The 72,089-nt window shown below is 34.6% G+C and overlaps 3 protein-coding genes across 7 annotated transcripts in view; all 3 read right to left on the bottom strand.

Moving 5' to 3' along the window:
* LOC127791813 (probable leucine-rich repeat receptor-like serine/threonine-protein kinase At3g14840) overlaps positions 1 to 14,782 on the bottom strand; it is a 17,855-nt gene extending 3,073 nt beyond the window's left edge. The window contains exons 1-18 of the mRNA XM_052321911.1: positions 14,597 to 14,782; positions 14,272 to 14,437; positions 12,326 to 12,397; positions 12,167 to 12,235; positions 11,987 to 12,058; positions 11,823 to 11,894; positions 11,521 to 11,592; positions 11,370 to 11,441; positions 11,200 to 11,271; positions 11,040 to 11,111; positions 10,879 to 10,950; positions 10,433 to 10,507; positions 10,191 to 10,256; positions 2,893 to 2,952; positions 2,782 to 2,814; positions 2,599 to 2,633; positions 616 to 998; positions 162 to 357 (exon numbers count right to left, since the gene is read on the bottom strand). Coding sequence (XP_052177871.1) covers positions 162 to 357; positions 616 to 998; positions 2,599 to 2,633; positions 2,782 to 2,814; positions 2,893 to 2,952; positions 10,191 to 10,256; positions 10,433 to 10,507; positions 10,879 to 10,950; positions 11,040 to 11,111; positions 11,200 to 11,271; positions 11,370 to 11,441; positions 11,521 to 11,592; positions 11,823 to 11,894; positions 11,987 to 12,058; positions 12,167 to 12,235; positions 12,326 to 12,397; positions 14,272 to 14,437; positions 14,597 to 14,702 — 1,765 coding nt within the window. The 5' untranslated portion in view covers positions 14,703 to 14,782. The remainder of the gene's footprint in view (positions 1 to 161; positions 358 to 615; positions 999 to 2,598; positions 2,634 to 2,781; positions 2,815 to 2,892; positions 2,953 to 10,190; positions 10,257 to 10,432; positions 10,508 to 10,878; positions 10,951 to 11,039; positions 11,112 to 11,199; positions 11,272 to 11,369; positions 11,442 to 11,520; positions 11,593 to 11,822; positions 11,895 to 11,986; positions 12,059 to 12,166; positions 12,236 to 12,325; positions 12,398 to 14,271; positions 14,438 to 14,596) is intronic.
* Positions 14,783 to 27,643: 12,861 nt separating this feature from the next.
* LOC127791805 (probable leucine-rich repeat receptor-like serine/threonine-protein kinase At3g14840) lies at positions 27,644 to 54,017 on the bottom strand. 3 transcript variants are annotated; one of them, XM_052321899.1, is made up of 24 exons: positions 53,846 to 54,017; positions 53,444 to 53,618; positions 36,817 to 36,888; positions 36,658 to 36,726; positions 36,478 to 36,549; positions 36,311 to 36,382; positions 36,009 to 36,080; positions 35,856 to 35,927; positions 35,686 to 35,757; positions 35,536 to 35,607; positions 35,375 to 35,446; positions 34,940 to 35,011; positions 34,661 to 34,726; positions 33,090 to 33,149; positions 32,979 to 33,011; positions 32,796 to 32,830; positions 31,403 to 31,782; positions 30,947 to 31,142; positions 30,263 to 30,409; positions 29,781 to 29,899; positions 29,451 to 29,661; positions 29,107 to 29,344; positions 28,682 to 28,832; positions 27,644 to 28,365 (listed from the first exon to the last, which is right to left on the bottom strand). In XM_052321899.1, exons 1-24 carry the CDS (start codon positions 53,949 to 53,951, stop codon positions 27,970 to 27,972), a joined length of 3,030 nt encoding a protein of 1,009 aa, XP_052177859.1. In that variant the 5' UTR covers positions 53,952 to 54,017; the 3' UTR covers positions 27,644 to 27,969. The 3 variants fall into 3 exon arrangements, with proteins under 3 accessions (XP_052177859.1, XP_052177857.1, XP_052177858.1); XM_052321897.1 differs by having other exon boundaries at positions 53,444 to 53,663; XM_052321898.1 differs by lacking the exon at positions 34,940 to 35,011 and having other exon boundaries at positions 53,444 to 53,663.
* Positions 54,018 to 63,066: 9,049 nt separating this feature from the next.
* The window catches only part of LOC127791809 (probable leucine-rich repeat receptor-like serine/threonine-protein kinase At3g14840), a 23,831-nt gene continuing 14,808 nt past the window's right edge, over positions 63,067 to 72,089 (bottom strand). The window contains exons 2-21 of one of the 3 annotated variants that reach the window (XM_052321906.1): positions 71,012 to 71,112; positions 70,577 to 70,751; positions 69,398 to 69,469; positions 69,221 to 69,289; positions 69,049 to 69,120; positions 68,884 to 68,955; positions 68,574 to 68,645; positions 68,401 to 68,472; positions 68,235 to 68,306; positions 68,068 to 68,139; positions 67,904 to 67,975; positions 67,095 to 67,166; positions 66,796 to 66,861; positions 65,994 to 66,050; positions 65,883 to 65,915; positions 65,718 to 65,758; positions 64,193 to 64,575; positions 63,763 to 63,958; positions 63,253 to 63,399; positions 63,067 to 63,155 (exon numbers count right to left, since the gene is read on the bottom strand). In XM_052321906.1, the coding sequence (XP_052177866.1) occupies positions 63,121 to 63,155; positions 63,253 to 63,399; positions 63,763 to 63,958; positions 64,193 to 64,575; positions 65,718 to 65,758; positions 65,883 to 65,915; positions 65,994 to 66,050; positions 66,796 to 66,861; positions 67,095 to 67,166; positions 67,904 to 67,975; positions 68,068 to 68,139; positions 68,235 to 68,306; positions 68,401 to 68,472; positions 68,574 to 68,645; positions 68,884 to 68,955; positions 69,049 to 69,120; positions 69,221 to 69,289; positions 69,398 to 69,469; positions 70,577 to 70,751; positions 71,012 to 71,112 (1,951 nt within the window). In that variant the 3' untranslated portion in view covers positions 63,067 to 63,120. Of the gene's footprint in view, positions 63,156 to 63,252; positions 63,400 to 63,762; positions 63,959 to 64,192; positions 64,576 to 65,717; positions 65,759 to 65,882; positions 65,916 to 65,993; positions 66,051 to 66,795; positions 66,862 to 67,094; positions 67,167 to 67,903; positions 67,976 to 68,067; positions 68,140 to 68,234; positions 68,307 to 68,400; positions 68,473 to 68,573; positions 68,646 to 68,883; positions 68,956 to 69,048; positions 69,121 to 69,220; positions 69,290 to 69,397; positions 69,470 to 70,576; positions 70,752 to 71,011; positions 71,387 to 72,089 lie in introns of those variants that run through there. The other 2 variants (XM_052321905.1, XM_052321907.1) reach the window with 2 other exon arrangements.

Genomic DNA, 72,089 nt, shown 5'->3' on the forward strand with positions numbered 1-72,089 from the left:
TGCATATGCAGACCACGTGAGATGATTCAATTTTCAAGGCCTCCATTCATCCCTAATGAAACAGGATTAAATCATCTGATTTTTGAAAGAGAAAGAGACCTGAGTTTTTTGACACCTAACCGTGAATAGAATAAACAAAATTCTAAAGACATACAACTGACCATTTTCCACAGAAATAGCTGAAATGAGAGGACCATATACACTTCTTTTAGGGATACCAGTTGTCCCTCTTCCAGCCCAGTAAAAGCGGATTTGTAGTGTGCCATTAGTCACTACTACATTGTATGATTTTATGATTTTTTGACCAACCCCACCTGCTGCATCCGCAATGCTGAAATCTTTTTCTACCAAGTTTCCCTGAAAGAATTTCCTCACAGTCATATGCTTTTACTTGGGTTAATTCTCTTCATTTTTGAAAGATATAAATTGCCACCCAAACATGAAACTCAAAATGGTGAATTATATGGGAGCATATCTCCCAGTAAGTCAAACATAAACAGAACATCACTAGTATCTATTATAAACAAAGAACTGAAAAGATAAAATCAAACATAATAGGAAAATTTTCATACATTAGCTCTAGTTGGTGGTAGTATATATATTGCAAAAACCAACCTGAATGTAAATATCAAATAGACGTCTTCCAAGGCTGCTATATTTCTTGCCGTCAGTAAACATAATTTCTGCAAAGTGAAGGTTCACTTTGTACTTTTCGTTCAGCAGACAAAACCCATAATAGAACAGCGATGAGGCGGAAAGTCGTGCATTCGCGTATAACTGAAAACCTTTCATTGAGAGTGGTGAACTATTTGTTGCAATAAAGGTATCAACCTCGCTATTGTCATCCAGAAAATAACCTGTGCTACTAAATGCCCAGTTACTTCCGGCACTTCGGACGAAGTTTGAATTCCCAGCTGTTGAATCTTCATCGGCTGAATATTTGGTGCCACCATCAGTTACTTCTCCCCCACCACAGTTTATGTGGATGGAATAAATCTCTGATATAAAGCACAACCATATTATTTATCACCAAATAGAACAAAAAAGGAACAGAAGCGTGAGAAGGAGATGATAAAACAAGCACAAGACTAACAATCTTCCCCCTCGGTCCCAAAATCAAGTCCACATTTAGCTCCAGTAGCAATTCCAATCTGGGATATACTTTAAGTAAGACTATCAACTGTTTGTATTCATTAGTATGACCTCTCCCCTAATGCAACCTTTGTTGTGCCTCATATTTTCAGCTTATACAGTTTTATAGAAAAGATGTAAGTCAACTTGATTGAAAAACAAAGGATTCTCTAAGCCAAGCATGTTTAATACTACACGAAAACATTAAGCACTGACTTTTGAGTGGGACCATACGCAGGTGATTGGAAACTCTATCATCCTTAGCAACCCTTATTTCAAGTTTTAAGCTAAAAGTTATGATAGTACAGTAGAGAAACCGGCAACAATGTTGAAGTGCCAGTACCATTATATGTTCATTTGGCTCCATAACACCCCCGCCCCCAACACAAGCCATTAGGGAGATCATCACAACCAAAAACTGACTTCATAGCTATGAAGCCTAGAAGATAGAGAATAACTTAGCAGCCAAGAGCAAAGGCAGACATGATGACCTGGTCCATCAAGTAAGGGAAAGATGGCTCCGTAGCCCTAACCCAAGTCACTAACTTGAGAAGCACCAAGTTAAAGATATAACAACAGTTGACCCTCGATCTTTGAAAACTAACCTATTCCACTCTAGCCATATCGTCCATAACGCTAAATATAAAAGAGACTTCCATACCTTCCTTTGCCCTTTACCCCAAGCAAAGCAATCCCATTGATCAAATAGACTCCCAACTGATCTCGGACAAACTAACTCATAGTCCCACCATCTAAATATCTACAACCACAAGCACAAGACGGCCTCACAATGGATGAATAGGTGGTTCACAGACTCCCCGACAGAGCCACAAAAGACACAAAGCAGATTGTCCTCCTGCAGAAATCCTCTTCTACCTAGATTATCCTTTGTGTTAATTTTTCCCTATATGACAAAAAAATGTTCTTTTGGGTCATTCTTACCTCATAACACAGCCACCAAGCAAGGGTTATTGACTAAGGCATATTAAAATTTTACATCAAAATTGCATAAATCAGTAAGTTAAATTACCCAAAGAATTTTAATAAAAGGATAACAAAAAATTGAACAATTCAGATTTCAGATGACAAACTTATTCAAATGTTGGATGAAATGCATAGACCCTTCCAAAAAAAGGGCCCTAAACACGTCTAATTGTTAGACACCCACCCCCCCTAAAAAAAAAAAAAGATGTGTAAGGATGGTCATTTTTATGGACTAATAGTGTAACCATTCATTTCAAAAGAAATAGCACACTGTACATGTAATATGTAGACATATTGCATACGAGTATATATGTCCTATATAATTTTAGGATCTGCTATCTCCCTGTATTCATGTCATACCCTATGCATTTACAATGCTAATTTCTGTGATATTGCTTTTCACATAGTTCATGATAATTAAGTTACGTACCTTTAGTTGTCACATTGATATAGCAAATTAAAACAGAACAAAAGCGAACTTACTTTGTTTGCAAGGTCCCAGGCAAGATGAAATTGAACTGACAAAACCATTTGAGATCATGAAATAGTCAGAATCATATCATTATACTAATTTGATAAGGAAACAAACCAAAGAAATTTCTAATGGATCATTAGAAGAACACAGATATCAAGTTTAATGTTCTTTGTCAAAGGTTCAAGACTCACGTGCTACCATTCAAAGAGCTTCCAAATAAGTTCCTATACAAAAATAAAAGAGCATGGTTGCAATGAGATCTTAAAGAAATTATAACAATTTGAAGTTGTATGTAATCTTACACGTTTTTCTGTTGACAATCTTGGGAGGGGTTCGCATCAAAGTTGTTAAATGAAAGATCACTGCAACATAATTCACAATATAATTCTTTAACTCTAGAAACAAAGGAAAACTATTATTTTAGGCACAATGGTTAATCCATAGCTAATAGATTTGTTGTTACCTTTGTGGTCACAATTGATATATCTACCACTCTATGTAAGGAAAGGCTATATCTAGAAAGCCATCTTTATTTGGTAAGTTTGGATTTGTTCTAGGTAATTATCCAAAAGAGACAGCTTAGTGCATAATTTGCTTGTCCCTGCAGGATCTAGGGGATTAGACGTGCAGCTTTAGACCCCCACATGCAAAGAAAATCTACAGTACCCACTCTCCGGGAACAATACTAATAGAGAAACAACTGAGGAAAATTTTTTTTTTTATCAAACCCAATTTAATTAAAGTCAGCTAGATTTTTCTCCCTTCTTACTCAAGTAGAGGTTGTCAATATTGTGGCGTAGTTAAATCAACTCCCAACAACCTCTAGTGGCTGCCTTTAATCATATTAATTATCATATTTATCCTCACGATAATTAAAGGTGAAAAATTACACAACAGGATTGAACGTAATCATAATATAAGCCATCACTTACATATATCATTTCTTGCACACAACCAAGATATTGCATCATTTATAAAATAATAGATCATCACACATTACTTGGCCAAAATAAAACTAAATCCAAGTTGTTCTACACGCAAAACTGTCAAATTAATCTGGGGGAGTAGGTGTGAGGCTATTGAGCTTCTAAACTGATGGAATAAAGAGGGACCCTTGGGTCTGAACGTGCAGTTTATTTTTTGAACTTTATTTCTCTGTTAAATGTCAACCTTGTATTTTGCCTATATATATAGGGCCTATTTCCCTACAGTTTTATATGAATAAAAGTTATTGAATTTTCTCATATCTTTGAGCAGTGTGCAGCGAGAAGAGCAGGGGTTTAGTTTGAAAAGTTTTCTTACATTGTGGTATCAGAGCACAGCTTTCCCATCCATGTCCTATTTTATCTTTTCTCGTAGAAATGGCCAACACGCTATTCCAACAGCAATTGCCGAAGTTATCAAAAGATAACTATGAGAGCTGGTCTATTCAAATAAAAGCTTTGTTTGGGTCTCAGGATTTATGGGAGCTTATAACTGATGGGTATAAGGAACCCACTCTGGAAGAAGAAGCTGGATACACTGCCAGTGAGAAGAAGACTCTTAAGGAGCAAAGAAAGAAGGATAAAAAGGCTTTGTTCATACTTTATCAAGGATTGGACGAGTCTACCTTCGAGTAGGTTGCTGAAGCACCAAACAGCAAGCAAGCATGGGAGATCCTCGCTACCATCTTCTAGGGAGTTGATCGAGTGCAACGGATCCTCCTCCAACATTTACGAGGCGAGTTTGAGGCCCTTCACATGAAAGAAGGCGAAGAGGTGTCCGATTATTTCTCACGGCTGCTAGTGATTATGAATGGCTTGAAGAGAAATGGTGAGGCGATCGATGACATTCGTGTAATTGAAAAGGTAGTTCGATCACTCTCACCTAAATTTGAGCATGTGGTTGTAGCGATTGAAGAGTCTAAGGACTTGAGGACGCTGACGATCGAGGAATTAATGGGTTCTCTTCAAGTACATGAGCAACGAATGCAGAAGAATGCTAACTCCACTGTTATGGAACAAGCGTTAGAGTCAAAATTGACTCTAAATGATCAATGTAACCCCAGTTCTAACCACGGTCGTGGTAGAGGCAGGGGGCGAGGTACACAGCAACGAAATTGGCAAGGTCAAAAGGAGCGTCAAAGTTCTAATGAACGTGGACGTGGACGTGGACGAGGATGTGGAAAATTTACTCCTGGAAGAGGTAACACCAAAAATATCCAGTGCTACAACTGCAGAAAATTCAGGCACTATGCTTCGGAATGTTGGCACAAAGCCGAAGAACAAGCCAATGTTGCAGAAACAACAAATGATGATGGTAATGATACTATCCTTCTTCTCACTCATGATGAGTCAGGAGCACAACATGAAGCTTGGTATCTTGACTCGGGTGCGAGTAATCACATGTGTGGAAAGAAAGATTTGTTCATGGAACTCATAGTAGGAGTGCATGGGAATGTGCGTTTGGGAGATTCTACTAAACTCCCTATTGAAGGCAAAGGGAAGATCAAGATCTATCAGAAGGATGGTAAGAAAACATATATTTCTGATGTTTATTATGTGCCTAACGTGAAAAGTAACATCCTAAGCATTGGGCAATTGCTTGAAAAGGGGTATATAATACATATGGAGAGCAACTCTCTTATTTTGAGAGATGCTTCTAGAAGGCTTGTGGCTCATGTTCAAATGACCAGTAATCGCATGTTCCCCTTACAACTTAACACGCAGTTTGAGAAGTGCCTCAAAGGACTCGTGCAAAATGATACTTAGAAGTGGCATTTTCGTTTTGGCCATCTACATTTCAATGGGTTACAGCTACTATCTGCAGCTCGTATGGTAAATGGTTTACCGATGATTAAGCCGCCAAACCACATATGTGAGGGATGTATACTTGGCAAGCAACCAAAACTTTCTTTTGTTAGTGGCAAATCCTGGAGAGCAAAGGCGTCCCTACAACTGGTGCACACAGACATTTGTGGTCCGTTGGAGCCCATTTCACTTGGAGGTAATAGATATTTTATTACCTTTATCGATGATTTCAGTAGAAAGATTTGGGTTTACTTTCTTAAAGAAAAATCTGCTGCTTTAATTACATTCAAGAATTTTAAAGCACTAGTTGAAACAGAGAGTGGCCACAAAATTGTAACTCTCCAATTTGACCGAGGTGGTGAGTACACCTCAAAAGCATTTCAAGAGTATTGCAAGGAGCAAGGGATAAAGCATCAGCTCACGATTGCTTATACACCACAGCAGAACGGGATTGCAAAAAGAAAGAATCGCACTATTTTGAATATGACAAGAACCATGTTGAAGGAAAAATGACTGCCAAAGCAGTTTTGGGCAGAAGCTGTAGCGTGCTCTACATACCTGCTCAACAGATGCCCAACGAAAAGTGTCAAGAATATGACACCTCAAGAAGCATGGAGTGGCTGTAAGCCTAGTGTGGCACATCTACGGATTTTTGGGTGTCTCGCATATGCCCAAGTTCTCGATGTCAAAAGGAAAAAGCTTGATGATCGTGGTGAGAAATGTATTTTCATAGGATATAGCAAAGAGTCGAAGGCATATAAGCTCTACAACCCTCTAACAAAGAAAGTAGTGGTCAGCATGGATGTTGTGTTCAACTAAGAAAAAGTGTGGAGCTGGAGCGATGAAGAGACACCCAAAGTACAACTTGGTATGGAGAAACCAAAAGAACTCTCCCCAAGTGTAGAACCGCCAAGTGCAACAGCATCTCCTCAACCTGCTACACCTTCTATAGTCCATAGAGGATCCCCACCTTCAACAGGAGGTAGTAGCAATACATCCTCCACACCCATTAAAATGAAAAGCCTTAGAGAGATCTACTCACAAACAGAAAATGGAGAAACCAATCTTTTCTGCCTATATGCTGATCATGAGCCTCTCACCTTCCAAGAGGCCATGGAAGAAGATTGTTGGAGAACGACAATGAAAGAGGAGATCCATGCCATACAGAAGAATGATATCTGGGAGTTAACAACACTCCCACAAAACCAAAAGGCGATTGGTATCAAGTGGGTGTACAAAATCAATCGCACAGCAGATGGTGATGTTGATCGTTACAAGGTCAGACTAGTAGCTAAAGACTACAAACAAAATTATGGCATCGACTATGATGAGGTTTTTGCACCAGTTGCGCGACTTGACACAGTAAGATTGTTGATTTCACTTGCTGCTCACCACAGTTGGAAGATATACCAACTTGATGTCAAGTCAGCTTTCCTCAATGGCATTCTGGAGGAGGAAGTGTACGTACAACAACCAGAAGGTTTCTTGGTAGAAGGTAAGGAGAGCAAAATGTATCGTCTGAGGAAAGCTTTGTACGGCTTAAAGCAGGCACCAAGGGCTTGGAATGCACGCATTGATAGTTTTCTTCATCAAAGTGGCTTCACCAGATGTCCTTATGAGCATGCTGTCTACATGAAGAAGAACTATCAAGGTGAATCACTAATCATTTGCCTTTATGTTGATGATTTACTCTACACAGGGAATAGTGTTGTAATGATCACTGAGTTCAAGGAAACCATGTCCAAGGAGTTTGAGATGACAGATACTAGATTGATGTCTTACTTCCTGGGTATTGAAGTAAAGCAACAAGATGATGGGATTTTTATATCTCAAAAGAAGTATATGAAGGAGATCGTAGAGAAATTCAAAATGAAAGACTGTAATCCTATAAATACCCCAGTGTCAACAGGTACAAAGTTGTCAAAAGAAGGTGATGAAGAAATCGTCGATTCAATTCTCTACAAGAGCTTAGTTGGTAGCCTGAGATACTTGACAATCACAAGGCCAGATATTGTCTATAGAGTTAGGCTTGTGAGTCGATACATAGAGACACGTAAGAAGTCACATTGGTTAACTGCAAAAAGGATACTGAGGTATATTAAAGGCACACTCAAGCTTGGTCTTTTTTATCCCTATGGTGAAGATGCACAATTAGTTGGATATTCGGATAGTGATTGGGGAGGTGACCTAGATGAGAGGAAAAGCACTACTGGCTATGTCTTCTATTTTGGGTCTACAGCGTTTTCTTGGACATCCAAGAAACAAGGAATTGTTGCTTTATCTTTATGCGAGGCAGAGTATATAGCAGTTTCATTCACTGTTTGTGAAGCAATATGGCTGAGAAATGTTTTGAAGGAATTGAGTCATCCACAAGAGGAGTCTACAGTGATACACGTGGATAACATGTCAGCTATAAAGCTCGCGAAGAATCCTGTGCAACATGGAAGGAGCAAACATATCGATACACGGTTTCACTTTCTCAGGGACCATGTAAAGCAAAAGACTGTGGAGCTGAAGTACTGCCATACCATGGAGCAAGCAGCTGATATTTTTACGAAGCCATTGTCAATTGAATCTTTCAACAGACTAAGGGACATGCCCGGCATGAGGACGTTTTGATTTGAGGGGGCGTGTTGGAAGTGATCAAAGCAAAACTGTCAAATTAATCTGGGGGAGTACGTGTGAGGCTATTGAGCTTCTAAACTGATGGAATAAAGAGGGACCCTTGGGTCTGAACGTGGAGTTTATTTTTTGAACTTTATTTCTCTATTAAATGTCAGCCTTGTATTTTGCCTATATATATAGGGCCTATTTTCCTACAGTTTTATATGAATAAAAGTTATTGAATTTTCTCATATCTTTGAGTAGTGTGCAGCGAGAAGAGCAGGGATTTAGTTTGAAAACTTTTCTTACATTCTACACGCATGTAGCCATTCCCTTTTACTCTAGCCGTCCCTTGCTCTTCAATGAACTTGCTACATCTATGCATACATTCATTTTGTAGTAAGAAAACATATTCTGGGTTGAGTTATACATTTATGAACATCTTGCATACAACTATGGCATGAACAGCATTTTCACAACTTTAAATGCAACAACGTACCTAGATATTATAATTTCAAAATGCTTTTCTCATGAAATACCAAACTAGCTCATAGCCCTTACCTTGGGTAGCTTGAGACTGCTCACTACTTTGTCTTCTCAATTTGTTCAAAATACAAGCCATCAAAAAAATTCATGCCAATTACTGCAAGAAAACATGCTCATATCCCTTAATTACCTAGTGTAGCTTGAGACTGCTTACTACTTTGTCTTCTTAAGCATTATTGCGTTGCTATACTTCCATGATTTAAACACCATTAGGATCATTTAGATGTCTTAACCCAAGTAACTATACTTCAACCATCTGTGATCTTTTCCCAACTCATCTTTGATGAATCATAAACTTATACTATTTTTATAGAATTCAATATACTTTCAGAATCTTAAGTTTTTCATTTGGGTTAACCATTTCTCAAATTGAACACACTTATGGACTTGACATGAAATTTCAAACATTACTGATGTGTCAATTTTTTCATCCAACCTCAATTGGGCTCCAATTGCATTTTATTATTACTCTCTCTCCCCCTCTCTCTCTATGTGTATACATATTTGTGTGTGTTCATGCCCATGTATATATACACACACACCTCTGTACTAATTCATCTGTACTCCAAAATTTCAATATGGATAATCACTTCAATCCTTGAAGTTAAATTTTTCGTCTTGTATGCTGTTCAGCTTCACATTATCTATCTAAAGAATACACATCCGCAGACATTTGTCTCAAATCTATAGAATTACGTACCAACAGACTCATTTTGAAATGAGGATTCCAAATCCATTGCCTGTTTCTCGAAATTCAATAATTTCATGCATTTATTTTTCAATTTTCAGTCACAACCCATGCACATGATGTCGACATATATATCATAGGATATAGAATTGAATTTTTCCCAATTACACATTTTGCTTAGAAGTTCCCGAAAATTATAGTTCAGCCCTCTTTCTATTTTCCAATTAATTCACAAGAACCTCTGGTTTCTAGAACCAAATCTGATCACTTTGATTGACTGAGCCCTCATGTTTAGTCAGCTGAGCATGTCCAAAGAGCTAAGACAAAATTCCTCATATTCACTAAATACGTAATTCCTAAACTAATTTCTTCCAAAAATTTCATAAGATAACCTGAAATATGAAATTTTCTTCTATTAAATATTCCTAAAAAATACAATGCAATACGGGTTATTACAAAATTGTTAGTGCAATTTGAACTCATGACACCAGGTTGTAATGAAGAGACCCAACCAACCTCTGGTCATTTGGATATTGCTTCAGGTAATAATTATGCAAGAAAAACTTTTTCCACAGATGTCTAATGTATCAACTGACACTTTATTGGCACTAATTGATAACGAAGATACAGCAATAATATTATCATCCACTGTGTTCTTTTCTCAGGGCTACACATAGGTAAGCACAATCTGTGTATAAAATTCAATTTAAGAAGATTTTTTATGGCTGTTGAAATTATTTTGGAACGCAATGCAATAAGAATATTAAGTTTCTTGACAGCAGTTGGTGGTCCAATCCAATTCCACAGACTTGCATGATAATTAAAGATTTATGAGAAAATGAGGATGGAAAGTACTTCATATGCAGAAAGAAAGCAATGGGGCATGGTATATGTGTTTAAGAGTGAGAACAACTAGTGTTAAATGAATAGTAAATAACCTAGACAGTAGCAGACTGTGTGCAAGATAACTTACATATTTTCTCCATCTGTCAGCACCCAACCAGGCACAGGTCCGCTTAGCAAGTTCCCAGTTAAGTAGCTAAGAAAACAAATATCATAAAAAAATTTCTGGTTATCTGTCACTCATGGTACAATAGCATTAATATTGTGGTAACAAACTCATCCAAAAAATCTCACACAAATATTATGCTAACATCAATTCAAATGTTGGTTCAAATGATGCAACCAAAACTTGAAAAACATTGGTGTCCATACATGTAATGTGTACCGGTTGCTAGATGAACAAAGCTGCTTGGAATTCCTCCACTTAACTTGTTAAAGCTGAGGTCTCTGCAACAGAAATCATAAGCAAGTTTAAAGATGACATTTTTCTTATCAACTGCTGTATTTAGCAAAGAGAAACATTTAGAACCAGATAATTAGCATTATAAGTTCTAGTGTTCAGAACATAAGTAACATTTTTGCAGCATTAAGCAAACAGAAGAAGCTGTGATGGGTTCAAACTGTTCCAACTAGGAAGTTTCAATACTCATCCTCAAATGTTCACAGCTCATCAGTTGCACTGTAGCATGTGGTAGTGAGCTTGCGAGATATTTAACGACATCACATGATTCATCGCATCATTATTAGGAAAAAACCCTCACAAAGAGAAGTTAACAAATTATATGCCAAGAGTAAGGAAAAGGGACATAAATACTAACAAACTCTTCAAATTTTCCATCCCCCCAAGATATTCAGGTAAGGGTCCAATAAGATTACAACTTCTCAAAATCCTGCAGCCAAATAAAAAATAAACTGCATAAAGTAGCAGAAGATAATGATACTCTTTAGCGAAGCTATATGAAATAAACAATCAACTTACAGATACTTCAAGTTTGTCATTTTATTAAGGGGTGGAAAAGGTGCTTGGGTTCCATTTAAGTCACTGATTCTCCTGCATATCTTTTCCCATCTTAGAACGACATTAATCATCTACAATCACTAAATGGGCAAAAGTCATGGGAGTAGAAGATTTTACTGACAAGTCAGTCATTTTGGTCAAAAGAGCAATGCCAGAAGGAATTGGACCATCCAAACCACTAGCCTGAATCACTCTGCATGCCGCAGTTTTAAATGAGAAAGTAGCTTACAAAAAATTATAGAAATAAGCAATGGCTGAGCATAGCAAAGATTAAAGAGGTCAAGCTCTAACATTCTGCCAAGATTTGTCCAGTTCTGGATGAAATTGGGTATCTTTCCGGTAAAGTAGTTGTCAGCTAGCCATCTGCATCATATCAACTAATTCATGGATAGCTCAATAAAAACGGAAAAGTAGATAACTAGTGAAAGAAAAATGAACTGACAAGTCCTTCAATTTGGTCAGCCTCGCAAGTTCTTTGGGCAGCTCCCCAGTGAAATTATTTGAAGTCAAGCATCTTCAACATCAAAATGGCATCAATCAGAAAACTGATTGTCTTTCGATTTAAGAGCATTTACTCTAAACCGTTAAGCAGATAGAGAGAGATACATATTACAATATCTTTTCTGCATTATTTGTTTTTCATGTGAAACATCTCATATGAACACCCCATCACACTAATGAAAACTTTAACCCAATTTACAAAGAATGCCAAGAGACTAGGAAACTGTAACTGATTGTACTTACAGTTTCTCTAAGCGAGAAAGATTCCCAATTTCGGAAGGAATGGCTCCTGACAACTGATTGAACTCCACAGTCCTACAAACCTCAAAATCAAAATCTTAGAACAAAATGATACATTTTTTTTATCAAATTCATACAGAATAAACAAATGGGTATTCAGGTATTACATATTGACAAGGGTGCTGATGTTTCCAAGTTCCTTTGGGATTGAACCGGTTAGCCGGTTTCCAACGAGGGAGCTACAAATGCAACGAGTCCAATGACCCAACTATCATCAGAAACATAGAGCAAAAAAGGCCTCAACACCATTACAACATAAAGGAATGGCAATTGATAAGCATACATACATGTTTACTAGATTCATGGTGCCCCATCCTGGAGGGATGGTACCGGAAAGATAGTTGCGGGTTAAATCACTGTCCAATATTATAACAAATTCATAAAAGAGAATAAGAACACAATGAAATGGGTAATCAAGAAAATAGAAAAAAGAGCTGTTTACTTACATTTCTTGGAGGTAAGGGAGCCTCACCAGTTCTGGTGGGAGAGTCCCTGAAAGATTCTGCGCTTTGAGGACTCTGCGTTTCAGCACAAAGAAGAATTTACGTCGTGTTTAAATGAGTAAAGCAACAATGACCCAGAGAGAAATTGGTGATTTGAAAATTGATTCAGAAAGACAACACATTTTAAAATGAAAAGATTCCCAAATTTTCTTCGTAATTTCTCTAATTTTCTTCTCACCTTGTAACTTGTAACCAGCAAGCTGATACTCTCATTGCACTTATATGTTAATTGAGGAATCGACAGTACATCAATGTGCATAAATCCAAAAAATGATAAAAAAAAAAAATCTAACATAAATATAATTGATATTATGATTATGATATGGAGTATTCCAAACTATGTAATTCTATTTACAAAAGCATATATAATTTGCATGTAAGTTCAATGGTGTAAGTTGCTCAATGATATTTGTTTTGAGAACTAATTAAGTTGTTGCTTTCAAGCTTGGGCACAGTAAAAATATTCCAAAAATGAGTTGGAAAATGGCAAAAAGAAAATAGAGAATCAAGAGAAAAGAAAAGTAGTCTTCCGCGCGGTCGCCTCCCGCAGCCCATGGGCGCCAGCCTTCCGCGCCCCGCGCGGCATAGTCTGCCACGGACTCTTCCGCGGTCCCCTCTCCTGAAGCCTCCGCGCGGCCTAGTCAAAGTAGTTTGCCAATCTACTTTGACTTTCTTTTTTTTATGATTATTCGAATTTTTTTATTATATCAATTATATCTTTAAGTAAATTTAATTTATATATTTTGATATATAAAAAAAAGTAGTGTAAGATAAGTAAATTTAATATATTTTTTTATATGTTAAAATACAGAGATTAAGTTGACTTAAAAAAATAAATATAAAAGTGTAATTGAAATAACAAAAAATTTGAATTATTATAGAAAAAAAAAATCAAAATACAATGATTAAATCAACTTGAAAATACAAATATAAAAATGTAATCAAAATAATAAAAATTTCAAATAACTATATAAAAAAAATAAAAAAAGTGCTAAATTAAAAATATAGATTGGTCTATTTTACATAGATAGACATATAAATATGTCTCTTTTAACATATATCTAAAAAATTTTTTCTTAGATTTTATTTTTCCTTTCTATATAAAAAAAAATTCAATTTAATTAAAAAATTTGTTAAGCAATCGAAGTTTTTGTTTTGGAGACTCAAGCAATATCTAGATTCCAATTTCAATTCTTTTTTGGAAAAATATAAAAATAAATGATGATGGGCCCTTTAATCATTAAACAAAACTTCACCGTAGGTCAAATTTAAGATCGATTCTCAAGTTAGAGGTTCAAAGGGATTGGCATACCGCAACCTAAACAAATATCAAGACAGACTTAGGCTTAAATCTAAGCCTATACTTGCCTCGTCTAGTTCATTTAAAGAATTAAATTTGACTATTTATATATAATCTCATTTTAACTTATCTAATCCCCTTAGTCTAGTTATATAAAAATACATATTTCAAAATCTAGGTATAACATTTATTATATATTTTTTACATCAATAATACATCATTCTTGAATATAACAACTAATTGAAAGGTCAAATAATCCATTAAAGGATTAGATCCAACCCTCCCTTTTTGTATAAAGAACCAATTCAAACAAGCTCGACTCCACGATCACTTGGACAATTTCACAAAAAAAAAAAAAAACTTAAAAAGAGCACGTTTGTGTCACAAATCGAATGGGGATCAAGCCTAATAACCACATCATGAATGATTACTTTGCCCCATTCATTCCACCAGTAATTCACCCCCACTCGTCTCCTCGCCCAATGTAATCGTCAGCAAAAATATTAGCATCCAAAACATGAACATATATATAATTCCCATTTTTTCCGAGAGGAGAGAGAAGATTTTCCTGAGAAAATAAGAAACATACATGCTAATGACATGGCAAGTGTTGCTGGAGGAGCAATTACAGGTGACTTTATTCTCAAACCCTTTAAGTGGATTTTGGGTGGCCCAGCCCTTCTCTCCACTGCATGGATCCACACTGAAATCCCAATTCTTCCCCAAAGTCTTGCCAATTTGCTTCAGAGCTTCCACTGTAAACACCACAATTAAACTCAAACAAGTAAACTCACGGCAACTGCAATCAAAATCCACAAACGCAAGACCCCAATTTATGAAGAAATCATAGTCATTTTCTCCAAAATCAGGGCTTAATCCACACCCAAGAGGTATAAATATGTATGTGTGTATACCTTCTCTGGCTGTGAGGTTGGCTTGAGATGCGAAAGCTGGCAAGCAAATGGACACTGCACAAATGAGTAAAGCAAGAACTCTTGGCAAGATCATATTGTTCATCATCTTCACAGTATCAAGTGGATATTAATGTATGTATATATATACTCGATCTCAAGGAGAGCTAGAGCTGCCTGATGAACTGATCAAGACCATGAAATGCTGAAACAATATATATATGTGTGTGTGTACATATACGGGGGAGCTGTCCCGTTGTATTGACTTTTCAAGGTGTGAGGGCCACTGCCAAAAGTTGTCTGTCTATAGGTGAAGCATCCCCGTAGCCGAAAAAGATCTGTGGTGGTTGGATGACACACTGATTGAGTTTGAGTTAAGAGGTTTTGTCACATTTTATTTGGGTTTTTTTTAGGGACGAAGAAATTTGTGATATTATCGTAAAAGCTTATCAAAATGTTGAATTATGTCTTACACGAGTAAAAACTTATCAAAATGTTGAAGTATGTCTTACACGACTAAAGAGATTGTATTTATTCTATAATATAAACATATATCTTGAAACTATCGTCCTTATAGAATCTCTCGCAACTTGTACTTTCGATTTTGGCAGAGAAAATAAATTCCAAACAGACCTTTGGCCCTTGTCTAGGTTGAGTATCGACTCATGGTCTACTAATATTAATCTCAGTGTATCACTTGCCTATCACTTAACGAATGTCTTGAGAACTTATTTTGATATAAAGAAAAGCCTAAGGGGATTCTAAGGGAAAGAAAAACCTTAGTACTAAAGGATCTCTTTTGTAATGGGTATACATTAATTCAATCACAAGCTCAAAGAACAAAATAAAGGAAAGAGTCACAAAGAGCCTCGGATACCCACCCAAGAGAAGGGTATCTAGGAGACACGTTTAATAGACTCTTGACGAAAGGAAGACAAGGTTTGCTAAAAGAGTCTCTTGCTAGGTATTGCCAAAACAAAAAGTGCAAACAAAACAACTTTGAAAATTCCTTTGAAAATCTCACAAAAGTCTAAATCTTAGTCGGTTTATTGAGAATATTTATCACAAACCTCTATACTCTATTGTGATTCTACATCCAAAAAAGATACATCTCTATTACTGATTCAAAAACTTTACAAATTTTTTAGTATTATCAAGAATTAAACTTAAACAATTGAGGGTTTGTATAGGAAATTCCATAGACCTCTTATCATTGTCTTTTTTATAGAGTTTCGGTGGTTGACAAATAATTTTTTTAATAAATAAATTATATTGTTATATCTAAGTAACAAAATATGTCATGAAATTTTGTGAATAAAGTGATTTTTTAAAAATATTCTTTATTTACTTAAAAAATAAAAATTATATAAACAACATTTCAATTCATGACTTTGATATCTAATATAAAATTAACTAAAGACTAATTTTAATACTATATATCTAAATTTGGTCAAAAATATTAAAATTTAAACCTGGACACTGGCGGTCAAATGCATTATTTCCACTTGGCGGCTGAAGAATTGGTTTGCAAAGTCCTACATGGCGGCAGTGGAGAAAATTAAAGACGTCTACTTATTTCTTGTAATTATTATTGTTATATTTATATGAAGTTTCAAATTGTCGTGTTTAACGAAGGGGTAGGAAGGTCATTTTGATAACTCTCAAGACCACCCAAAATGATAGTATTTTGGGCCCTGGGTCGATGGCCAAAACGGCAACCCCCTTTCCCGTTTTGCTTGGCTTGCTTATCTTGTCGTTTTGACTTCTGCTTACTCAATCGTCGATATTCTGTTGTGCCTTTATACGTCTTGATCTCTATTGCTGGTGCCTTCTTTATATCTTCTATAGTGGCCTCGAGATCTATAGTGTGCACAGTGTCTGATTACCTTGCTCTTGTTTCGTTTGCTCAATTCATTCTTTATAATTTCTTTCTCTCTCTGTATAGTTTACGACTGTTTGTTTTCTCTCTAAGGTTTGTGCCTCTATCCTATAGTTCTGTGATTATAGAGCCGATTTAAGGTGAGAATTGATTTTGTACAATGAAATTTGAGAGTGAGTCTATATATATTGAGGTTGTAATCGTTTTTGTCCGAATAGTGGAGTGACCTCTTTTTGGCGGAACTCAACGTGGACGTAGCCCTCATTAATAGATGAACCATGATAAAAAAAAAAAATTGACGTTTTTGTGTTTGTTTTATTTCGTTTAGTGCATACTTATAGTATTGAATCTGCTTTAATTACTGCTCGGAGGTTTTTTGACCAAGAGTTATCTTGGCTCAACAATTATTATTATTTTTTATTTGCTATGAGAAGTTGTGGCTTCAATTATTTCAGATTATTTATTGAAAAATTAAATCACATGATGTTGCTTTAATTTCTTTTTTCAAATATATATATATTTGTTGTAACATTAAAATTTTTAAAGTTAGCAAAATATTCAATGTAATGGAATATTAATTTCATACTTTAACCTACTAATATCTCGTGATTTAATTTTAATAAATTTAAAATTTTAAAAACCATTTATTTTCTTCAATTGTCGTCCATATGAAAGATTTTCAAAGGGATATTGTAATATCATATATCGAGTGATAGGAAGGATCAGAACAACTTATTCTGATGGGCCTACGCAAACTTCCTAAGAGGTCACCCATCCTTGAGCTTCCTCAACTCAAACACGCTTAACCCCGAAATTATTTACCTACATTCAGCCCAAAAGGTATCTACTTAGTGTTATTTCCTTCCTTACTTATTCTCGATATATACTACCATTCTCTGGGCTCTCGGGATATTACATTTTTCCTCCCTTGAGCACATGACGTCCTTGTCATGCGACCTTACAACCGATCTCAGATCTCCCCCCGTTGCATGGTCGATGTGGGATTCGCCTAAGGTGCCTACATGTACCCCCTTAGGGACTCAGCGTCCTGGCTGAGGTTTACCCTACCACCGCGCTCAGAGACTCGGGGGTTAGCTCTGATATCACTTGTAACATCTCACATCGAGCGATAGGAAAGATCGAAATAACTTACCCTGATAGCTCTACGCGAACTTCTTAGGGGGTCACCCATCCTTGAGCTTCCCCAGCTCAAGCACGCTTATTCCCAGAGTTCTTTGCCTACATTCAATCCAAAATGTATTCAGCTGGTATTATTTCCTTCCTTACTTATCCTCGATATATATTACCTTTCTCTGGGCTCTCAGGATATTACAGATGTGACACTTAATTAATAAGATGAAATAGTATCGCTATTACTTTAATTATTGTATCTTATTTTTAGATGACTTTTGGTTCCTTTTGAGCAAAATATATATGAGGGTTATAAGTAAAAGTCTATTAAAAGACTAAAAAAAATTTAAAACTCCAAAATAATTTTTTGACCTAAAAAGATGTAATATTCCCTTAAACGGAAGGATCCCGAATAAATCGTAAATAAAATAATTTTAAAATCCTAAAATTCCTTTGAGAGTTCTATGAAAAGAATAAATATTATTCATAAAAATCATAATTCTAATATGTCTCGTAAACTTAGGATAAACGTTACCTATAAAAATCTAAATTTTAGTAGATATTGAAATATTAGGATAAACATTATTTGAAAGAATATTAATTTTAGGGGATTTGAGAAATTTTCATACTCCTCTATAAATAAATGAGCTCCTATTTCAAAAGATGTATGTCTCTAATATTATTTTTAATACAGCTTTCAAGTATTTAGTTTTTAATTTAAGTATCGAAGTGTTTATATGAAAATTTCTCTAAATTTTTTGATCATTTTTTTGTTCACAGACTCTAAGCTGTTTGACAATAATATTTTTCATGAATGAATTTATTTTTTGTATTTGAGGGATAACAAATAAATATATAATTATCTGAATGTTGAGAAATTCTATTTATATTTTCTAGAAATTAGAAGACTCAAGGACAGCAGTCCAATATAGACAATGGAAGCTTGATGTAAATATGCATTTAATTTTCCTTGCACTTGGCGGCTGAAGAGTTTGTTTGGGAAGTCTTACATGGCGGCTGTGGAGAAAATTAAAGGCGTTGATTTATTTCATGCAATTATTATTATTATTTTTTATTTGCTATGAGAAGTTGTGGTTTCAATTATTTTAGATTATTTATTGAGAAATGTCACTACTTCAGGAAAAAAAAGTGTCATTAAAATAATACCAACCATAATTATATCTTTTTTGAGAATTAAAGTAAAGTTTTTATCTTTTAATATTAATTAACTATGATGTACGAAAACACCTTAGGAGAATTATTTTGATATTTTTGAAATATTTTTTTTATACTAAAATATCAAGAAACACAAAAAAACAAACATTTCTAAGTTATTTTTAGAATTTTAAAAATATTTTAAGATTATTTAGTAATATTAAAAAACTATCAAAAATATTTTCCTGTTTATATTGATTTCATATCTTAACTCGCTAATACATGTGTATTCATGATTTAGTTTTTAATGAATTTAAAATTTTAAAAATAATTTATTTTCATCAATTATTATATATTGAGATCATAGACAAAGATATCAATGAGTAATGACACCACATTAACATAATGAAATAGTATCATTATTACCTCAATTATTGTCTCTTATTTCTAAATGATTTTTATTAAGTCTATACTAGTTTCAATATGGATTTTAAATTTTCAATGTTTGAATTAACTATCGGAGTATTTGTGCAAAAAAATTCATATATCATTTAATTATTTTCTTTTTTACAGACTCCAAACTAATTGATGATGACATTTTATGTCAATAAATTTATTATTGTGTTTGAGTGACAATGATATAAATATCTAATAAAAATTGGAAAACTAATAAAGACCACAAGGTCAATCTAGAGTTTGGAAATCTAATGTAAATATACATTTAATTTTCACACGTATTTTTAAAATAAAATATATTTTAAATAAGAATTTTATTATTGAAGGTCATTAAAACACTTGTTAAGTTATATTTAATATTTTTATTATCTAATAATAAATGTATTATATTTTAAAATATTTCATTAAACAATAAAAAAATTTAAATATTAAAAAATAAGTACATTAAATCCTTATTCGTGTCAATATAGTCTTCAAATTTTTAGTATCAGACTTAATCTTCGGAATGTTAGCACTAAAATTTTCATATGCCATCTAATCGTTCTATTTCGTATAGAGTCCAAACTGGTTGACAATGATATTTTCTATCAATAAATTTATTATTGTGTTCAATCAATAATAACATAAATATCTAATTATCTAAAAGTTAGAAAATTTTACTTCTATTTCTTAGAAATTGAAAGACTAATAAGGACAACAGAAAATTGGAAGACTAATAAGGACAGCACGGCCAATCTAGACCATGAAATTCTATGTAAACATGTATTTAATTTTCATATTTATCTTTAAAATAAAATATCTTTTAAGTAAAAGTTTTATTATCGAGTGCTATTAAAACGCTTGTTAAGATATATTTAATATATTTATTTTTAACATTTTGATATTTCCATTAACTAATAATAAATGTATTATATTTTAAAATATTTTATTAAAGAATAAAAATATTTAAATATTAAAAATTAAGTATATTAAATGCATTTTTGTTTCAATACGGCCTTTAAATTTTCTATGTCTGGGTTAACTATCGAAATGTTTGTACAGGAACTTTCATGCATCATCTAATTATTTTTTTTCTTACAAAGTCCAACCTAGTTGACAATAACATTTTTGATTAATAAATTCATTATTGTGTTCGATTAATAAGAACATAAATATCTAATTATCTAAAATTTAAAAAATTCTACTTCTATTTTCTAGAAATTGGAAGATTAATACGGACGACAAGGCCAATCCAGACCATGAGGCATGGTGAGAGCTAGCTAATTGTGTTGGCTTCTAATGGTGTGAAGGCCACCCCGGCCAAGTCCCAATTGATTTAATCGATTTGCCATGTTCCGGGTAAATCACATTAAATGTCACAAAATTTTGGTGTCCTTCTCAATTTGGTTACTAAACTTCAATTTCTTGTAAAGTGATAACAAAATTTTAAAATATTTTGCAATATGGTCACTAAAGTGATTTTTGGATAATTTCTCACACAAAATTTCTGACGTGGCAATGGCCACATCATTGCCATGTCAGCGTCACATCATTGCCATGTCAATATTTTTGGTTAGAAATCATCAAAAAATCACTTTAGTGACCACATTGCAAATCATTTTAAAGTTTTGTTATCACTTTGTAAGAAATTAAAGTTTAGTGACCAAATTAAAAAAAACACTAAAATTTTATGACCTTTAATGTGATTTACCCACCATGTTCCATAGGGAGAGAGAGAGAGAGAGGGGGGGGTCGCGGAAGAGTTTGTACTCTTGAGGAAGATTCTAAGGAGAAAAAGTGTTCACTTTAGTTTCATACAATTGTCTTTTTCCCTTTATATTTGCTAATGGAAAGTGTCGGTTTCAATTATTGAGAAAAAGCATTCACTTTAGTTTCATGTAATTGTGGGATTTTTTTTTTTATATTTGCTAATAAAAAGTGACGGTTTCAATTATTTTGGATTTTTTATTGAGTAAATGAGTATTGTGACGGGCTACTAAAATTTTAGTTCAAATTGAAAAATTAGTATGGATTGATTAAACCTCTGTCCACTTGTATTATTGAATCAATTTTTAGTCTAATTTAATTCGAGACAGATTTAACGTTGGAAACCAAATGTAATACAATATCACGTTTGTATTACTAATATTTAGTTAGTGATATTTTATTCTTTTTTTGTAAATTTTTTTATTTAAATTTTTCATGTTAAAGTCGGTGTTCCTATGTGGTTGATTGGTTTGATTGTAATTTGTTGTCGATCTAATTTTATAACAGTTTAGAAACAATTTATTTTCATCAATTATCATATGTTGAGATCATAGACACATGAAAAATGTAATATCCCCAATTAAATAAATGAAATTAAATTAATTAATTTGTGTTTTAATTTGAGGCGGTGCGCGTGTGTTGGTGCTATGCATCAAAAGAAATTGAAGCTTCCTGAAGCTTCTGGCCGAGTGAAGAAGAGCAGAGGAAAGACAGGGGGAGGATCAGAGAGTGAGATAGAGATCGGGTGAGAGAGAGCAAGGAGGGCTGAGAGATTGGGAGGAAGTGAGTGATTGATAGAGGGAAAGAGAGAGAGAGAGAGAGAGAGAGAGAGAGAGATAAAACGAGGGAGAGAAGGAGGTGGCTGCCATGGGAGCTGGCCGAGAGCTCGGCCATGGCAGCCGAGCAAGCAACCAGCAGCGCAAGGCGGAGCTGTAGCGCGCGGTGATGGCGGACCGACTGCATGTGGAGGCGGGCTGCGTCCGGCGGCTTGGTGGCAGCCATGGAAGCTTCGAGTGAAGCTCGACCATGGCCGCCCAGCGAAGCGACAGCAGCCGAGAGGGAACGACGGGAGCAGCGGTAGTGGCAGCAAGCGCGGTGGCACGCGGAGCCCGGCTAGGGGCGGGCGAGGGCAGCGCTGGTTGAGGCGGCCACTGGTGGAGCTCGGTAGCGACAGGCGGCCGCTGGTGCGCTGTTGCAGGAAGAAGAAGGAAGCCGCGGTCGCGCGGAAAAAGAAGAAGAAGGGAAGAGGAAGAAGAAGAAGAAGAGGAAGAAGAAGAAGAAGAAGAGGAAGAAGAAGAAGAAAGGAAGAAGGAAGGGAGAAGAAGAAGGAAATAAGAAGAGAAGAAGAAGGAGAAGAATGGTGCGCAGGAGCAGGGGCGCGGAGAAGAAGAAGAAGAAGAAGAGGAGGAGGAGAAGAGAAAAGAAAAGAAAAAAGAAAGAAAAGGAAAAAATAGAAAATAGGGCGATTTTGGGATTTTGTCGGCATGAAAAGTGATCAGGTACGTGGGTAAAAATTAATAGAAGCATGTTATGTTTAAATTATAAATTTTACGCGATTAAAATTAATTAATTTGGGTCCCGGTTGTGTTATTTGCTAGGAAATTATTTAATTTGCCTCGGGAGCTTGAGAGAAGTCGGAATCAGCTAATTCCAGGCGAGTTCCTAACCCTCTCCTCGTGCTTTTCAATTCCCGTGAAAGACCCCGTGATTTCTCGTATTTAGTCTTCTCCCTTACTTTGTTTTGGCACTTAGCCTTATCTGTTGAATTATTATTCATTTGTTTTAATTAAATTAAATCAGAGACTTCTAGCATTTTATTTGTTGTGAGCCTATGGGGGTTTGTACCGCCCCCACTCCTTTTGGGAATGATGCCGGACCCAGCTTGGGAACTAGGTTCCTAGACGGGCGAGTTTATTTATGATTTTATCGGGCTTATTTACAGCTTTTCTCGGATTTATTTATGGTTCGGTTAGAGCTATCGAGCAGTAAAGCAGGGGTCGATTGTTGGTGACGCTGGGGTAGACTATTATACGGCCCTAATGTGGACCGTCGGGTGGACACCCTTAGTCACTGGCCGTTGACCGGTGCCGGGCACTGCTGACTAGCTCTGCCGGTATGTGATTTACTGCATGATTAGATACATTGTATTACTGTTCATGATTTGATATGCACATGGGTACGGGATGCATATTGGGATATCCATTTATTGAGAATGCTTGGACACGGACATTCTAGTTTGGTTAGGTTGCATCCAGCGCGAGCATATGCATGACGTGTGGTTTACTATATGGGCGGAGCATGACCTGATGCCTGGATGTATGGGCGCCTTGTATCACGTTGATGCTCACTACGCCATTGCATTTCTATGTGCATTGCATGGATACTGGTAGTTATTAGTTCTCGGACTGGAGTACCGTTCCGAGGGAGCCTATGGCTCGGTTGTCGGGAGTACCGACGGATACAGGTGACGGGAGTACCGACCTGGGACAGCGCGCGCAGGTTTGTGGAGATATTTGTTGCCTTTCAGGGCAGCGGCAGGTTGGTATGGGACTTGGGTGCCGTGTGTCTTGTGTGGGCCCCAAGGACCGGTATGTGCTTTTATTATGCTATACTGCTGTGTTGTAGCTTCTCATGCCTTATGTGTACCTGGGGGTTTATTTTGGGGAGAGTTTTCTGGTTATGTTCAGCCTTAAGCCTTTCTTTTCCTTATGCTTGCTGAGTCTCTCGACTCACCTTGCTTTCCATCATTCCAGGTAGTGGCGGCGTGGGCCATGGCAAGGGAGTCAGCTTTAACGGCAGAGTCGGTGTGGTGTACAGGCAGTCTCGTCAATCCCTATCCACTCTGATGTCTAAGTAGAATTTACTCTATTATTTCGTACTGTGCCAGGTGTTTTCTCGAGTCTTGTGTATGTTGGCACAGGAGTTTTTGTTTATTTATTTATCTTGTGACCGCTGTGCTAGCGGGATACCCATAGTGCATGCATGTCTTGAGCTTTGCTTCCGCTGTTCTTATTTTCGTGTATGCATGCCGGGGTCTTTTTGTCTCGTGTTTCATTATTTTTTCCTTCCGTAGGCGCTCCCGTTCGGGTAGTTCGGGTGGCGGGGATATCCGGGCGGGGGTGCTTACAAAAAATTATCGATAAGTCATGACACCGCATTAACAAAATGAAATAGTATTACTATTACATTAATTATTGTCTCTTATTTCTAGATAATATTTACTCAATCTCTGATACTAATTTCAAAATAATTTTCAAATTTTTAGTGTTTGATTTAATTATTGAAGTGTTTGTACATAAATTTTTATGTGCTATCTAATTATTTTCTTTTTTATAAATTTTAAGTCATTTGAGGACTATGATGAGGAGAATGAAATGAAGGTATGCTGGAACCATGAGACAGGGCGAGAGTTAGGTGTGAAGGCCATAATGGGACATTGACTCCCGAGAGAGAGAGATTGCATATGAAATTGAGAGAAAAGGTAGTTAAAGAGTTGTCCTCTTAAGGAAAATTCTAATCAACAACTCCAAGATGGCAACTAAGGAGAAAATAAGTTCACTTTAGTTTCATGCAATTGTGAATTTTTTTTTCCTTTATAAATCCAATAGAAAGTGTTGATTTCAATTATTGAGAAAAAAACATTCACTTTAGTTTATGTAATTGTGGAGCTTTCTTTTTTTTTTTTTTTTATATTTACTAATGGAAAGGGTCGGTTTCGATTATTAAGAAAACTCGTTCACTTTAGTTTCATGCAATTATGGATTTTTTTTATACTTATTAATGAAAAGTGTCGACTTCAATTATTGAGAAAAAAATATTTACATTAGTTTCATGCAATTGTAGAGTTTTTTTTTTTCTTTATATTTACTAATGGAAAATATCATTTCAATTATTGAGAAAAAATGTTCACTTTAGTTTCATGCAATTGTGGGGTTTTTTTTTTCTTTATATTTGTTAATAGAAAGTGTCCGTTTCAATTATTGAGAAAAAAGGTTCACTTTAGTGCAATTGTGGGTTTTTTTTTTTTATATTTACTAATGAAATGTGTCGATTTCAATTGTGGGGTCAACTAACCCAATTGATTTAATTGATTTGCCATATTCCACACAGAGAGGGAGGGAGAGAGAGGGGATAGAAATTGAGAGAAAGGGTCATTGAAGAGTCTGTACTCTTTTAGTAGAAAAGTAAGGAAAGACATATACGGCACCACAAAGAAAAATCAAACCAAAGAATAGCTGCCAACTCAGACTTATTAAAATGATAAAATAGTAATTTTGTAGGAGAAATCATCCGTTATAATTTGATGATTTAAAATAATTTAATTTGGATTTGAGGTGTTGACTGATCGGTCAACGATTGATCATTTATATAAACTTAAGTTTTTATTTTTGTTTAATGGTTTTGAGTAAAATCTTTGAAGAAAGTAAAATGTTATCAATTTTAATTTTTTTTTACCTCTCCTCGACCTATTCATTCATAATTTTAGTTATTGATCAATTTTAACTTTTTTTTATTTTAAAAACAAAAATAAAAAATATCATTTAAATAATCCAAACCATTCAATTATGATTTACATAATTTTAACAATACTATAGTGAGTTATGATTTAAAAAATCCGATCATTGCATATGCCTCTCTTAATTTCACATAATCGTGCTCTTAGTTTTTCAATAATTATTTTATTATTTTTAAAAACTAAGATAAACTTTTTCGCTTCTCAATATTAATTATTTTATCATTTCTCTCCCTCTCCTTTACACACACTCAAATCATGAAAGATTCCAAAAATGTCCTTAGTCGTGAAACATGGCATGTGCCCAAGGACTTTAGGACGACCTGTCACAATTCTAAGTTGTCGCAACAAAATAAGTTTGAAGCCACTATTATGGTTGGCTCTTTCCTACATTAATGAACCTAGCTATCACCATCACAATGGGTTCTAAAATTTTAAAACCCACACAATGGCTTTGCAGTGGTGATGACTATTAATGAGTTTTTGATTGTTGGACCCATCACCAGTGATGGTTCTTTGTTTTTGTTTTGTTTTTTTAGTTAAATTTAATTTAATTAGCTTAATGTATGTTAATATCAGTTTAATTAACAAGGGTTGTAATATAAGAGATGTCCGAGTAAGAAATATAAATCATGAGAGTCTTCGAGAGTCATTTTTAAATCACAAAAAAAATCTTTACATAAATAACTCAAATTACAAGAAATTCGAGTTCAATTTACTGTTTAATTTTCATACTTATCTCTAAAATAAGACTTGTTCCCAACTCAGTCTCCTAAGATTGAAGACTATAAGGATCTCCTAGTGACCTGGTTCCTAGGAGACCATCTCGGTCTCGCGGGATTATGGCCCCGGGAGCTCATTTGGGCCCTATTAATTATTTTGGGCCTTTGATCTTTTGCCTATGTCACATCAAATGGATTTGAAAGGCCCATTAGTCACAACCCAAAATTTAAAAGGAAATTTCTTTATTTATTTTATTTTATAAGAAATAATTTAAATTATTTGAGTAAGGACGATCCAATGAATGGGTCTTTCAAAAATCTTAATAATACCGTGTGAAATGTAATAAATTTATTTGTATATATCATAGAAAACCTTTAAATAATAAAATAAAATGAATTTAATTACATAGGAGGTTTATATATATATAAAGTAAAAAGGAAAAAATTAAAAAGAATACTATTCTAAGATAAGATTCTCAATGTTCTTATTTTAATAGACTATTATGTGAATTGATCATATCTTCTAACTCCAATTCTCATGATATGATAGACAAATCAGAAAAGTCTAAACAAAATGAACATGCGAGATTTGAATAACTCAATAAATTGACATTTAATATCTATATTATTAATAAAATATTTTTATAAAATCTCTTTTAGCTATCTTGCTTAAAAATAAAATTTAATAATAAATAGAAAATAATTAACATAATGGTAGGTAGCTTATAGTGTCAATTTTTCTTTTTGCTTTTCTCTCCTAGCATATTTATTTCTCTTCGGACAAATCTTCCTCTATTTATAGGGAATTGTTGTGCTTCTAAAAAATGCTATTTATTATACAAAAAATGATATACTTATAAATGAGTTTGATAAATAATCTTCATAAATTAATGTGGCATACATAAATTCATAATAGTTTTACTTAAAATTAATAAAAAATTTACTTACTATTATGAACTATTGTCAATTTTAAGTAAAATTATTATAAATTTAAGTAAAACTATTATAAATTTATGTGTGCCATATCAATTTATGAGTCACACACTAATTATTAGGGTGCATGGCCCTCAGAATGGCTCCACAAGCATGGGCTTGAAGCCACATCCGAACCATACTCTAGGGTCACGTCGCAAGTAAAGTCTCAGTAGGAATTGTGCTCGGGCCATCCCTAATCAAACAATATAAGCTCTAAATACCCTGAAAAAAGGTAAGCCTCACTCTTTACTCTTCTCGTTACTTCCTGCATGATTTGCTCGTCTTCATTTTATTAAACACTAAATTGAGCATTGGAGTCTACCTCTCGAGAGACAAAAGCCCCGAGCTTACAAGGGTTTAGCAGGTAGTGTATTCACCCCAGCTTCCCAGCAACATGAGTATATATCTCAATTCTTGCACATCCTGCCTCTTCACCATTTTCTTGACATAAGAAGACTTCCATGGACAATGTATTGACACAAATAAGAGATACTCAAATTCCCATTTAAGAAAAAGGTGGAAGAAAGCATCTTCAAGGACCTAAACATATAAAGACTGACATTTTCTATCCAAACACACTGGAAAATAAAATCACAAGCAAAGAGATAGATTCCCTTTAAAGCAGATTCTTTTCCCCAATTTGGCAAAAGCACATTATGCATTCGATGGATGTAGTAAAGGAATCACCAAACTAATGGGGAAAAGGAAGGGAACAAAAGAAAAACTATAAGGTGACATTGTGTGAAGGAAGATCAAAATGAAAACCTACCAAAATGATGTGCAGCAGCATTTCTTGCTATTAATCTCTGTTCTCCCAATAATCAGAATCCAAATTAACCGGGTAGAGATCGCCAACAGGTTGAGAAGAATCAGTCCATGTCCTATCAGTTGATGTGCCTTTGGACATGCTATCTGTCATCGTTGCTTCTTGGCTGTCTTGTCGGTCATCCATCTTCCCCTTCAGCTTCATTTGGTCATAAACTGAGTTGGTTCCATTTGAAACCAGTTCCTTAACAGTTGCTTTGCCTTCAAGCATTCTTACAACTGAAGACATAGTAGGCCTAACTGACGGGGAGACATTAGTGCACAGAAGAGCTACATTAATCATCACCATTGCGTCGCCTCTGTTGAAGTCTGATCCCAATTTTGGATCCACTAGCTCCATCAATTTCCCCTCCTCCTTCAAATCTAGTGCCTAAGGGAGAAACATATTAGAACTTAGATCATATGCATGCATACGTTGTAACTGCAAGCAAGGGCACTAAGATTTGTTTCTTCAACATAGATTGGAAACATAACAAGTGCTTCGCTACCAATAAGAAATACGTCATGGTAATCCATAAATTCACAGGCCAACTTATTCAAGAAGAGTTTTCACGTTATTTCAGTAAACAAATTTCTTCCCCTGGCTCTGATAATTGTGTTATTTCATCCATTGAGCTCAAAATGAAATCCAAATGTCGCAGATTGTGTGACTTTATAAGAGGCAAGAAAGAAAGTTTTCAACTTACCCAACCAAGAAGATTAAAACAGGTCTCCTTTGGCCGGAAACCACTGTTACTTTTTCCACTGACTATTTCCAATGCAACAATTCCAAAGCTATATACGTCTGCTTTGTCTGTTAAATAGCCATGCATTGCATATTCTGGTGCCATATATCCACTGCACATTCAAATTTACATAATCATTCTACATGACTAGTATGTGGTCATACATGTCATTGTGGGGAAGAATATCATAAAACAGCCTTTCCCTTCCCATGATTAGTATGTGGTCATACGTCATTGTAAACAAGGTGGCCTGTCTATAATGTTACTATAAACAATTAAATATATTGAAAGGGAAAAATAACTTCGTTACCACAAGAAAACTTATGATAATGATTTTAAGAAACAACAATTAATTCATTGTCTATTATTGAAAGCATATGACTTACTATGTTCCTGCAATTCGCGTGCTTATATGAGTATTATCCTCTTCATCAAGTTTTGCCAAACCAAAATCGGATATCTTAGGGTTAAGATTCTTGTCAAGCAGCACGTTGGTAGCCTTGATGTCTCTATGAACAATCTTAAGTCTTGATTCTTCATGGAGAAAAGCCAAACCTCGAGCTATACCAATGCATATCTTGTACCTTGTTTGCCAGTCCAATTTCAACTGGAGCTCTTCTGGGCCTTTAAAGAGAAAATGAACAAGAATGTGGAATTATCAGTTAAATGGCACATGCTTAAACATGTGGAGATGTGTTCTGATATTGAAACAAGATTTCTTGAAGTTTACCGTACAAAGCACGAGCAAGACTATTATTTTCCATGTATTCGTATATTAGGAACAATTGATTGCCTGCAATGCAGCATCCATGCAGCTTTACAAGATGGGGGTGTTGTAAAGCAGAAATCATCCCTATTTCGTTAACAAACTCGCGATTCCCTTGCTTTGATTTGGAAGATAGCTGCTTTACAGCAATTACTGTGCCATCTGATAGAAGTCCCTGAAATTTCAATATACAAAAATGGGGACCTTTGCAATAGGAGAATTTTACAGAAAGATGTGATTATCAAAGTTCAAATGTGATTACAGATCTAGAATTCATATTCCATTTTGAGGTACCTTATAAACAGAACCAAAACCACCCTCACCAATCTTATTCACGGCATCAAAGCTATTTGTGGCAGTTTTAATTTGCCTCAAGGTGAATGAACCAACTTGCAGGTCTATACCCTTCAACTCTACGAAAAATGCCAAGTGAGATAAGAGGTAGTTTTAGATATAATAACCAAACATTATCCTAATATTCTTAAGACATTTAAATATCTGATTAATGTGACGTATATTTGCACCTAAAATTTCAGTAACAAAGTAAATTCAGATACTTTTCACATAATGGTGTTAAAAAATTTAATGTTTAAATAATACTCTTTGCAGAAAAAAAAATTATTGTATGGCTGAGTTTGATAAAGAGAAAATCTGAAAATTGCTGGGACTTAATTTGCAAAATAGTCTAGCAAACAGAGATACATCTCTAAGCTTAGAGAACATAAAAATGGCGATGAAGAGCTTCCATTTATTTACACTTGTAAGCTTTAAAGTACCTTCATCAATTGTATCTTTGTATCTTAGGCAACCTCTCCACGAAAGGATACCTAGAAGCAAGATAATAGCCAAAGCTACACCAACCACAATCCCAACCACAGCACCAGTGGACAAACCATTTCCACCTTCTGATGGCGGGATAAAATCTGCATGAGAAAAAATAAATGGAAATGATAAGAGAATTATATCAAGCTCATCAACATGGGAACCCACATGATTGGCAAGGAATAGATGGCTTCATCAGAACTCTGAATGAGTTTAGCTTGTAGTATGACTTTGGAACCATTTAGATACTCACGCTCTAGTAACAACATAAGCATGAATATGTCCCACTATGTATTGTAAGATAATTTGCATATGGGAATTTTTAACAGGGAATTAAATCGCTTCTCTTTGTTCCAACCATTTGAAAAATAAATAAACAAAGACAAATACAGAAGAAGTGAAGAACTTTTATGTCAGATAACTACCTATGAAATTAAAACAAATTCTGCATATGCAGACCAAATGAGACAATTCAATTTTCAAGGTCTTCATTCATCCCTAATGAAACAGGATTAAATCATCTGATTTAACTCCCCTTAACTATAATAGAAGCATAGCTCAAAAAGGATGAAAGAGACTGAGTTTTTTTCACCTAACTGTGAATAGAATAAACAAAATTCCAAAGACATACAACTGACCAGGTTCCACAGCTATAGCTGAAATGAGGGGACCATATACACCTCTACTAGGGATACCAGTTGTCCCTCTTCCAGCCCAGTAAAAGCGGATTTGTAGTGTGCCATCAGTCACTACTGCATTGTACGGCTTTATGATTTCCTGACCAATCCCACCTGCTTCATCCGCAATGTTGAAATCTTTTTCCACTAAATTTCCCTGGAAGAATTTCCTCACAGTCATGCTTTTACTTGGGTTAGTTCTCTTCATTGTTGAAAGATATAAATTGCCACCCAGACATGAAACTCAAAATGGTGAATTATATATATGGGAGCATATCTCCCAGTAAGTCAAACATAAACAGAATGTCACTAGTATCCATTCTAAACCAAGAACTGAAAAGATAAAATCAAACATAATAGGAAAATTTTCATACATCAGCTCTAATTGGTGGTAGTATATATATTGCAAAAACCAACCTGAATGTAAACATCAAATAGACGTCTTCCAAGGCTGCTATAATTCTTGTCGTCAGTAAACATAATTTCTGCAAAGTGAAGCTTCACTCTGTAGTTTTTGTTCAGCAAACAGAACCCATAATAGACCAAAGATGAGGCAGAAAGTCGTGCATCCATGTATAACTCATAATTTTTCATTGAGAGCCCTGAACCATTTGTTGCAATAAAGTCATCGACCTCGCGATGGTCATCCCGAAAATAACCTGTGCTACTAAATGCCCAGTTACTTCCACTTCGGAAGAAGTTTGAATTCCCAGCTGCATCTATATCGGCTGAATATTTGGTGCCACCACCATCAATTACTTCTCCCCCACCACAGTTTATGTGGAAGGAATAAATCTCTGATATAAAGCATAACCAGATTATTTATCATCAAATAGAACAAAAAAGGGAACAGAAGCCTGAGAAGGAGATGATAAAACAAGCACAAGACTAACAACCTTCCCCCTCAGTCCCAAAATCAAGTCCACATTTAGCTCCAATAGCAATTCCAATCTGGGATATACTTTAAGTAAGACTATCAAGTGTTTGTATTCATTAGTATGACCTCTCCCGTAATGCAACCTTTGTGGTGCATCATATTTTCAGCTTATACAGTTTTATAGAAGATGTAAGTTGACTTGATTGAAAAACAAAAGAATTCTCTAAGCCAAGCATGTTTAATACTACATGAAAGCATTAAGCACTGACTTTTGAGTGGGACCATATATATGCAGGTGATTGGAAACTCTATCATCATTAGCAACCCTTATTTCAAGTTTTAAGCTAAAAGTTATAATAGTATGGTAAAGAAACTGACAACAGTGTTGAAGTGCCAATACCATTATATGTTCTTTTGGGTCATTCTTACCTCATAACACAACCACCAAGCAAGGGATATTGACCGAGGCATATTAAAATCTTATACCAAAATTGCATAAAACAGTAAGTTAAATTACCCAAAGAATTTTAATAAAAAGAGAACAAAAATTGAACAATTCAGATTTCAAATGACAAACTTATTTAGATGTTGGACAAAGTGCACATACCCTTCCAAAGAAGGGCCCTAAACACGTCTAATTATTAGACTCCCAAAAAAAAATACGTGCAAGGGCAGTCATTCTTATGGACTAATAGTGTAACCATTCCTTTCAAAGAAAAAGCATACCGTACACGTAATATGTAGACATATTGCATATAAGTATATGTGGCCTATAAATTTTAGGATGTGTTATCTCCCTGTATTCATGTCATGCCCTGTGCATTTACAATGCTAATTTATGTGATATTTCTTTTCACATAGTTCATGATAATTAAGTTACCCTTAGTTGTCACATTGATATAGCAAATCAAAACAGAGCAAAAGCAAACTTACTTCGTTTGCAAAGTCCCAAGCAAGATGAAATTGAACTGACAAGACAATTTGAGATTATGAAGTAGTTAGAATCATATCATTATACTAATTCAATAAGGAAACAAACCAAAGAAATTTCTAATGGATCATTAGAGGAACAAAGATATCAAGCTTAATGTTCTTCGTCAAAGGTTTAAGACTCACGTGCTACCATTCAAAGAGCTTCCAAATAAGTTCCTGTACAAAAATAAAAGAGCATGGTTGCAACGAGATCTTGAAGAAATTATAACAATTCCAAGTTGCATGTAATCTTACACGTCTTTCTGCTGACAAACTTGGGAGGAGCTCAAACTAAAGTTGTTAAATGAAAGATCGCTGCAATGTAATTCACAATATAATTCATTAACTCTAGAAACAGAGGAAAACTATTATTTTAGGCACAATGGTTAATCCATAACTAATAGATTTGTTGTAAAAATATCAGTAGCAATAAGCCTTTGTCATCACAATTGATATATCTACCACTCCATGAAAGGAAAGGCTATATCTAGAAAGCCATCTTTATTTGGTAAGTTTGGATTTGTTCTAGGTAATTATCTGAAAGAGAGCTCAGTGCATAATTTGCTTGTCCCTGCAGGATCCAGGGGATTAGACATGCAGCTTTAGCCCTCCACAAGCAGAGAAAACCTGCCGTACCCGTTCTCCACAAACAGTACTAATAGAGAAACAACTGAAAAAAATTTCTTTTCTATCAAACCCAATTTAATTAAAATCAGCTAGATTTTTCTCCCTTCTTACTCAGGTAGAGGTTGCCAATATTGTGGCCTAGTTAAATCAACTCCCAACAACCTCTAGTGGCTACCTTTAGTCATATTAATTATCATGTTTATCCTCATAGTAATTAAGGGTGAAAATTTGAACAACAGGATTGAACATAATCATAATATAAGCCATCACTTACATAGATCATTTCTTGCATACAACCAAGATATTGCATCATTTATAAAATAATATATCATCACACATTACTTGGACAAAATAAAACTAAACCCAAGGTGTTCTACACGCATGTAGCCATTCCCTTCTACTCTAGCCTTCCCTTGCTCTTCGATGAACTTGCTACATCTATGCATGCATTCATTTTGTAGTAAGAAAATATCTGGGTTGAGTTATACATTTATGAGCATCTTGCATGCAACTATGGCATGAATAGCATTTTCACAACTTGAAATGCAACAACTTACCTAGAGATTATAATTTCAAAATGCTTTTCTCATGAAATACCAAACTATCTAATAGCCCTTAACTCGGGTAGCTTGAGACTGCTCACTACTTTGTCTTCTCAATTTATTCAAAATACATGCCATCAAAAAATTCATGCCAAACAGCTGCAATTTGAACTCATGACACCAGGTTGTAATAATTATGCAAACTCTGGTCATTTGGATATTGCTTCAGGTAATAATTATGCAAGAAAAACTTTTTCCACATGTCTAATGTATCAACTAACACTTTATTGGCACTAATTAATAATGAAGATACAGCAATAATATTATCATCCACTGTGTTCTTTTCTCAGGGCTACACATAGGTAAGCACAATCAGTGTATAAAATTCAATTTAAGAAGATTTTTTATGGCTGTTGAAATTATTTTGGCACACATTGCAATAAGAATATTAAGTTTCTTGACAGCAGTTGGTGATCCAATCCAATTCCACAGACTTGCATGATAATTAAAGATTTATGAGAAAATGAGGATGGAAGTCCTTCATATGCAGAAAGAAAGCAATGGGGCACGGTATATGTGTTTAAGAGTGAGAACAACTAGTGTTAAATGAATAGTAAATAACCTAGACAGTAACAGACTGTGTACAAGATAACTTACATATTTTCTCCATCTGTCAGCACCCACTCAGGCACAGGTCCAGTTAGCAAGTTCCCAGTTAAGTAGCTAAGAAAACAAATATCATAAAAAAATTCCTGGTTATCTGTCGCTCATAGTACAATAGCATCAATATTATGGTAACAAACTTATCCAAAAATCTCACACAAATATTATGCTAACATCAATTCAAATATTTCAGTATGGCCCACTTGATACATGCAACCCATACTGTTGGTTCAAATGATACAACCAAAACATAGAAAACATTGGCGTCCATACATGTAATCTGCGATTGCTAGATTAACAAAGCTGATTGGAATTTCTCCACTTAACTTGTTAAAGCTAAGGTCTCTGCAAAAGAAATCATAAGCAAGTTTCAAAATGACGTTTTTCTTATCAACTGCTGTATTTAGCAAAAAGAAAAATTTAGAACCAAATAATTAGCATTATAAGTTCTAGTGTTCAGAACAGAAGTAACATTTTTGCAGCATTAACCAAACACAAGAAGCTATGATGGGTTCAAATCGGAAGTTTCAAAACTCATCCTCAAATGTTCACAGCTCATCAGTAGCATTGTAGCATGTGGTAGTGAACTTGTGAGATACTTAATGACATCGCATGATTCATCGCATCATTATGTAGGAAAAAGCCCTCACAAAGAGAAGTTAACAAATTATATGCCAAGAGTAAGGTAAGAGGGACATAAATACTAACAAACTCCTCAAATTTTTCATCCCCCCAAGATATTCAGGTAAGGGTCCAATAAGATTACAACTTCGCAAAATCCTGCAGCAAAATAAAATACAAACTGCATAAAGTTGCAGAAGATAACGATACTCTTTAGCGAAGCTATATGACATAACCAATCAACTTACAGATGCCTCAAGTTTGTCATATTATTAAGGGGTGGAAAAGGTGCTTGGGTTCCATTTAAGTCACTGATTGCCCTGCATATCTTAGAACGACATTAATCATCCACAAACACTAAATGGGCAAAAGTCATGGGAATAGAAGATTTTACTCACAAGTCAGTCATTTTGGTCAAAAGAGCAATGCCAGAAGGAATTGAACCATTCAAACCACTAGCCTGAATCACTCTGCATGCCAAAGTTTTAAATGAGAAAGTAGCTTACAAAAAATTATAGAAATAAGCAATGGCTGAGCATAGAAAAAATTAAAGAGGTCAAACTCTAACAATCTGTCAAGATTTGTCCAGTTCTGGATGAAATTGGGTATCTTTCCGGTAAAGTAGTTGTCAGCAAGCCATCTGCATCATATCAACTAATTCTGGGATAGCTCAATAGAAAGGGAAAAGTAGAGATAACTAGTGAAAGAAAAATGAACTTACAAGTGCTTCAGGTTGGTCAGCTTCGCAAGTTCTTTGGGGAGCTCCCCAGTGAAATTATTTGAAGTTAAGAATCTTCAACAACAAAATGACATCAACCAGTAAACCAATTGTCTTTCGATTTAAGAGCAAGTACTCTAAACCGTTAAGCAGATAGACAGAGATACATATTACAATATCTTTTCTGCATTATTTGTTTTTCATGTGAAACATCTCATATGAACACCCCATCACACTAATGAAAACTTTAACCCAATTTACAAAGAATGCCAAGGGACTAGGACACTGTAACTGATTGTACTTACAGTTTCTCTAAGCGAGAAAGATTCCCAATCTCGGGAGGAATGGCTCCTGACAGCTGATTGAACTCCATAGTTCTACAAATCTCAAAATCAAAATCTTAGAACAAAATGATACATTTTTTTTTCTATCAAATTCATACAGAATAAATAAGTGGGTATTGAGGTATTACAGATTGACAAGGGTGCTGATGTTTCCAAGTTCCTTTGGGATTGAACCAGTTAGCCGGTTCCCAAGGAGGGAGCTACAAGTGCAACGAGTCCAATGACCCAACTATCATCAGAAACATAGAGCAAAAAAGGCCTCAACACCATTACAACATAAAGGAATAGCAATTGATAAGCATACATACATGTTTACTAGATTCATGGTGCCCCATTCTGAAGGGATGGTACCGGAAAGATAGTTGCGGGTTAGATCACTGCCCAATATTATAACAAATTAATAAAAGAGAATAAGAACACACTGAAGTGGGTAATCAATAAAATAAAAAAAATAGATGTTTACTTACATTTCTTGGAGGAAAGAGAGCCTCACCAGTTCTGGTGGGAGAGTCCCTGGAAGACTCTGCGCTTTGAGGACTCTGCGTTTCGGCACAAAGAAGAATTTACGTCGTGTATAAATAAGCAAAGCAACAGTGACCCAGAGAGAAATTGGTGGTTTGAAAATTGATTCAGAAAGACAACACATTTTGGAATGAAAAGATTTCCAAATTTTCTCTCTGTATTCCTTCCACAGTTTCGCTGAATGCCTTCATCGCTCCCAAATTTTCTTTCTAATTTCTCTAATTTTCTTCCCACGTGTAACTTGTAACCAACAAGTTGATACTCTCATTTCACTTATATGTCATTTGAGGAATCGACAGTACATCAATGTGCATAAATCCAAAAAAATCTAACATAAATATAGTTGATATTATGATTATGATATGGAGTATTCTATTTACAAAAGCATATATAATTTGTGTGTAAGTTCAATGGTGTAAGGGGCTGAATGATACTTGTGTAGAGAGCTAATTAAGTAATTGATTTCAAGCATGGGTGCAGTGAAAATATTCCAAAAATGAGTTGGAAAATGGAAAAAAGAAAATAGAGAATGTAGGAAATGGGGGACAAATTATTCTCAAAATTCTGGGGTTTAATGGGGGCAAATGACTCATAATGTATGGGTTGTTTGCCTTTCATTTCTTTTGGTTTAAATAATAAGAAAATATTATGTTTGGGTGTATATAAGATATATAGGTTGTGATAATTGTGACTTAAAATCTATGTTTATATATGATTGGGTGTCCTAATTTTACTGAGATTATGATTTCAAATTTGACTGTAATTATGATGTTGTCAAATTCGATTTTATGTGAGATTTATCTAATCTGGAGAAATATCCCCATACATCATTTTCTGATTAGGATATGATTTTCTGTACTCATCCATAGATGATTTTAAGTTTATAAATAGGTGCTCAGGTCACATGAAATCAGTTATAGAGAGACATAGAGTTTGTGTATCAATATCACTTTTGTATTATCATTTTTTATTAGTGATATTTTGTTCTTTTTGCTCGTTATTTTTCTCAATTTGGGTTTTTCACGTTAAATTCGGTGTTCGTGTGTGGTTGTGATTGGTTTGATCGTGGTTTGTATTCGATCCTATTTCGTAACAAACTGATATCAAAGCTGTTGGATCAAACCATCACCGTTGGGCGTTGAATCTCAGTTGTTGGATATGATTTTCAGCATCAGATCAACATCTTCTTCTTTTTCTAAGTTTTTGGTTACCCAACAAGAACCATTAGCTCCACCAGCACCAGCAGCCACTGTCGCAGCCGCCATCCACCACGCCTGCCATCGTCGTCAGCCCCCACGATCATCGCTATCTGCCTGGGGTTTTTCCTCTCTCGTTGTCCATTGTTTGAAGAACCAACAATCGCCAACATTGCCTCCAGTGCTGACCTCCTCCAGACACCGTCGTCGTCGCCTGCACCCCTAATTCTCGACGACCACAGTTGATCAGATCCCCTTCGGTAGCCTCTCTTGCTTCGTCGATCGTCGTTCATAGCTTCCCCCTTGCTGCAACTTCACGGGTCTTCATCCTCACCGTCAGCCACTCCTCTCTAGCCGCCGACCGCCACGAGCACTGCTCATCATCAACCTTCGACGGTCGCTTGTGCCCATCGCCTCCATCACACGCATGTCCACCGTTTTGGGTGTCCTTCCATTGCAGCCATTAACAGAAGCTCCTTATTTTTCTAGCAACCCATATCTCAATCTGGATTTGGGTCCAACCTATTGAACCAACAACCCACCTTGGACCGTATCCAATCCTAATCCGTCAGATTTGCCAGTCAGGTTTCAACTTTGACTTTTACTCAGATTTGGCCCAGATTCGATATTTTTAATCTATTTTTTCAGTTGGATTTATTATTGAAATTATTTAAGGATATTTAATGGCTTCATTGAAGTACAATATTCCTTTATTGGACTAGAATATCAGATTTTTGCTATGACAGGTTAAGATGCGTGCAATTTTGGCACAGATGGATTTAGACGATGTGCTTTTATGCTTCAAAAATATGCTACAATCATGGAGCATTGAAGAAAAACAATGTAAGGATCATAAAGCCTTATCTCAGGTACATCTGAATTTATCGAATCAAATTTTATAGGATGTTTTTAAAGAAAAAATCGTTGCCGCTCTATGGTTGAAACTGGAACAGTTGTGTATGACGAAGAACTTAACCAATAAGTTGCATCTGAAACAAAGATCATATTCTCATCGAATGGTTGAAGGTACGTCTATTGAGAATCATTTAATAGTTTTTAAAGAAATTATTTTTTATTTGGAGGCTATGGAGGTTAAGTATGATGATGAGCATTTGGCTCTAATTTTGTTATGTTCTCTATTGTTCTCTTATTCAACTTTTAGAGACATCATACTCTATAGTCGGGATACTCTCACCCTAGATGATGTTTATGATGTCTTATTTTTGAAAAAAAAAATTGATAAGCAGTTATTGGGGACTTCTAAGAATCAGGAAGAGGTTTGTTGATTAGAGAGAGAATACATGATAGAAATTTTGGTGGTAGATGAAAAAGTAAATCCAAGTCCAGGAACAAAGAAATTTTTTTTAATTACTGTAAGAAGAAATGACACATAAAGACTGAGTGTTATAAGCTGCAGAACAAACTTAAGAGATAGGAAACTGATCAGAAAAGGAAAGCAACTAGAAACTTCAAGTGAAACCAATGTTGTTGAAAATAACAGTACATATGGGAAACTTATTGTGGTTACTAATGAGGGTACTAGACCTAGTGTAGATTGGATCCTCGACACAACATGCACGTTTCATATGTCTCCTAATAGGGATTGGTTTTCGATATATAAAATTTTGAATTCTGACAATGTATTGATGGGTAATAATTCTTCTTGTAAAATTGTTGGCATTGGAACTATCAAAATTAAGATATTCGATGGTATTGTTCAAACTTTAACTGATGTCAGACATATTCCCGATCTTAAAAGAAATCTGATTTCATTAAGTACTCTTGATTCGAATGGGTACAAATTCATTGGTGAAGGTGAAGTTATCAAAGTTAGTCGAAGAGCTCTTATTGTGATGAAAGGTACGAAACAATATGGTTGATTATATGTTTTGCAGGGTTTTATAGTTACAGGTGATGCTTCTGTTTCTATTTATTCTTTATCTGATACTGATCTCACTCAGTTATGGCATATGCATCTTGGACATATGAGTGAAATAGGTATGGTTGAATTGAGCAAAATAAGACTTATTGAAGGGCAGGGTACAAGAAAATTGGAGTTATGTGAGCATTGCATTTTCGGTAAGCAAAAATGGGTTAAATTTACTAAAGGCATTCACAATACAAAAGTTATATTGGATTATATCCATTTTGATCTCTGGGGTCCGGCCAGAGTACCCTCTGCAGGTGGTGCTAGATATATGTTAACTTTCATTGACGATTTTTTTAGGAAAGTCTAGGTATTCTTTTTGAAGCAGAAGACTGAAGTTTTTGCTACTTTCAAACAATGGAAGACTATGATTGAGAAATAAATTAACAAATAGGTCAAGCGTCTTCGCACAGATAATAGTTTAGAATTTTGTTCACGTGAATTTAATGATTTCTGCAAGAAAGAAGGAATTCTAAGGCATTTAACAGTTCCAGGTACACCACAACAAAATGGTGCAGTCGAGTGGATGAACAGAACCTTGATGGAAAAGGTACGGTATATGCTACCTAATTTCGGTTTATCTAAGTCTTTTTGAGCCAAGGCTACTTATATGGCATGTTTTCTAGTTAATCGGTCATCGTCGTTTGCTATTGACAAGAAAACTCTAAAAGAATTATGGTCAAGTACTCTTGTAAATTATTCTGATTTGAAAATTTTTGGATGTCCTACATTTGTTCATGTTGATAATGGGAAATTGGAACCAAGGTCTAAACGGTGTCTCTTCCTTGGTTATAAGCCTGGTGTTAAGGGTTATAAGTTATCGAATCCAGAAGCGTGTAAAGTTGTGATTAGCAGAGATGTTATTTTTGATGAAATTACTATGCTTCGTGGTTCATCTGCAAAAAAAACTAATCCTATAAGTCACCAGAGTTCTAATATTCAGGTGGAGTTTGAAATTGACAAGAGTCAGACATCTGATTCGTCGTTGTCATCTCAGATTAAGTTAAGCCCCGAGTAAAGTCCATAAGCAAGTGCCGATCCATCATATTACTGTATTACTAAAGATAGACCCAGAAGAATTATCAAACCTCCTCAAAGATATGTTGAAGCTGATTTTGTCACCTACGTTTTGAGTGTAGCTGAAGATATCCACTACAGTGAGCATTGTGTGGATTTGATTGATATTTCTTGTAGTGAGGATTTGGTTGGTATTTGTCAGGGAGACTGATTCTCCATGATTTCATTGGAAGAAAAAATCCTAAATAATTCTGTTTGCGGATTTAGAGTCAAAATGGAGATTTGTGATAATTGGGACTCAACATCTTTGTTTATCTATGATTGGGTGTCCTAATTTGACTAAGACTATGACTTCGAATTTGATTGTGATTATGATGTTGTCAAATTCGATTTTATATGAGATTTATCTCATCTTGAGGAATATCCTCATACATAATCTTTTCATTAGGATATGATTTTCTGTATTCATCCATAGATGATTTTAAGTCTATAAATAGGTGCTGAGGTCACATGAAATCAGTTAGAGAGAGACATAGAGTTTGTGTGTCAATATCACTTTTGTATTACTATTTTTGGTTAGTGATGTTTTGTTCTTTCTACCTGTAGTTTTTCTCAATTTGGGTTTTTTTTCACATAAAATTATGTGTTTGTGTGTGGTTAATTGGTTTGATCGTGGTTTGTATTCGATCCTATTTCGTAACATAGGTGATTAGGTTTAGGGTGTGGAAGATATTATATGTATTATTTTTGTATGTTTTATGGTATCAGAGCCATTCACAGCCATAAAACCAGTGCTTCCAGCCATACCAGACGAGAGTTGCAATAGCTGCCTCCGATTTGTTGATGGAGTTAGCAATTGAATCCGTCATTGTCTTTAAATGTTGGGAGCAGAGTAGGGAAAGGGCTTTCACCGGCAACAGCACCACCAAGCGTCGTCGCTTTCAACAGTTGCGCCACTGCGTCCACCAACAATAACACAACCAAGCATCGTCGCCTTCAACAGTCATGCTGCCGTGCCACGCCTTAATTGCACCATTAGTCATTTCGCCACTATAGTCGCCGTTATCGACCTCAAATCGGTCATCCCTTCCAAGTTCAACCACCACTAAAGCCGTCACACGCCATCGGTCAGAATAGTCCCCAAAAACTTCTTTTGCTTCGATCTCGCTCATTGGTTCTCCGATTACAACGTTGTCACCACAGTTAAACTCATCTTCCTGAGTTCTTCCAGATCCCTAAGGTTTTGTTGCCATCCATCACCAGCCACCGTCCACCAGCATTGTTTTTCTACCATCAGCTACCACATTTTTTGGTGCAATAGTGATTCTCATCCTTGCCACTATTATTGATCAAATGACCAACTCTACTTAATCCACATTAAAATCGTCAAGTATACCGACTGTCACCACACCATGATTGTCCTTAGTACCCGGTCAGTTTGAAAATTCTTCAATACAAATCACATCTCATAAATTGAATAGGAGCAATTTTAGAGAGTGGTATCAATCGGTATTACAGGTGATCAAGGGAAGAGGAAAGATGGGATATTTGACAGGAGCGATGGTAGCACCTCCATCAGAAAATTCAATTGTGATGGCGTGGTTGAAAAACTCGATGGAGCAAAGAATTGGGCGCTTATATCTGTTCTACGAAACAACAAAAGAAATATGGGATGCAGTATAAGAAATGTACTTAGACCTGGAGGAATGCATACTTTATCTTGCTATTTTACTCTTGCTTTATATGATTGGTTCAAATGAATCTTTTGGATCTATGCATGTTCTCCATTCATATTAATTCATCTAAAGTAAAATGAATTTATTGGTTTAAGGGGGAGTCTTTTGACTTCTCTTAAGGGGGAGTTTCACTCCATATTTTTTTAATTTTGACAAAAAAATGGGGAGATAACAATGAAATTGATTTTTAAAATGTTTTGTCATCATAAAAAATGGGGAGATTGATGTTTTACTTTGGTGTTTAGTTTTGATGATGAAAAACAAGAATTGATTTTAATCCTTAAGTTATGAGTCAAGTTGATGGTTTTCAACAAAAATCAATTTCAAGTACTTTTGTGAAAATGAAAACCAAATGATCTATAATTTTCTATAGATGGAGATTTACATAATCAAGTTTTAAGATTTAAAAGAATCTCCTAAACGATTTTTAAAAATTGATTTTGAATCATTGGATAGATAAAGCAAAATGTCTCAAAGGCGAAAAACCATGTTGTTGAGACCAATTGCTCCAATTAACCTATTATGTATTTTAATGTTTGTCAAAACATAATTTTAGTTAAAATATTTTAGGTATTGTCGACGTTCAATTCCAAACGACCCTGATTCGTTTTGGGCCGCGGTGAGTAAGCCTAAAGTGCCAAGAAGAAGAATACAAAGGTTTCAGACATGAATCCACACCAGGATTTTTTTACGTGGTTCAACCAGAACGATGCCTACTCCACGACCGTACTCTGATTATTTTCTCAAGAATGGTGGTGTCTGATTATTCTCTCTGTCCTTGCCCCTCATGATATCTCTGATTCCCATTTATACTGAGGGGCCTTTACAATTTAGATAACATATAGAAATACAATGATTACATAATGGGGGACAAACAGCCCTTATTGTCTACACAAAACCGGAAGTGGGATCCTCATTACGAGAGGCATGGGCTGTTGCAGATAAAGTGAATAGTCCTTACCTCTGACTTCTCAGCAGCTTTACCATTTATGCAAGCTGGCGATTTTAGGCCAGCGACCTAGGCAGTCCAGTGAACTGAGGGTTTTGCTGCGAGCTCGTCAGTCGATCGTTGAGAGCTCGCTAGGGGTTTTACCGGGAGCTCGCAGAATGCTTGCTTTATGAGTTTCGGATTTCGATGGTTTAGGGCTTTCTTTAACTAGGTCGCCTGGATTTTCTAGGCTCTGGGTAATTGGGCCGGCCCATTGGACTGAGCCTGACCCATAAGGAGTGATGCGGAAATAACGTATAATAGGTATATTTAAATCCCCTAATGGATTTTTGATATGACTTATAGTGAAAAATATATTTTAAGTATTACAGTATTTTGTGTATCAAAATGAACAAAGAAATGTTATTTTTCTAAGTCTGGAAGATTAGCACATTATAAGGAGACATATAAGAAAATATTTTCATTTTGAAAAACTATCTCTCGATATTTGGATAGCCAATATTTATTGTTGTTAAAATATTTTTTAATGAATTTTTCAAGAAATAAAAGGTATGTATATTAGGGGTGGCAAAATCGTTAAATTCTGAGTTTGTACTAAAACCAAAATTCTATTTTCTTATTGTTATGAATTTTGATTTTTTAGATAGTTTTATTGAAACCAAATTAAGGGTACTTTCTTATTTACATTTATGTATTAAAGTAAATGAAAGGTAAAATATAAGTTAAAGAAAATATGGACTATGTATTGTTGTATTACTTGTTTTTATCGACTAACTAATTTGTTTTTGTCGACTAAGTATCGTTTATTGCTTAACTTTGTCGACTATCTCTTGTCTTCTATCGACTAACTCTTTTTGCAGAAAGCCATAACAGCTAGTTTCTCAAATCCCAACGGTCACAAACGGCTAGTTTTAGACAAGACTCTTGGGATGTTTATAAATACAAGTCATGGATGAATTTGAGAAGGTTAATGGATGAGAACGAGTTGATCTAAAGATTACAAATCATTTTATTCGAGCTTACAAGAATTTGTGCTTTTATTGTTGTATTTTTCTCTCCAAGGTTTCGTTCTATCATTGTAAATTTATTCTTAAGTCTTGTTTTCATCTTGAGAGAATTTGTAACTAAAAGTGTTAGCTCTTAGCCTCCCTTTTACATTTGTATCATTCTTATTTTCCTAGCTTGTTGTGTTAGAGGACTTGCTCTTTGAAGCAAGGGGTTGTAATACCTACCTAGATACTAGAGGGCTTGTTGTATAAGTAAGAGGTTTGTAACTTCCTAGTCTTGGACTAGAGGGTCTACTTGGTTAGGTAGGAGATTTTAGTGGATTGGTTGAAAAATTCTTAGTGAAGAACTAAGGTGGTGGACTAGGTTTGGTTAAGTCGAACCACTATATATCTTTGTGTTCTCTTGTTCTTGTGTTATTTGATTTTTATCTTTCCAAGCATTTGTTTATTCCTCCCTTAGTTCACATATTTATCCTTTTTGATTTACATTTATCATTTTGTAAGTTTTATGTTTTAAATCACTAAAACCTCAATTTGTGTCAAAAAGTTTTTCAAGTTCTATCAAATTTTTAAATTACCTAATTCACCCCCCCTCTTGGGTGTGTGCCATAGGATTTCAAACCTATCAGATATATCTTAAAGTTTTAAAATTCGCTTTAGGATTCGAAACACTCGACAAGGTATATTATCTATCATTGAGTACTTTAATACATTCTCAAAACTTTGGTATCAAATCGATTTGTTTCATAATATTGAATGGAAATGTTCAGATGATGGAGTTCTATACAATAAGACGGTGGAAAGAGATCGAATATTTGAATTTTTACAAGGTCTAAATCAAGACCTTGATGATGTTCGAGGACGTATTCTTGGCACAAAGCCCTTACCTAACATGAAGGAGGTGTTTGCTGAAGTTAGGCGTGAGGAAACAAGGAGGAAAGTAATGTCTTCTCCAATACATAACTCTCATCCACCGAGATAGTAGTATAGGGATTTTCTCTAGTTACAAATTGAAATAAAGCATATAATCCAAAAGGAACTTTTGAAAAAGATAAACCATTGTGGTGTGAGCACGGTAAGAAACCCAACCATACCAAAGACATGTGTTGGGATATTCATGGCAAGGCTTTAGATTGGAAACCACGAAACCAAAGGAAAAAAATGCCTATGTGGCTGAGACAACAACTGGTGTGACCTCCTAACTATTCACAACAGAACAAATGGAAATCCTTCGAAAATTGATGACTCCCTTAGTAATTAATGTCTCCAAAATTGCCACTATTAGCTCTACAGCACTTACATCACGTAAAGGTATATTTTCCTTATTGTCATGCAAAGACTCACATGATGCTTGGATAGTGGATACAGATGCATCTGACCATATGACAATTTCCAATACATGATTCAGTAGCTATCAACCATGTAAGGAAAGTGTCGGTATTATTGTAGCAGATGGGTCCATGTGCACAGCAATATGGAGAAAATATATAGAACTAAATGGGTTGAAGTTAAATTCAGTTCTTCATGTCCCAAATTTGTAATGCAATTTACTTTCAGTAAGTAAACTAACCAATGATTTGAATTGTTCAGTAACGTTTTTCCCTTCCTATTGTAAATTTCAGGATTTGTCTTTGGAGAGGACGATTAGGAATGCTGAGAAACGAAATAGTCTCTATTACTTGTCAGGTGTTGGTTCTCCTTCAAGACCAAAATTACCTACTATTTTTTCCTTATTTTCTAATTTCAATGTTATGGTGTGGCATCATAGATTAGATCATCCCAGTTTCTCTTACTTAAAGCGTCTGTATCCTCAGTAGTTTGCTAAAAATGATCCTTCATTATTTCAGTGTGATTCTTGTACTCTTGCCAAGCAAACTTGTGTATTTTATCCACCTCACACATACAAACATTCTACTCCATTCCACTTAATTCATAGTTATGTGTGGGGACCATCACAAGTATTAAACTTAACTGAGGACCGATGGTTTGTTACCTTTATTGATGACCACACACGGGTATATTGGGTTTACCTGATGATAGAAAAATTCAAAGTGACTTAAATTTTTAAAAAATTTCACAAGGTTGTCACCTATGTTACACGGAAACGAAAATGGGAAACGCGGAAACGGAAACGCGAAAACGGTATTTTTCAAAAAAGTTAGGAAACGAAAACGCGGGGTAAACTGTAATTTTAAAAAATATAGGGGTGTATGTGAAATTAATATATAATTTATACTATAAATAATATTAAGTTATAATTTTGCAAACCTAGAAATACTATAAATAATGTAATTTACAGTATTACCCTAGAGTATTACCTACAACTTGTTGTCAATGGCCGTTTCGATTTTGCAAATCCTAGACCCACGCCGCTTCTTCCGTCTTCCCTCGTCGCTAACCCATCGCCTCTCTTGCCGTCGATGTGTCTGTTGCCCTCGTCCTCGCCCTCGTCGTCGATCTCACATCTCTCACAGTCGATCTCTGCCATCATTGTTGCCTCTCTCAGTCGCCATCGACGAGTCTCTTGTCCTCACCCTCGTCTTCTTCTCGCTTCTCTCACAGTCGAAGCGTCTCTGCCACCATCGTTCGCCTCTCTCGCCATTAACGAGTCTCTTGCCCTCACCATCACGTTCGATCTCACCTCTCTCACTCTCTCACAGTCGAAGCGTTTCTGCCATCGTCGCTCGCCTCTCACCCTCGTCGCCGCCCATCGTTGTACACCATCTCTCGCCTCAAGCGTCGCTGCACACTCCATATCTGGCCTCGCCGCCAACTGCTGCCAACTCACCTCTCAGTGACCATTGTTTTCCTCCTACAGGTGAGCGATCGTGGTCGCTGGAAACACGTTTCAAGTGTGAAACGCATTACCACATTTTGTGTAAATTGCGAAACGGCCCCCAAAACGTTTCGCAATTTACAGAAACGTTTCGAAGGCCGTTTCGGGCCGTCTTCGCGTTTTCGAAACGGCGCCTCCAAGCCATTTCCGTGCTTCATAGACTTGTCACAAACGTTTTTCAATTATTTATCCATATTCTTTGAACGGATAATGGTAGAGAGTATTTCTCCCATAAACTCAATGAATATCTCCAAGAATATGGAATACTTCATCAAAGTTCATGTGTGTATACTCCTCAACAAAATGGGGTTGCTGAGGAAAAAATCACCACCTATTAGAAGTTGAGATATCCATCATGTTTACTTGTCATGTTCCACACTCTTTTGGGGGTGAAGCCATTCTTACATCAACATTCCTTATTAATCGTGTTCCCTCCAAAGTTCTTTAATATCGAACACCCCTCAGTACATTGTTATTCACCTTTCCCTCTTCTCGGGTTCATAATTCTCTTGAATCTCGTGTGTTTGGATGTGTGGTATTTGTTCATAATGTTCAACCCAACCGAAACAAATTTGATCCTAAAGCTTTCAAATGTGTCTTTCTTGGTTACTCCTTCACATAAAAGGGCTATAAGTGCCATCATCGTTCTACAAAAAGGTTCTTGATCTCATGTGATGCTTCCTTTGTTGAAAATCATACCTTCTACTCGGCCCCATGTTTCTCTCCAGCGGGAAATTAATTCTCAATGAGACAAACATAGGGAATCTAATTTCCTTTAAACCCTTTCATTTGATCTCTTCAACATTTCCTTCTCAATTTGAGTTGATTCCCTCAAGTTTTCATTCCAAATCTGATTTTGTGTCCAAAAACGGTAATGATGTGCGTCAAAGAGAAGAATCCAACACTATAGAGCCAAAACCAATTTTGGTTTACTCTAAGATGATATTTCACTCTTAGTAATAAAATAGTTTTGATAATGACTATATGAAAATCAATTTCTACTATGTGGATTATATGAATGAGAAAATGCATTTTTAGTATATAAGTCTTAAAGCAAGATATGAAATATTGAGTATGGATGAAAGAATGATTTGTTTCAAATTATACTTTTGATAATCTCAACTTGCTTTCAAAATAATCAAAATGAGCTTTCAAAATAATCAAAATGAGGATTCAAAAGAATCAAATGAGGATTTGATAAATTTTCAATCTTTTCAAAAGGATAGTCGACTATGTTTTTCATTCTGTTGACTATGCTTGAAAATAGTCGACTATTCTGTTTGATCTGTCGACTATTCAAGGCATCTGTCGACTATTTTAGCATCTGTCGACTATTTTAGCATCTATCGACTATCGAGTAAGGATAGTTGACTATGCCTTTTGGTCTGTCGACTATTTTTGTTCATAAGTTTCAAAATTTTCTTCACATTTTTGCATCTGTCGACTATTGGAATGTGTCTGTCGACTATTGAAAATTTGTATTATAAGATAGTCGACTATTCATTTTGTCTGTCGACTATTTCTTACTTTACATGTAAAAATAGTCAACTAATCCTTTTCTCTGTCGACTATTGTGTTTCACAGAATTTTATAACGGCTAGTTTTTCAACTCCAATGGTCACAAAAATGGCTAATTTCTTCTTCAATCTTTATGGATGCTTATATATACAACTCATGGATGATCAAGGAGAGGCTAATGGATGGAAACGAGATGATCTAGCAATTGCAAACAATTTTATTCGAGCTTACAGTGTTTGGGCTTTCATTGTTTTATTTTTCTCTCCAAGGCTTTGTTGTTCTATCATTGTAAATCCATTCAATTAAGCCTTGTTTAATCTTGAGAGACATTGTAACTAAGAGATTCATCTCTTAGATTCTCTCATTTTCTATATTTCTAAATTTGTCCTAACTTTGTGCTAGAAGACTTGCTCGTTGAAGCAAGTGGCTGTTTTTCCTAGCTAGGTGCTAGAGGGCTTGCTTGTATGAGCAAGAGGTTGTATTTCCTAGTCTCGGACTAGAGGACCTATTTGGTTTAAGTAGGGGGTTGATAGTGGATGGTTTGAAAAATCCTTAGTGAGGAGCTAAGGTAGTGGATTAGGCTTGGGTTAAGCTGAACCACTATAAATCCTTTGTGTTCTTCTCTCTTGCTTGTGTTTTTATTTCATTTATTTTTTCAAGCATTTCAATAATCCTCACTTGCATCAAATTTTCCATCAAAAGGATTTCAAAATTCTATCAAGTTTTTAATTATACCAATTCACCCCCCCTCTTGGTGTGTGCCATAGCATCTCTCGTTCTAACATAAGAGACCACAAGCTCCATTGCAAACTCAAGAGTATGAATCGGTGACAGATCCCATTACTATAGATAATCAAGAAGAGGATGAGGAAAATGACCATATCGAGAAGAAGAAGAACCTACCAATAACATTGATCTTTCGATTGCCATAAGGAAATGAGTAAGGTCTTGTATGAGAAATTTCAAGTATCCTATATCAGATTATGTTGCATATACTAAATTATTAGGGAATTTCAAAGTCTTTGTTGCAAAGATTGATGAAATTCAGATTCCTAGAAATGTTCATGTGGCGCTTCAGGATCCAAATTAGAAGAAAGCTATGTTAGAAGAGATGAAGGCATTGAATGATAATGAAACTTGGGAAATGGTGAGTCTACTAGAAGGGAAGAAAACTATTGGCAGTAAATGGATATTCCTAGTGAAGTATAAACCAGATGGAACCATAGAATAGTATAAGCTAAGATGAGTAGCACAAGGGTTTTCTCAAACTTATGGAATTGATTATGAAAAAACTTTTGCACTAGCTGCCAAACTTAACTCAATCCGAATTCTATTGACTATTGTTGCTAATTTAGATTAGAAACTATACCAGCTAGACATTAAGAATGTTTTTCTCAATGGCACATTAGAAAAAGAAGTATATATGAAAGTTTCTCCTAGATTTGAAGCAAATGGAGATGGTCCAGAAAAAGTATGTAGGCTAAAAAGAGCTCTTTATGGTTTGAAACAATCACCTTAGGCTTGGTTTACACGATTCAACAATATTATAAAGAATCTTGGATACAATCAGGGGCAAGCTAATCATATCTTGTTTGTGAAGAAGAATAAGTCAGGAAAACAAGCAATACTCATTGCATATGTAGATGATATGGTGATCACAGGTGATGATAAAATGGAGATTGGAAATCTAAAAGAAAGACTTCAAGCAGAATTCATGGTGAAAGATCTTGGGGAACTTAGATACTTTCTTGGAATAGAGGTTGCAAGGAGTCATAAAGGGATCTTTATATCACAAAGAAAGTACACATTTGACTTACTTAAGAAAATAGGTAAACTAGGGTGTAAACCATCTAGTACGCTGTTGGAATGTAACTGGAAATACAAAGTGTTAGATAGTGATCCTTTAGTGAATAAAGATAGTTATTAACGTTTGATAGGAAAACTTATATACCTATCTCTCACGAAACCTGATATTGCCTTTTTTATGAGCATGGTAAGCCAGTTCATGCATGTTCCCATAAGAGGACACATGGAGGTAGCAAACTAGATCCTAAGGTATTTAAAAGGAAGTCCCGAAAAGGGGTTATTGTTTAAAAAAACTGAAGGCATGGATGTTGTTGTTTTTTCAGATGCAGACTGGGCAAGAGTTGTTGATGATAGCAAGTCAATAACCAGGTATTGCACAAAAGTTTGGGGTAATCTAGTGACGTGGAGAAGCAAAAAATAGTATGTGGTTACTCGAAACAGTGTAGAAGCAGAGTACAAAGCCAACTTAAGGAACATGTGAACTTATTTGGATACAAAGGTTGATGTCGGACTTAAACTTACTAGTAACAGAGCCTATGAAGTTGTTTAGCGACAATAAATCAGCTATTAGTGTAGTCCGTAATCCAGTTCAACATGATCGAATGACGTATGTAAGGATTGACATAAACTTCATCAAGAACGAAATTGAGAATGGAACTATTGCCTTATCCTACATTCCTACCAAGTACCAGGAAGCTAATATTCTTCAAAAATCAAACTTCAATACTTGTATTAGCGAGCTGGGAATGACTGATATCTATTTTCTAGTTTAAGAGGGAGTATAAGAAATAGGGGACAAATTATCCCCCAAATTATGGGGTCTAATGGGGGGCAAATGACTTATAATTTATGGGTTATTTGTATTTCATTTCTTTTGGTTTAAATAATAGGAGAATAGTGTGTTTGGGTGTATATAAGATGTATGGGTGATTAGGTTTAGGGTGTGGAAGATATCATATGTATTATTTTTGTATGTTTTAGATAATCAAGAGAAAAGAAAAGTAGAGTCCTAGTCTTCCACGAACTTTTCTGTGGCCCCCTCTCCTCAAGCCTTTGCGCTTGCTGCTGCCTTTTGGCACACATGGCCACGCGAATGAGTCTTTCACACGACCACTTTTTGCCAGCCCATGCGCGCCAGCCTTTTGCAGCCCACTCTCTCGCGCTATGTCACCCCAGCCTCCCGCACAAGAAGCCATGTTTCCACAAATTGTTGTTGTCAAACTACAACAATTGAATTTGTATGTTGGCAAAGCTCAACAAACAATCAATATGGCTAGTTAAGAAGGAAGAGCGAGGAATCACCAAACTTAAAGAGTTTGAGAGAAAGAGAGAAAGAGAAATCTAAATTATTTACGTATATATCATGCACTAATAATATTATTTTTTTTTAACACAAGAATTAGAGATTCGAATACATAAGCCTTAAGCAGAGACCCGGAATCTCCTTATAACCTATGGGCAACCAACTAAATCAACTGGGTTGGGTTAATTTGAGTCAAAACCCCATGCCCGTCACCCCCGTGTAGTGCAAGGATACAGATAATGAGAGGATATAGATATCGCGCCTCTCCCATGAATCAAACACATAACCTAGAGGTACTCAAACACCCAAATTTCGTGCAACCGACCACTCAATCTACCCCGGGGGGTTTCACTAAAAATATTGTTAGAAGATCTATCATACTATTGAGGAGATCCTTAGTAAGGGATTTTACTTCGTAGCAATAGATGTTTACTTATCCAACTTAAGTATTCTACGCAGACAAAGATAGAAACATGTCTCTTTTAGTACTTTCATACTCTTAACCTTTTATTTTTTGTTTGTTTTATACAAATGAAAGCTTCAATTTAGTTAAAAATTTTGTTAAGTGAATGAAGTTTTGGTTCGGAAACCTAAAAATATTCAAATTCTAATTTCAATTCTTGTTGGGAAATATAAAGATAATTTATGATGGGTCTTTTAGTTTTTGAAGAAAAGCTCCGAACAATCAAAAATTAAGATTGAGGTGCAATTTAGAGGCTCGAAGTGTTGGGTCTACTAAAATGCCTGGCACAAGACAATCCAAACAAGTACCAAGACAGGCCTAAGCCCAAACCTATGCCTATACCTAACTTGTCTAGACTATTTAGAAGATTAAATTCGACCATCTATGTGGATTCGTCTTGATCCATACTGACATATTGACTCTTTAATCTATCTATATAAAGGCACATATCATAAAATTAAAGTACAATATTTATTGTATCAGTATTACAATATTTGAAAAATATAGAACTGATTTCAGCGTCAAATGATCCATCAAAGGACGAGACCCTACCCTTCTTTTTTGCAGGAAAAGTCAATTTAAACAAGCTCGACTCAACAATCAGTTGGACAACTTCAAAACAAAAAAGAACCGAAAAAAGTATAATTATATCATGATTAATTATGCCCATCCATTCCACCAGAAATTCACCCCCACTCGTCCCCTCGCCCGATGCATTCGTCAGCAAAAATATTAGCATCCAAAACATGAACTTATAATTCCCATTTTTTCCAAGGGGAGAGAGAAGATTTTCCCGAGAAAATGAGAAACATACATGCTAGTGACATGGCAAACGGTGTTGTTGTTGAAGGAGCAATCACAGGTGACTGCATTCTCAAGCCCTTGAACTGGATTTTGGGTGATCCAGCCCTTCTCTCCACTGCATGGATCCGCACTGAAATCCCAATCCTGCTTCCCCAAAGTCTTGCCAATTTGTTTCAGAACTTCCACTGTAAACCCCACAATTAAACTCAAAACAAGTAAACTCACTGCAACTGCAATCAAAGTCCACAAACAAAAGACCCCAATTTATGAAGAAATCATAGTCGTTTCCTCCAAAATCAGGGTTTAATCCACACCCAAGAGGTAATAATGGGTTCTCATAATTACCACCAAAAAAAAATAAAAATCACCATCATCATCATCATCATCATATAAATATTATATATATATATACCTTCACTGGCAGTGAGGTTGGCTTGAGATGCGAAAGCTGGCAAACAAATGGACATTGCACAGATGAGTAAAGCAAGAACTCTTGGCAAGATCATATTGTTCATCATCTTCACAGCATCAAGTGGATATATATGTATGTATATATACTCTCAAGGAGAGCTGGAGCTACCTGATGAATTGATCAAGGCCATGAAATGCTGGAACTATATATATGTGTGTGTGTACACGTATATGGGAGAGCTATCTCGTTGTATTATTGACTTTTCAGGGGGTGAGGACCACTGCCAGAAGTTGTCTGTCTATAGGTGAAGCATCACCATAGCTGAAAAAGATCTGTGGTGGCTTGATGACACACTGATTGAGTTTGAGTTTGTGTTAAGAGGTTTTGTCACATTTTATTTGGGTTTTTTTAGGGATGAAGAAATTTGTGATATTATGGTAAAAACTTATCAAAATGTTGAAGTATGTCTTACACGACTAAAGAGAATTGTATTTATTCTATAATATAAACAAATATCTTATTTTGATGTTGATGTATATGTATATGTGAATTAACGCCAAGTATAGAGGAAAGCCCAAGGGGAGTTTAAGGGGAAAAAAAAAACCCTTAATACTACAGGATCTCTTCTTCAATGGATATACATTAATCCAATCTCAAGCCCAAAAAATAAAATAGAGGAGCGAGTCACAAAGGGTCTGGGCGACCCACCCAAAAAGGGTATCTGAGAGACCCCTTCGATAGGCTCTCGACGAAAAAAAGACACGATCTTTTGAAAAAGTCTTTTTCTAGATATTCTTAAAACTAAAAGTGCAAAGAAAATAATTTTGAAAATTCCTTTAAAAATCTCACAAATGATAAGACTTATTCACAAAAGTCTAAATCTTAATCGATTTACTAAATATACTTATCACAAATCTCTATACTCCCTTGTGAATCTACATCCAAAAAAAATACATCTCTAATATTAATTCAAGAGCTTTATAAATTCTTCACTATTATCAATAATCTAACTTAAACAATTGAGGGTTTGTATAAGAGATGTCCTAGATCTCTTATCATTGTCTTTTTTATAGAGTCTTGATAATTGATAAATAAATTTTTTGATAAATAAATTATATTGTTATATTTAAGTAACAAAATATGTCTTGAAACTTTGTGAATAAAGTGATTTTTTAAAAATATTCTTTATTTACTTAAAAAATAAAAATTACATAAACAACATTTGAATTCATGACTTTGATATCTAATATAAAATTAACTAAAAACTAATTTTAATACTATATCTAAATTTGGTCAAAAATATTGAAATTTAAACCTGGCCGCTGTCAGTCAAATGCATTCTTTCCACCTGGCGGCTGAAGAATTGGTTTGCAAAGTCTTACATGGCGGCGGCGGCGGCGGAGAAAATTAAAGACGTTTACTTTTTTCATGTAATTATTATTATTTTTTATTTGTTATGAGAAGTTGTGGTTTCAATTATTTCAGATTATTTATTGAGAAATTAAATCACATGATGTTACATTAATTGCTTTTTTCAAATATATATATATTTGTTATAACATTAAAATTTTTAAAATTAGCAAAATATTCAATAACTTCGTTATATTAATTATTTTATCAATAAGACAAAATACTATCGCTATTACATTAATTATTGTCTCTTATTTTTAAATAATTTTTTTTTCTTAAAGCAAAATATACATGATGTGTTATAGACAAAAGTCTATTAATTAAAAGATCAAAAAAGTGTAATATATATGATGTGTTATATTCCCCTAATCCGAAAAATACTGAATAAATCACAAATAAAATAATTCTAAAATTTTAAAATTCTTTCAAAAATTTTACAAAAAAAATAAATATTATCTATAAATATCATAATTCTAATAAATCTCGAAAAGTTTGGTTAAACATTAACCAATGAATCTTGAATTATTACAATAAATATTATCTAAAAGAATTTTAATTTTACGAAATTTAACAAAGTTTTATACTCCTTTATAAATATATGAGCTCTTATTTTAAAAGAGATATGTCTCTAATACTAGTTTTAATACGATTTTTAAGTATTTAATATCTGACTTGTATATTAGACTATTTGCGTAGAGATTTTTTTGAACTCTTTGATCTTTCTTTTTCTTACAAACTCTAAACGGTTTGGTGACCTTTCTTGTCAATAAATTTATTATTGTATTTAAAAACAACAAATAAACATCTAATTATTTAAAAGTCAAAAAAACTCTATTTCTATTTCCTAAAAGTTGGAAGACATAAGGACAGTGAGAGTGATAAATAAAATATCATACTTAGTTTTCATACTTATCTTTAAAATAACAAGTAACTAGTGAGAGTGATAAATAAAATATCTTTTTTAACAAGAGTTTTATTATCTAGTGTTTACACTTGTTAAGATATATATTTAATGTATTTATTTTTAATATTTTTATTAATTAATAACAAATATATTATATTTTAAAATACTTTATTAAACAATAAAAATATTTAAATATTAAAAATTAAGTACACACACCTTAACCATTCAAACCTTTTTTTGTAAATAAAAATTTTATTAAAAAAAACCAAAAAAATGTCTACGACTTTAAACTAGGGCATACTTCAACTCTCAAAATCAAAAACCACACCAAAAGATCTAAGAAATTAATAAAAAAAATATACAATCCTCCTAATATTAAGAGAAAAAAATATGTACAAACTTGACTTTATTCATCGAAAATTAACAATTGTACTACTAATATCAAGATACTCATCAAAATAATTACTTAAAGTGTATAAATATACTCATAATTTAAGTAACCATGAGTATTAGCATTTATACAACAAATACTAAAACATGATTGATTAATGATTTAATAACTTTTATTTAGAGAACTTAGATGAGTTTTTTCTTTCCACGTCTAATTATAATTAAAAAATAATAAAATATCTAATCATAAGTGAGTCAAATACACCATAGACATTGTCTAAATAAAAAAAGTTATTATTATAACTGAATTTACCTCTTGACCACATCTAAGTCTAAATATGAACAGTTTGGGCGGGTTGACCCGGCCCGAGTTGTCTGTGTCATCCACAATATTAATCATAAGTACAAGAGGCTGGAGGTAGACATGGCCAAAATTGAACCGGACCGGCGGTTCAAACCGGAACCGGACCGGCCAGAACCGGACCCGGGACCGGCCGAACCGGAACCGGAACCGGAACCGGACTGAACCGGCGAAATTCGGTCCGGTTCTGGTTCAAGGTTCCGGGGAATCGGAACCGCCGGTTCTGGTTCCGCGGTTCCGGTTCCGCGGAACTGGAACAACCCCCCCTCCCCCCGTGCAGCACCCCTCCCCCCCCCCCCAACGGTCCAAAATTGGACCGTTGGCAGCCAACGGTCCAATTCCAATTTTATTAATTTTTTTTTTAATTTTATAATTCCTATCTATATATACCCCTCCCTCCCCCACTCATTTTTCACACTTTCTCTCTCTCTCTCTCTCTCTCTCTCTCTCTCTCAAGTCTCAAGCTATTATTCTCTCAATTTTGTCTCTCATTTAATATTTCAATTTCAATTTCTTCAATCTTCTCATTTTGTTATTTATCAATTTATTCAATTATATTGTTAATTATTTATTACTTGTTACTATATTATTTTATCATTATTATATTTTTTTATTATCATACTTTTTTCAAAAAAATGGCAAGTGAAGGTAGAAATTTTGAAAATATTGAAAATGTTGAGTTTGAAACTCAAAATTTTCAAACACAAGAGAGTGAAACTCAACAAAAGGGAGGTGGAAAAATTTCTACTTCTGATATTTTTAATATTCATTTCAAGAAAACACCAAAAGGAGATGGTAAATTTGATGTATCTTGTAATTATTGTAATCAGGTATACAAATTCAAGCAAGGAGGTAGATATGGTACTTTCGCCCGACATTTGCAAACAAAGCACCTGCTCAAGGTTGGATTGAGCCGCGATCAAACACAAATATCCGGGTTTGCTACCTCTTCAAACTCTCCTCAATTATTTCATTATAATGAAGCTAATTGTAGGTCTGGTTTAGCTGAAATGGTAGCAATTGATCATTTATCTTTTAGTTTTGGTGAAAAATTAGGTTTTACTCGATTTTGTCAAAACTTTGTTAATCCTAGTTTTAAATCAAGTTTGCCTCAATGATTGGGAAAGAGCTAACATGCGACGTCAAGAAGAACTTATCCATTCATCATCATCTGACGAATGGGTTAATGATGGTTCAACAACGGCGACTTCCGACTCCAATGAAGATGCGTAGGATCCAAGTCCATATTTTATTTTTTTTCACATTTGTAAAAATTAATTACTTGTATTACATTTTTGTTGTAATTATTTTTTAATGAAATTAAGTCTAATTCTATTTTTTATTTTTTATTTTTCACATTTGTAAAAATTAATTACTTGTATTACATACTTGTTTAGTTGTTTTAATTATTTTTAATGAAATTATTACTTATATTTCTTCAATTTTTAGTAGTGTTTTTTTATTAAAAATATGGTTGAGAATATTTATATTTACAATTACATTTAATAATTAAAAATCGAAACCAAACCGAACCGAACAACGGAACAAGAACCAAAATTGAATACAACAATATTTAAAAAAAATTAAAAAAATTCGGTTTGAACCAGAACCGGAACCGTTGACCGAACCGACTCAAACCGTTGACCGAACCGGTCCAAACCGTTGACCGAACCGGCACGAACCGGAACCGGAACCGAACCGTCCCAAACCGCCCTTGGGCGGTTCGGTTCAGGTTCAAAGATTTCTTGAACCGGAACCGACGGTTCATGAATCGTGGCCATGTTTAGCTGGAGGGCAAGACTTTGGGCCCTCATTGAATGGGCTTGGAAATCCCATTTGCCTATGGGCCTGAGCATCTGGCCGCTCACCATGTTCTTATTTCTTTTCTTGCTCCTCCTAAATAAAAAGGCTAAACCTATATTTTTATTCAATGTATTCTTATATATTTTTTTTTCATGTGATCACTTAATTTTTTTATTATTTTGATTATACCCTTATATCTATGTTTCGAATCAATTTAACCTCTATAGTTTAACATTTTTTTCTTGTGCCAATCCAAATTTTTTATTATTTCAATTACACTCTTAAATTTGTATTTTCAAGTTAATTTAACCTCTGTGCTTTAATGTAAATAGAATATAACATATATTTGTCATCTTACTTTATATATATATATTTTACAAACTCCAACCCACTTGACAACAACGTTTTCTATCAATAAATTTATTGTTGTGTTTGAGGAACAATATAATCCGTCTAAAGATAACTTATCATGAGTCCTTTAGGTTTTGAAAAAAAGCTTGGAACAATCAAAAATTAAGATTGAGGCTCAACTTAGAGTCTTGAAGGGTTAGGTCTACTAGAAAATTTGGCCCAAAATAACCCAAACAAGTATCAAGACAGGCCTAAACTCAAGCCTATGCCTATACTTAGCTCTCCTAGACTATTTAAAAGATCAAATTTAACTATCTACGTGACTTTATCTTGACTCATACCGACTCTTCAATCTATCTACATAAAGACACATATCTCAAAATTTAGGTATAATATTTATTGTATCATTTTCCAATATTGTGACTAATTTGAGCATAAAATGATTCATTAAGAGATGAAACCCTGCCCTTTTTTTTAGCTAGAAAAACCAATTTAGATAACCTCAACTCAACAATCAGCTGGACAACTTTAAAACAAAAAAAGACTAAAAAAATATATAATTATATCATGATTAATTATGCCCATCCATTCCACCAGAAATTCACCCCACTCATCCCCTCGCCCGATGCATTCGTCAACAAAAATATTAGCATCCAAAACATGAATTTATAATTCTCATTTTTTTTAAGGGTGTTTTGATAACACGAAAAATACATGAAAAATATCACATCCAGAGAATTGAATTTTATCTTTAGTGTTTGACACACTATATTTTTCATGAAATTGAATTTCATGGCACGGTTATTAAAATATATTTTTACCTCTTTTTTATGAAAAATTTTATCTAGGGAGAAGATGATTTTTATTTTCTATGCAAATTAAAAAATACTTTTCTTTCCAATTAATAAATACTATCAAAGACATCCTAAGAGTATAGAGAAGATTTTCCTGAAAAAATAAGAAAACATACAGGCTAGTGACATGGAAAACGGTGCTCTTGGAGAAGGAGCAATTACATGTCTGCATGAATTTCAAATATATATATATATATATATATTTGTTGTGACAATAAAATTTTTAAAGTTAACAAAATATTCAATGTAACGTTCTTATATTGATTTCATATCTCAACCTACTAATATCTTGTCTTATATTCATGATTTAATTTTTAATAAATTTAAAATTTTAAAAGTTATTTATTTTCATTAATTATTATCTATTGGGATTATAGATACATGAAAGACTATCAATGAGTTGTGACACTGCATTAATAAGACAAAATAGTATCGCTATTATAATAATTATTCTCTCTTATTTCTAGATGATTTTTGTTTTTCTTAAAGCAAAATATATATGATGTGTTATAGGTAAAAGTTTATTAAAAGATCAAAAAAGTTTAAAATCTCAAAATAAGTTTTTGGTCTAAAAATGTGTAATATTCCCCTAATTGGAAGGATCTCGAATAAATCGCAAACAAAATAATTTTGATACCATAAAATCCCTTAAAGAATAAATATTATCCATAATATTATAATTCTAATAGATCTCGAAAAGTCAGGATAAATGTTACTCATAAAAATCTTAATCTTAGTGGATCTCGAAATATTAGAATAAATATTATTTGGAAGAATTATAATTTTATAGAATTTAAGAAAGCTCCAAACTTCTCTATACATAGATGAATTCTTATTTCAAAAGAAGTATATTTCTAATACTAGTTTCAATACGACTTTTAAGTATTCAGTGTTTGACTTATGCATCAAAATGTTTGTGTAAAGATTTTTTTGAGCTCTTTGATCTTTCTCTTTCTTACAGATTCTAGGGGACTTGACGATGATGTTTTCTGTTAATAAATTTATTATTATATTTAAATAATAATAAATAAATATCTTATTATCTGAAAGTTAAAAAATTCTATTTATATTCCCTAGAAATTGGAAGACACAAGGAAAGCAGTCCAATTTAGAAAATGAAAGCCTGGTGTAACACATGCATTTAATTTTCATACTTACCTTTAAAATAACAACTAACTAGTGATAGTGATAGTGGTTACCAAAATAAAATATCTTTTTATCAAGAGTTTTATTATCAAGTGCTATTAAGACACTTATTAAGATATATTTAATGTATTTATTTTTAATATTTTTATTAATTAATAATAAATATATTATATTTTATTGAACAATAAAATTATTTAGATATTAAAAATTAAGTACACACACCTTAACGATTCAAACTTTTTTTTTTCTATATATAAAAATATTTTTAAAAATAACCAAAAAAATGTCTATAACTTTAAACTAGGCTATACCTCAAGCCTCGCAATAAAAAATCACATTAAAAGATCTAAGTAATTAATAGAAAATATATAATCCTCCTAATATTAAGAGAACAAATATATACAAATGTCAATAGAGAAATTCATCAACATCATCTTCTGAATCCATTCAACTTTCCAAAGAATTATGTTGATTATAGTCGTCCAAGGTTAACAATTGGGACAACTAATAACATGATAATCACCAAAATAATCACTTAAAGTTTATAAGTATAGTCATAGTTGATTGAGGTTGATAAAAGAAAAATTTTAAAATTGTAGAGGCTTAATTTGCCAAAAAGAGTCTAGCAAACAGAGATCCCTCGGTAAGCTTGGAAAGCATAAAAATGGAAGAGATATGCCATTTGTATAGATGGTCATTTACATGTGGGGAATATCGAGATAAATTGTAGATATTTTGAAGATAAATTGAAGCAATTTCTCGCGATAAATTGAAGCAAAATGGAAAAGGGAGACAGAAGACGGACTTGTGAGAAATCAACCAAACACCTCCTCCTTTACTCTACCCAAACCAACCAACCACCAATCTCAATCAGTGATCTGTCTCCCATCGGATCAGTCTATTATTTTGGCCGATTTGCCTCCCGTTGGATCTGTCTCCCATTGGATCAACCAATCGTTCCCCGAGACCCCTTCGCCCCAACCTTTCCCTCTCTATCTCTTTGTGGCATCGTGGTTCTCCCGATATTGCCATAGCCATCGCCTCCAAACTCCCCGTGAAGACGTCACCACTGCGAAACCATTGAGCTTCATCATCGACCTCTCCCTTTCCATCTTTTCGTGGCATGGAAAACCGTTGGATCCCTTTTTCGATCGACACCACAAGGTCATTATTGCTTGACAATTCAGATTTGTCTCCATGAACTATTATACTTACATTGTTCTTCAAATTTCTAGATTGAAAATAACTTCACGTTCTTCAATATTATTTTTGTGAGCAAAAATATAAAATAGGTCATTGGGTTCTATTTCTTTTTCTTAATCTTTTTACTTATTAGGAATTTATTTATCAAATTTGGTGTCTCCGAGAACAGGGGCGGAGTCAGAAAATATTTTCAGTGGGGGCGGAATTTATTAAAGAAAAAAATAATAAATAATATAAATATATTAAAATTAATATAATTTATTTAATTTCTTCTTGTTAACATATGACAAAGATTTTTCTTTTAAATTTTTTTTCATAATTTTTTCAGTGTGGGCCAACTTAATGGCGGGCCAAGGCCCAGTGAAGGCCATGGCCTGCACTGGCCTATGCTGGCTCCGCCCCTGTCCGAGAATATATTTGTGGACACACTCAAAATTTAGGAATAAGTTAATTTATTATATATTTATACAGAGATAAGTATTCCCTCAAGAAGAGATTAAGGTTTCAAACAATGCAACTTGAAACTGCTCGAAATATTAATGAACTTTATGACAATGTTGATTAAGGATTCAAACAATGCAACTGCCCCTGTCCCGATCTCCCTGTTTCTGACATGACACTTCTTGATTCATGTGGGATGTGGCAGAATGCTTAAGATTAACATTGCTAACATCTTTATGATGATAAATTTTGGGGCATATTTATTTATTCAACAACAATATACTATCCTATATATACAAAATCAATGCTTTACAGAGATGTTCTTGAAGAGAATGAAAGAGGGAGACAGAGCAGAGACTTAACGAAATGGAGGCGCAATTCCATTCAGAATAAACAGGGGCAAAATGGTCATTTAAATACCGGGGACAAAATAGTCATTTACCCCACCTGTAAACCCACTTGTCAAAGTCATTCTATACAAATAGCTTAACTCAAATGGCAATACAGAACAATTATTTATTTACAATTGTAAGCAATAAAGTACCTTCATCCCTTGTATCTTTGCCTTTTAGGCTGCCTCTCCACCAAAGGATACCTAGAAGCAAGATAATAACAAAAGCTACAGCAGCCACAATCCCAACCACTGCACCAGTGGACATGCCATTTCCACCTTCTGATGGCGGGGTAAAATCTACATGAGAAAAAAAAACAAAAATGATAAGAGATTATATTAAGCCCATCAACATGGGGACCCCAAGTGACTTGCAAGGAACAGATTACTTCATCAGAACTCGAATGAAGATAGAAGAAGTATAGAAGAACTATTACGTCACACAATAGCCTATGAAAACAGATTCAGCATATGTAGACAGAATGAGATGATTCTATTTTCAAGGTCCCTATTCATCCCTGATGAAACATGATTAAATACCCTCAATCAATTCCCTGAACTCTAATCGAACTGTAGCTCAAAAGGAATAAAGGAAACTATGAGAATAATTTGTTTTTCTCTACCATGAAGAGAAGGAACAAAATCCAGAGGCATACGGCTTACCAGGATCCACGGATATAGCTGAAATAAGAGGACCATATACTCCTCTAACAGGGACAGCAGTTGTCCCTCGTCCAGCCCAATAAAAGCGGATTTCCAGTGTGCCATTGGTCACAATTGCATCGTATGTCATTGTGATACTCCTACCAGCCCCACCCGCTTTATCCACAATGTTGAAATCTTTTTCCACCAACTTTCCCTGCAACAATTCCTTATGGTCATGATCTTACTTGGGCTCTTTCTTGGGTTAGCTTTCTTAAATTTGAACAACATCAATGCCACATGGACAGGAAAATCAAATGATGAATTACATGGAAGCAATATCTCCCAATAAGAATAACACATAAAATAGAAAATGCCAGCAGTATCCATTCTTAACAAAGAACTGAAAAGAAAAACAAATAAAAAAGGGTAGTACACTGCAAGAATCTACCTGAATGTAAATATCAAATACACGCCTTCCAAGGCTGCTATATGTCTTGTCATCAGTAAACATGATTTCTGCAAAATGAAGGTTCACTTTGTAGTTTTCATTCTTCAGGCAGAACCCGTAATAGACCAGAGATAGGGGGGAAATTCGTGCATCCATGTACAATTCTGGATCCTTCACAGAAAGGATTGAAGTATTTTTCTGAATAAAGGACTTTAAACTGCCACCATCATCCATGAAGTCACCTGTGCTACTAAATGCCCAGTTACTATTACTTTCAACGAACATCAAACTCGTACCCAGGGTTGTAGTATCAGCTTCATATTTGGTGCCACTGCCAACATTTACTTCTTTGCCACCACAGTTTATGCGGAAGGAATACCAAGCTGATATAAAGCATAACCAGATTAAGAGATGAAGAAACAAGCAGACTAACAACCATCCCCCTCAATTTCAAAATCAAGTCCACATTTATCTATAGTTGCAATTTATATCTGAGATATAGGCTTGGCTTGTTTTAACATAAACCATTTTACATTGGAAAACAATTTACATGCGCAAAAAAATATGTTTTCCATATTTCTTGTCATTCAAAACCGGAAAATATGTAAAACATTTTTCAGAAAAATGTTTTACTTCTAAAAGAAAACAGATCCATAAGATTTATGTTTCAAGTAAAGACTATAAGCGTTTCTTGGAAAATAAATAAATAAAAAGACTGACATCTCCCCCAGTGCAAACTTTGAGATCCACAGTACAGATCACAAGGGGAAAGGCCAAACAGAATTTTGAACAAGTCAAACACATTGCATTGCTATTGTAAGTCCAACATTTCAACTGTACACATCATATTTTCAGCTTATATATATTTTTAAAGAAGGTGTAAATCAAATTGATTGATCTTAGCAAAAAAAAAAAAAATCAGCTGAATTGCAACTCTATCATCATTAGCTGCCCTCGTTTCAATATGAGCAAAAACAAAAAGTTATGGTAGTACAGTAAGGAAACTGGTAGCTATATGCAAGTTCCAATGCCATAATCTGTTATTTTGGATCATTATTACCTCGTGACACATCAACAAATCTAGATTTATCAACCAAGGCATGTTAAAATTTTATGCCAAAATCACATCAATTACTAAGTTACAATTACCCAAAGAATTTTAACAAAAAATTGAACAATTCAGATTTCAAACGCCAAACTTATTCAGGTATTGGACTTAAGGCCATAGACCCTACCAAGGGCTCTAACCATGTCATACAGACACATCTAATTATCCAACGTCAAACAAATATGCCTGAGGACAGTCACACTTTAATGACTCTAATCATTTCTTCAGAAATAAGTAACACAGCACATGTAATGTGTAGGAATATTACATATAAATTTATATGGCCTTCATAATTTTTTGGATCTATCTATTAATTTCAGGCCCTAGCATTTACTGTGTCAATTTCTATCATACTTATCACTTTTCACATAGCTTTCACATCAATATGGCAAATCAAAAGGAGAGAACAAAACTTACTTCGACTACAATGAGTGCTTGTCAAGCAGGATGAAATTCCACTAACAAAACAATTTGAGATCACAAAGTAGTTAGCATCCTTTCATTATACAAACATGAGAAGGGAACAAACTGAAGAAATTTCTTATAAAGGTTAACGTAATTCTTCAAAGGTTTAAAACTTACGTGCTACCATTCAAAGAGCTACCAAACAAGTTCCTGTATAAAAATACAATAACATGGTTACAGTAAGATCTTGAAGAAATTATAACAATACCGAGTTGTATGTATTCTTACACTTCACTCTCCTGACAACCTTGGGAGCCCGGGGTAAAGTTGTTAAATGAAAGATCACTGCAATAAAATTGACACCACAATTTCATCAATGCTAGAAATTTTACACTCGGTTGCTAATCCATGACCACTAGATTTGTTATTAACAAATCAATTGTAACAAACATTGTAAGTGAGATACCTATCAGTTTAATCTGGGATAAGGCTATATATCTAGAAATACCATCTTTATGCGGTAAGTTCGAATATTGTTCTAGGTAATTATCCAAAAGAGACAGCTTAATGTACAAGTTGCTTGCCACTGTGGGATCTAGGGGATTAGACATGTGCAGCTTACCCCCCACACACAAGAAAACTGTTTATGCAATTTGAACCCCTGACACCAGGTCAAGATTGAGAGGCCCTAACTCTGGCCATTGAAATTTTGTTTTAGGTTATTAGGCAACAAAAATACTTTTCACAGATGTTGGACAGTATCAACTTAATCCCTTATACACGCTAATTGAAAATCAAGATACAGAAATAATATTCTTATCCATTTTCTTCTCTCAAGGCCACACAAAGGTAGCATCATCAGTGTATAAAATTTAATCTAAGAGTATTGCTATGGCTTTAGAAATAATCGTGGGACACATTACGGTAAGAAAATTAAATTCTCGACAGCTTTTGATGATCCAATCCGATTCCACAGACTTGCATGATAATTAAAGGTTCATGATACTAAAGGACAGAAAGTACCCCATTTGCAAATGAACATTAAGTAGCCTAGACAGTAGGAGACTAGCATGTGCGGATGATAACTTACACATTCTCTGATTTTTTCAGGATCCAATCAGGCACAGGTCCACTTAGTAAGTTCCCAGTTAAGAAGCTAAGGAAAACAAATATCACAAAAATTAGTTTGGTTATCAGTTGCTCACAGTATGGTAGCATCAATATTGCGATAACAAACTCATCCAACATTCTCACACAAATATTACACTGACAACAATTCAAAAACACTGTATCCCACTTGACACATGCACCCATCCTGCTGATTCAAGTGGTACAACCAGTGCCCGTGAAATCTAGCAACCAAAACATAGAAAATATTGGTGTCCATACATGTAATCTGTATCTGCCAGACTACTAAAGCTGCTTGGAATTTCTCCACTCAACTTGTTGAAGCTCAGGTCTCTGCAAGAGAAATCACAATCAAGTTTCAAAATGACATTTTTCTTATTAACTGCTTTATTTAGCAAAACGCAAAATTCAGAACCAGATATTAAGCATTATAAATTATAATGCTTGGAACATAAGTAACATTTTTGCAGCATAACACATCTAAAGCAAACCAAATTCTGGAAAAAGCTGTGATTGGTTTAAACTCTTCCAAATGAGAAGTTTCAGCTTTCACCTTCAAATGTTCGCAACTTATCAATCATATTCTTCTGCTTAAGTATACATAAGAAAGTTGTCCACAAATGGCAGGGAAAATTATGCACCGTCACATGGTTCTGAACTTGTGAGATGTGTAATGACATAAGATGATTTGTCCACAAATGGCAGGGAAAATTAGATGCAAAGAGTGTTGAGAAGTAATTTGTGATCAGTTTCCCAATCAATAATAAATGCAGGGTCTTTTGGAAGAACAAGAAGTCAGCCTTGAAAATATGGTAGAAGTATTGGAATAGAAAAGAAGCTTAGAATTCAGAAGGTATATTTAATGTTTGTTATTCTGGAATTATCCTTGTATTCTATATATTCTGTAACGTATCTGGTTTGAAGTTAAGGAAGAAAATCAGTTAAAGCAATATAATATTCTACAGAGCAGCAGCTCTGCATTTCGTAAACATTTGATTTTCCGATCCTTCCTACCACATCTTCCGCTTGCCCCCAACAAAGAGAAAGGTAAAAAGGATTTAAATACTAACAAAGTCTTCAAACTTGTCACTGCCCCAAGATATTCAGGTAAAGATCCATTAAGATTGCAATTCCGCAATATACTGCAACAAAATGAAATGTGTACCACATAAAGTTAGCAGAAGATGATAATATATTCTTTAGTGATACTATATTACATAAACAATCAACTTACAGATACTTCAGGCTTGTCATATTATTTAGGGGTGGAAAAGGTGCTTGGGTTCCATTTAAGTCACTGATTCTCCTGCATATTTTAGTCCAGCTTAGAACAGCATTAATCATCGAAAATTGCTAAACGAGCAAAATTCAGAAGTCATGGGAGTAGAAGGCTTTACTGACAAGTCAGACATTTTGGTCAAAAGAGCAATGCCAGGAGGAATTGGACCTTCCAAACCACTCGCGTGCATCACTCTGCATGACACGGTTTTACATGAAAAAGTAGCTGAGAGAAAACTATAGAATTGAACAATGGTTAACCAGAGCAAAAGACAGGTCAAGCTCTTACATTTTTTGAAGATTTGTCCAGCTCTGGATGAAATTGGGTATCTTTCCAGTGAAGTGGTTGTCGCTAAGCCGACTGCATCATTTCAAATAATTATTCAATAGCCCGCTGGAAATGGAAAGGCGGATAACTAGAGAAAGAAATTCGAAAGACCCGTGAAAGAGAAATAAACTTACATGTCCTTCAAGTTGGTCAGCTTTGAGAGTGTTTCGGGCAGCTCCCCCGTAAAATTGTTTGAACTCAAATGTCTTCATCAACAAAATGGTGTCAACCATTAAATCAGTTGCCCTTCAACTTAAGAACATTTACTCCGAAAACTTAAGTTGATAGAGAAAGATACAGATGGCAATATAACATTTCTACACTATTTTTTATGCAAGGCATCTAATGAACAACCTATCAAAGTATTGAAAACCTCAACCAAATTATAAAGACTGCCAAAAGGCTTGGAAATTGTAAATGTTTCTACCAAAAACAAGATCTTACAGTTTCTCTAAGCGAGAAAGATCCCCAATCTCTGGAGGAATAAGACCTGACAACTGATTGAACTCCACAGTTCTGCAAACATCAAACTCAAATTCTTAGAAACAACAAGATGCATTTCTTTTTCCGAATTCATGCAGATAAGAAAATGGGTACTCAGTATTTTACAGATTGGCAAGCGTGCTGATGTTTCCAAGTTCTTTTGGGATTGGACCGGTTAGCCGGTTTACAATGAGGGAGCTGCAAATGACAGGACCCCACTTTCATTAGAAACATAGAACAAGAAAAAGCTTGAACACCGTTACAACATAAAGGAACGGCATTTGATAAGCACACATACATGTTTATTAGTTGCGTGGTGCCCCATTCTAGAGGGATAGTACCGTTAATGTAGTTTCGGCTAAGATCACTGCCCAATAATACCAATAACATACAATACAGTGAAATGAGTAATCAGGAAAATTTAAAAAAGAGGGCAATGAAGTGTTGAATTGAGGGGGAAGTGGTTTTTACTTACATTTCTTGGAGGTAAGGGAGATTGACCAATTCTGTTGGGAGCGTCCCGTTAAGATTCTGGGATTTGAGAACTCTAGAATTCAATAAAGAAGAAGAAGAATTCAGGCTGCGTTTGAAGAATTCAGGAATTGACAGAGAAATTGGTTGTTTCTTTGATTCAAAGAAAGAAATTAGTGCTGTCTTTGTTTGATTCTCTTTATAACATTACTTCACTCAATTGATTCTTCCCTCTCAAATTGATTTATAACAATTCTGATCATTGTTATTTAAACCCCATAGTTTAATTTAGTATTTAAAGTCCCTATAATTTATTTTTGCCTTTCAAATATCCCCTTTGCTAAAATAACTTAATAGAGCTTAAAATACCATCACTAAAACCATGCAGGGATCCAATAAGGGTAGTTAAATTAACATAAGCTCTTTAAAAATATAATAATATACTAACAAAATCTTAAATGAAAAAAATAAGTTTTATAAAATTTATGTAGAAATAACTCAAATCATAAGAGTTAGATCTAATTAACCCTTTCATTTATTTTTATTTTACTTGTACAAAAAAATAGCATGAAATTTTATTTTTTATTCTTTTACCCCTCAAGTTTCATTTATTGTAACAGTTTTACTTGAGTTAACTTATTTCATAGCAATTCCTTTATAAAAATATACAAAGAATCCAAGTTAAGTAGGTTATGAATTGAATATATAGATTATAATTTTAATAAAAATTAAAGTGAAAATGACGTTATGCTAAGACTTGAACCTCAAATTATTTTAAAAAAGAACAATTCAAATATTTTAGACCAATTGTTAAAAAAAATCATTATTGAAGATGTTACAATGTGTACAAAATATGAATGTAAAAAATAAATTATTCAGAAAGTAGTGATGTTTATTGTCGATAAAATACAAGAAACAAGATTACAATGGCTTAAAGTTAGTTAATGTCATTTATGAAAAAATGAGTGACACTTCTGTATTTATACAAAATTCTAGGGTGTCTAGTGTAATTTACCCAAATTTTTAGTAAGAAAGTAAATTAACCACAATTTGGGGGGGGGGGGGGGGGGGGGGGGGAAAGAAGATGATGATGATGAAAGCAGAAGATTCAGACCAGGAACAGATAATTCCCATTTTTTCCAAGAGGAGAGAGAAGATTTTCCCCAGAAAATAAGAAACATACATGCTAGTGACATGGCAAACGGTGTTGTCGGAGAAGGAGCAATCACAGGTGACTGCATTCTCAAACCCTTTGCTTGGGTTTAGGGTGGCCCAGCCCTTCTCTCCACCGCATGGATCCACACTGAAATCCCAATCCTCCTTCCCCAAAGTCTTGCCAATTTGCTTCAGAACTTCCACTGTAAACACCACAATCAAACTCAAATTAACAAGTAAACTCACTGCAACTGCAATCAAAATCCACAAACAAAAGACCCCAAAGTAATGAAGAAATCACATCTGAAAATTTGCTCGATGGTAAGAAACTATAGTTACATACTCTCCGTCTCGATCAATTGTGATTACGGGTTCTTATCGTTATTAAAAGAAACATTCATCACATGGGGTTTACTTTCTTTCATATATGTGTGTGTGCGTGTGTGGGTGTGTAAATATATACCTTCATCGGCTGCGAGGCTGGCTGCAGATACAGAAACTGGAAAGAAAATGGATATCGCGCAAATAATGAGGAGTAAAGATAGAAGTGATCTTGAGAAGAAGGTCATCATGTTCATCAGAAGAGCTGGATTCATGGGGCAAGTGACCGTACGAGCTGAAGGGCTGCGCGCAGAGGTAGAGAGAAAGAGAGCTGAAGACGACGACGGTGACAATGAAATGCAAGTATGCTGAAACCATGAGGCACAGCGAGAGCTAGCTAATTGTGTTGGCTTTGAAAGGTGTGAAGGCCACACCGCCGGGTCAACGACTCCCCAATTGATTTAATTGATTTGCCATATCCCACGGAGAGAGAGAACGAGAGGATATGAAATTGTGAGAAAGGGTCGTTGAAGAGTCTGTTCTTTAAAGCAACAGACTCTTCAACTCACAAGTTGACGTCATAGATACGTGAAAGATTATGGTGACTGAGTCGTGACACCACTTTAACAAAATAGAATAGTATTACTATTACATTAATTATTGTCTCTTATTTTTGGATAATTTTTGTTCAATTTTTAATATTATTTTTAATATAATTATTAAATTTTTAATATCTAATTTAAATATCAAAATATTCTGTAGAAACTTCCGTTCACCATTTAATCGTTCTCTTTTACAGATTTTAAATCATTTGACGTCGACATTTTCCATCAATAAATATATTTTATATTTAAATGATAATAATATAAATATTTAATTATCTAAAAATTATAAAATTCTATTTATATTTCTTAAAAATTGAAAGACTAACAAGAACAGGCCAATTTAGACCATGGAAGTCTGATGTAAACATGCATTTAATTTTCATAGTTATCCCTAAAATATGGGCCAATAATAAAAAAAATCAAATATTTTCACCAATTTGCAATCTAATCTAGTCTTTTCAATTTTTGACAATTAAGTGTCAATTGAGTGCAATTTTATCCACCATGTAAAATCTATTTAGAGGACATGTGTTCTAGGTGTAATATATTAATAATATATACCACATGTATACATAAGTAAGTATATATATCTTTGTCGTCGCCGTTGATCGCTGT

This window comes from Diospyros lotus, chromosome 15 (genome assembly GCF_014633365.1).
Source record: "Diospyros lotus cultivar Yz01 chromosome 15, ASM1463336v1, whole genome shotgun sequence".
NCBI classification, from domain to species: domain Eukaryota; kingdom Viridiplantae; phylum Streptophyta; class Magnoliopsida; order Ericales; family Ebenaceae; genus Diospyros; species Diospyros lotus.

Bases quoted from the DNA above. Each gene is read 5' to 3' on its own strand.
- LOC127791805 (XM_052321897.1), bottom strand. From the start codon at position 53,951: ATGATGAACAATATGATCTTGCCAAGAGTTCTTGCTTTACTCATCTGT. The intron at 36,727-36,816 runs GTAAGTAAACAT...AATATTGGGCAG, and splicing joins CTCTCTTTCCTCCAAGAAAT to TGATCTAACCCGCAACTATC. The intron at 35,012-35,374 runs GTTAGTATTTAT...TTTCTTTTGCAG, and splicing joins ATGAAAAATTTGAGGAGTTT to AGACCTTAGCTTTAACAAGT.